The sequence below is a fragment of the Scomber scombrus genome, chromosome 10, assembly GCF_963691925.1.
Source record: "Scomber scombrus chromosome 10, fScoSco1.1, whole genome shotgun sequence".
Taxonomy (NCBI): domain Eukaryota; kingdom Metazoa; phylum Chordata; class Actinopteri; order Scombriformes; family Scombridae; genus Scomber; species Scomber scombrus.
In genome coordinates, this window is record NC_084979.1 from 28,517,649 (window position 1) to 28,589,737 (window position 72,089).

The following is a 72,089-nucleotide window of genomic DNA, read 5'->3' on the forward strand; positions in this document are numbered from 1 at the left end:
AGGGTTAAAATGTGAAAATAAACGTATGAATAACTTGCACACATTCTTTTTTTGTGGACCCAGCATCAAATTTCTGCTTTTAATCCATTTTGAGAGAATATATTAGAGGATTATGGCAAAAATGTCTAAGTGGTGTAACCATAAAAACTTTGTACCAAATAATTCAACTTGCTTACAAACAGTAAATTCTCAATAAAACACCATATCAACTAGTTTGGCACGATCTTACATTATAACTTTTTATATTAAATAAAGGTAATAGATACAATTGTTCTAAATATTACATTCCATCTGGGGAATCATGGAGATCAGGAACCATTTACATTATTAGTATAAGTCAACTTAAATACACTGTAGGTGGATAAAATATGTAATATTTATCATTCTTTTGTGGTTACACCATTTGACATTTTTCAGGAAAATTCAGTCTTACTTTTGGTTTTTTTTTTAAATGGTGCAAATGTCATTTCAAATGATATAAAACCAACAAAAATACTAAATGTACATTTTAACAAACCTGATGCTGCTTTTAAAACTTTTTAAAAGATATTCTTGAATTGTTTATCTTGCCAATCCTTTTTTGTCATTGACCCATATTAGTATAAGTAAGTATAAGCAGTAAGTAGTAAAAGTAATTAAAAGTAAACATACATGATTAAAGCAGAAGTAAGGCGACTTCCCACCTTTGGTTTATCAAAGACGCTAGCAAAGCAACACAGTACATAAAATAAGCAGAGAAATGTGCTGTGTTTAACTTTATATATTTTAAATGTTACATTTTAAAGCCAGAAACAACAACAGAAATAAACAAGATTTGCCAATTTCACATATCAGCTGATAAATAAATGTCTACCCGGAAGTGACTGTTATTGTTATTGTGGGACGCCACGGTGATAGCATGACGTGACACGACATGATGTGACAGGAAGTGGCGGTATATAGCGTGACCTGACATGCCGTGACAGTACATGACAGCAAGTGGCGGTATATAGCGTGACCTGACATGACGTGACAGTACATGACAGGAAGTGGCGGTATATAGTGTGACCTGACATGCCGTGACAGTACATGACAGCAAGTGGCGGTATATAGCGTGACCTGACATGACGTGACAGTACATGACAGGAAGTGGCGGTATATAGTGTGACCTGACATGACGTGACAGTACATGACAGGAAGTGGCGGTATATAGTGTGACCTGACATGACGTGACAGTACATGACAGGAAGTGGCGGTGTCTCTGCCTGCAGCCTCGGCGTCAGTTTACAGGACAAAGGCTGAAGTTAGATGAGGCACTTGTTATGATGCAGAGCTGCAGGTCGTCGGCCATGTTGGCCACAGAGTGTGTGTGTGTGTGTGTGTGTGTGTGTGTGTGTGAGTGTATGGCTCTGTTACATCATCAGGAATTCAAAACATCGGGCAATTTTCTTTTCATCTCTCTTTTTTTTTTTTTTTTTTTACAAGCAAGCAAGCAAATCAAATCATCTCTGCTTCTATTTAATGTCTAATAGTAATAATAATAATAATATTAATAACAATGACGTCATTGAGCCGTCACATGTTCAGTTTATAAAAATAAAAAATCATTCCGCTGATATTCACATGCTCAGATACACAGAAAGACTGTTTGATAAGATCACCAGCTACGAGCCACTGATGATGATCTTTGCATACGTTTATATAAAGTCAGAATAATGACGATGATGAAGATGAGCTGATGTGACGTTTTGTTTTTTTCAAGTGAAACGTCTCATCAGGACACACTGCGGGTTTATGGGGTAAAATTTAAAACATAAAAATAAACATGTTAGTTAAAGATGCGGCTCTGTGTGCAGCTGTTGTGTCATTAGCCAGTCAGAGGCCTCGAATTCCCGTCTACCAGCCAATCAGAAATGGGTCCTCAGGCTGCATGCTTCCTCATCCTCCAAACAAAACCAGAAGAGTCAACCAACACGATGCAGGAAGAGGCGGGTCTTCTCTCAAAAAGCCCTTGTAGTTGCCAAAAAAACAAACAAAACACAAAAAAACAGTCAGCGAATGAAGAAAGAGAACGTCCTCGCTGCTGGCCAATCAGAGAGAGAGCCCGCCCTCTAGTCCCCGCCCACTGAGTCGACTCCGACTCAGCTCCTGCGTCAGTCTCTGCTGGCTCGGTTTCAGCCAGGGACCTGGGGCCTCCCCTTGTTGCTGTGACAACTGGGCTCTTGTCCAACCACAATCCCCCCTCCACCTTGCGGTGGCAATGCTGGCTGCTGATTGGCTGACCTCTGAGAAGCTGGCTTCCGATTCGTTGTCAGATAGACGCTCGTCGTCGTCGTCATCCATCGGCATGAGGAAGGAGAACGCCGCTTTCTGGGCTGAACTCCCAGAATGCTTTGCGTGGGAGGTGGCGCTGTTGTATTCCTCTTCCCTCCTCTCTCTTCCCCTCTCCTCCTCTTCCTCCTCTCGCACCCTCTTGCTCTTTGCCTCGCTCTTCCTCCTCCTCTGTTTCGCTCCTCCGTACTCCTCCACCTCCCCATGCAGCGTCGGTGTGTCCAAGGATCGAGCACTGCTCCTGGGTAAGCTCCGGCTCCTCCTCCCCTGCTCCCTCTGGTGGTCTCGCGTATCCGTCTGCCTCACAGTCTGGCTCCTCTTCTTCCTCTCCACCTCCTCCTCCTTTCTTCTCCGTCTCTCCTCCTCCTCCTGTTGCCGCGTCCTCCTCCTCTCCTCCTCCTCCTCCCTCCATCTCTCTTCCTCCCTCCATCTCTCCTCCTCCCGTGCCTGGTCCTCCACCACATCCAGGTCCAGATCAGGAGGCACCAACCCTGCTCCCCCTCCTCCTCCTCCTCCGCCTCCTCCACCACCTGTTCTTCGTTTGGTTTCTCCCTCTCTCCTCCTCCTCCTCTTCTCTCCTCCTCCTCCTCCTTCTCCTCTGGTACTTCCTCCTCCCCTCTGCGAGCTGAGGGAGGCGGTCTTCATGGTTACCGAAAGCACATCCTGCTCCTCTGTGTGTGAAGAGGAGGAGGGGGAGAGGGCTCCTTCCTCAGGGCCTGAGAACAGACAGAAAATATTGAGCTGCAGTTCCTCTTGCGTCCAGCTGGTGGTGCTGTGATCAAACACACGTTCAGCTCTCAGCAGATTCAAAACTGACTCTCAACACAACTCTCAATTTATGATGGTTGAATATGATGTTTTATTTCACATCCAAGATAAATAACCTTAAAGGACGGGTTCACAATTTTTTCAAGTATGTCTCAAACCAACAATCAGGAGCCCAAATGAACAGTAAAGCAGTTTTTCTTGCTGTAATCATTCCTCCTGTTCATACTGACCATTTGAAGATTCCTTCATAATGTTTACAATGGAAGTGATGGAGGACTAAATCCACAGTCCTCCTTCTGTGCAAAAAAAATGTATTTAAAAGTTGATCTGAAGCTAATATGAAGCTTCAGTCGTCCAAATGAGTCAAATCTTCATCTTCTATGTTTCAACGTTACAGTGTTTTTAGTACCAAAGTCTTTTTGTTACTATACTTCCACCACAGCTCAACAGGGAAACACCAAGAGGGAATTTGATGCTAAAAAGACTGTAAATGTGTCAGATATCACTTGATATGACTAACTCAGACTTCTGAAGCTCAATAGAAGCTGATCATCTACTTTTAAATGACTGTGTGGACACACTGTGGATTTTGTCCTCCATCACTTTACACTGAAAGCACATTTGAACACCGGGACACAGGTATGTGGTAGAAAATGCTGATCGCAAGTCAGTTTCAGGAGTCAGAAACTACTGATGTAACTTTAATTTATATCCCAGCATCCTTTGTTCTGTAATTATTTAGTGATTACAGAGTTAAGTCAGTTTGTCTTTGTGTCTTTGTACTTTAACTGTTCTGCGAAAACCTCTGATGAAAATGTAAAGATAAAGGGATGATAGAGAAAGTTCAGGAAAAGGAATATGAAAGGAAATGAGATGAAATGGAAAAAGTGAGTCTGAGAGAAAAGAGAGAAGTTACCAACCGCGAGTTTTCAGTGCGTCCAATCACGTAGAAGCAGGGCTCCCCCTGTTTAGAGTTGGTCATACAGAGAGACAGGCTGGACAACTCCACTGAGGATGGCGAGGAGAAGGAAGAACAGAACAGGAAACAGAAGAAGGAAGAAGAAAAAGAAAGTAAAAAAGAAATAAAAAAGTCAAGACAGGAGGGAATCAGAGAGAATCCAGGCTGAATATTTTCTATATTTTTCTTATTGTCAGCAACAACAGAGCCAAACAATAAACTGATCTACTAATAAGATATATATCAGGCTTTGGATACACACATAATACTTGTTATTAGATCAGTTCATTGTTGGTTTTTGGATCCAAACATGAGATTTTTAAATCAGTGGTCTCCCACCCTGCTCCTTAGAGCTATTACCCTGCATGCATCCACACACCTGAATCTAATAATTAACTTGTTATCAAGCCCTTTGACGAGCTTCAGCTGCTTGATAACGAGTTAATTATTAGATTCAGGTGTGTGGATGCATGCAGGGTAGTAGCTCTCCAGAAGAAGGGTTGGAGACCCTTGACTGAATCGAGAGGAAAAGATTTAGTTATAGGTGAGAATTCAACAAGAATTAGTGTTAAAAAGGAAACAGAAGTCAGAGAGAAGCAGCAGCTGGAAGTCTGACAACTTTCTACAAATTCTTCTTCTCCTCCTGCTAAATGGTGTATTCAGGGGACATCATGTAAATCTCACCGTAGTCGGGCACGTATCCGTTTCCCTTCTTGAGGACGAGGTGGATTCGGTGTCCTCCTCTCCTGATCTGCTCCACGGCCTGACTGTGAGTCATCCCCGATGTGCTGTCTCCGTTGATCTCCACCAGCTGATCGGACACCTGAAGACACAACAAGTGAACCGTCGAGACCTTCAGTTACAGGCAGCGAGGAAGACGCTCAGTTAATTACAGTGAAGTCGCTCTGACTGAGTTTAGAAGGAGGCTGAATTTCTGTCAGATCGGTTGTCGTTTGACGTCTGATTATCCGATGGATCAACATTCTGTCCATTAGATGATTGGTTGGGATTCTAGCAGCTCCAGAAATAAGAGAACCTCATTAAGAGGCTTTCTCAAAGAGCATAGATTTGGTTTTGACTTTGGTAGAGTTATTAGCTTCTGTAGTATTTCTTTCAGTTTGTTGATTTATATCTTTTTAAATACCTCAAATACTTCATTTGTACTATTTTTCATTCAACTCCTGAACTCATGGCTCAATCTTTTACATTTTTATTTCCTATTGTTCACATTGCTTGTTTACTTATAATTTATTCTTTTCTGCTTTTTTTAATTGTTGCTCTTTCTATTTTCCCTATTCACGAATTTCACCATCATGGGACTACTAAAGGAATATCTTATTTATTATCTTCTACTATCTTTGTCTCCGTGCTGCTGCTGACAGGATTTTTATAATAAGAATGATGCCCGACATTCACAAACATCAGTTGGGTGAGCTGTGGCTAATTTAGCTTCTGACCCATATGCAATAATAACTCATCCACTCTTTGAACTCGGAGGGACGAGGGTTATATAAATATTTCTCCTAATAATGTCAAAGAAGATGAATCATTGATTTAAAGAACAAGTCTTTCAGCTGTTATTTACACTTCAGTTCTTCTTTAAAAAGGACCTTGAGTCTTAATTTGCTTCTGGGAGTCATTTTCGCGGACAGTAATCGTTCTTTAATTAAACAACATGTCTGAGCAAGAATTATAAATCGGGTAAGAACACTTAATGCCTTAAAAATTTAAATATGATGTTAGTTTTGTTATATTTAAAACACTTAAGCTATGAATAAACCACTTTAAATCCTCCCACTGTTCACCACAGACTGTTACCAGGACTACTGTTATCCTGCTGCCAGATAATCAAGTCAAGTGTCCCCTTTTTCATAATAACCCTTTTTTTTTTTTTTTTTTAATAAAGAAAACACACACACCTGCAACTCTACAGAGATATAACTAGTTACATTATGGGGAGTTAAAATGGTAAGATGGTTTTGTCAGTAAAGCAGTAGAGATAATCACCTTGACATTGGTTCCTAACAACTCTACCATGAAAAAGTTATGTAGTAGGGTTAGAATATAATTAATCCATATTTGTAGGTTTTTTTTCTCTTCCTCTTTTCTTTAATGAACATCATTTCCCAGAAGCCCTTGATGTTTGCGGGTTAAACGTGACGGCTCCACAAAGGAGTCAAATCCATGAGTGAGTGGAGGAGTAACAGCGAGATCAGACATGACTGCATTGGGGAGTTAAGATAAGATAAAATATTCCTTTATTAGTCCCACGATGGGGAAATTTACATTATTGCAGCAGCAAAGTGGACATTTAAAATAGAAGTGCATCAATAAAAAAAGAATAAAGAATGATAAATAATAAGTACAAAAGTAATGAAAAACAATAGGGGTAAAAAATATAATCCATCCATCCATCCATCCATCTTCTTTCCGCTTATCCGGGGTCGGGTCGCGGGGGCAGCAGCCTAAGCAGGGAAACCCAGACTTCCCTCTCCCCAGCCACTTCGTCCAGCTCTTCCCGGGGGATCCCGAGGCGTTCCCAGGCCAGCCGAGAGACATAGTCTCTCCAGCGTGTCCTGGGTCTTCCCCGGGGTCTCCTACCGGTGGGACGTGCCCTGAACACCTCACCCGGGAGGCGTCCGGGAGGCATCCTAACTAGATGCCCGAGCCACCTCATCTGGCTCTTCTCAACGCGGAGGAGCAGCGGGTCTACTCCGAGCTCCTCCCGGATGGCCGAGCTTCTCACCCTATCTCTAAGGGAGAGCCCAGCCACCCTACGGAGGAAGCTCATTTCGGCCGCTTGTACCCGCGATCTCGTTCTTTCGGTCACTACCCAAAGCTCATGACCATAGGTGAGGGTAGGAACGAAGATCGACTGGTAAATCGAGAGCTTCGCCTTTCGGCTCAGCTCTCTCTTCACCACGACGGATCTGTGCAGAGCCCGCATTACTGCAGACGCCGCACCGATCCGCCTGTCGATCTCCCGCTCCATCCTTCCCTCACTCGTGAACAAGATCCCGAGGTACTTGAACTCCTCCACTTGGGGCAGGATCTCATCCCCGACCCGAAGGGTGCACTCCACCCTTTTCCGGCTGAGGACCATGGACTCGGATTTGGAGGTGCTGATTCTCATCCCGGCCGCTTCACACTCGGCGGCGAACCGATCCAGTGAGAGTTGGAGGTCACGGTCTGATGAAGCCAACAGGACCACATCATCTGCAAAAAGCAGTGACCCAATCCTGAGGTCACCAAACCGGAACCCCTCAACGCCCTGGCTGCGCCTAGAAATCCTGTCCATAAAAATTATGAACAGGATCGGTGACAAAGGGCAGCCCTGGCGGAGTCCAACCCCCACCGGAAACGAGTCCGACTTACTACCAGCTATGCGGACCAAGCTCTGACACCGGTTGTACAGGGAACGGACGGCCTGTATCAGGGGGTCCGATACCCCGTACTCCCGGAGAACCCCCCACAGGACCCCCCGAGGGACACGGTCGAATGCCTTTTCCAAGTCCACAAAGCACATGTGGACTGGTTGGGCAAACTCCCATGCACCCTCAAGGATCCTGCAGAGGGTGTAGAGCTGGTCCACAGTTCCACGACCCGGACGAAAACCACATTGCTCCTCCTGAATCCGAGGTTCGACTATCCGACGGACCCTCCTCTCCAGTACCCCCGAATAGACCTTACCAGGGAGGCTGAGGAGTGTGATCCCCCTATAGTTGGAACACACCCTCCGGTCCCCCTTCTTAAAAAGAGGGACCACCACCCCAGTTTGCCAATCCAGAGGCACTGCCCCCGATGTCCACGCGATGTTGCAGAGTCGTGTCAACCATGACAGCCCCACAACATCCAGGGCCTTAAGGAACTCTGGGCGGATCTCATCCACCCCCGGGGCCTTGCCACCGAGGAGCTTCTTGACCACCTCGGCGACCTCAGCCCCAGAGATAGGAGAGCCCACACCCGGGTCCCCAGGCCCTGCTTCCTTACCGGAAGGCGTGTCGGTGGGATTGAGGAGGTCTTCGAAGTACTCCTTCCACCGATCCACGACGTCCCGAGTCGAGGTCAGCAGGGCACCGTCACCCCCATACACAGTATTGACGGTGCACTGCTTCCCCCTCCTGAGACGCCGGATGGTGGTCCAGAACCTCTTCGAAGCCGTCCGGAAGTCGTTCTCCATGGCCTCACCGAACTCCTCCCATGTCCGGGTTTTTGCCTCAGCGACCGCCGCAGCCGCCCCCCGCTTGGCCTGCCGGTACCTGCCTGCTGCCTCCGGAGTCCCACAGGCCAAAAAGGCCCTATAGGACTCCTTCTTCAGCATGACGGCATCCCTCACCGCCGGTGTCCACCAGCGGGTTCGGGTATTGCCGCCACGACAGGCACCGACCACCTTGCGGCCACAAGACCGGTCGGCCGCCTTGACAATGGAGGCGCGGAACATGGCCCACTCGGACTCAATGTCCCTCGCCTCCCCCGGTACATGGTCAAAGTTCTCCCGGAGGTGGGAATTGAAGCTCTCTCTGACAGGAGACTCTGCCAGACGTTCCCAGCAGACCCTCACAATGCGTTTAGGTCTGCCAGGTCTGACCGGCATCCTCCCCCACCATCGGAGCCAACTCACCACCAGGTGGTGATCAGTTGACAGCTCCGCCCCTCTCTTTGCCCGAGTGTCCAAGACATGCGGCCGCAAGTCCGACGACACGACTACAAAGTCAATCATCGAACTGCGGCCTAGGGTGTCCTGGTGCCAAGTGCACATATGGACACCCTTATGCTTGAACATGGTGTTTGTTATGGACAATCTGTGACGAGCACAGAAGTCCAATAACAAAACACCACTCGGGTTTAGATTGGGGGGGCCGTTCCTCCCAATCACACCCTTCCAGGTCTCACTGTCGCTGCCAACGTGAGCGTTGAAGTCCCCCAGCAGAATGTTGGAGTTTAAAAAATATAATAAAATATTTATAGATGTGGACAAAATCCAGTTACAATAATGTAAGTACCAGCAATGGGATTTGTAGTTTTTTCTGTGCAAATAACAAAAATGTAGTAGAAGAACAAAAGTCTCGGAGCCGAGCGGTCTGAGCATATGTAAAATAAACTCCCGGAGCATGTGAGTCTTAGCACTGTCAAAAACATGCTCCTCTTTTTATATGAAGCACAGAGACTCTGGCTGTGTTCGAAACCGCATACTTTCCTACTACTCGTACTAAATCTGACGTCATTTGAAGTATGTTGTGTGTTTCAGCTGCGTAGTATGCGATTTAGAGTATGCGAGAAGTTCCCGGATGGTTTACTAGATTCGCCAGAAATGCGGAGTATGCATCAAGAGCTGGCTACTCGTACTTAAATTACCCAAGATGCAACGTAACTTCTGAAAAAACCCCAAAATACAAACGTCGGAAGATCGTTACTCGCTACGGCTAACTCAGAATTCGCAGGAACAAAACTTTAAACAGGTTTTATTTGGACAAATTATCGTCACATTGTGGATTTAAAGGGCTACTTTACTTTCTCGCCTAAAAAGGTTAGAAATGTGGATAAAGTGGTATATTTACAGAGTTAGAGCTAAAATGAAAATCCGCTTCAGCCTGCTGATTGCAGCTCGGGTAGGGACGAAATGCATTGTGGGTTATCGTGTAGTTTACTACAGTGTAAACGGTCTGCTTACTATCTGGTCGTTTAGTGAGTAGTGTGTAGGATGGAAGTATGTAGTATAGAAGTATGTAGTATGTACTATGTAGTATAGAAGTATGTAGTATAGAAGTATGTAGTATGTAGTATGTAGTATGTAGTATGCGGTTTCGAACACAGCCTCTGTTAATATGATGTATTGTAGTACACAACATGCGCCACCAGGGGGCAGTCAGTCCAGATACAAACAGCTGTTACAGATGGAGAGGATCTTTCGGGATGCTGCGTCTTAATTCACTTTATAGGAATTGTCACTGGACAATCTGACTGTGGTTCTTATGTCTTATGTATGAGTTAACATAATGTATACAATAAATGAAAACACACAGTCTGTACAGCTCAAGATTCACCAGAAAATGTCCTGAACTCATTCCTGCTCCTCAGAGGATGATCCCCTTTAAATTTAAATGACCCCTTCTGCAGCCTCCAGGGGGCGCTAAAGGCACTTTAGATTGTCAGTCTGGACCGTTATGTGTCGCAGGAGCAGCTGTGATGTTGAATGTTTGATGCTCAGAGTCTCAGAGCTGCAGCAGACAGCAACTGAAAACCTAAAGCTCATGAAAACTTCACTTCATTTAATAACAACGTTTAATATCACGAAGGAAAAAACAGCAAACGACAGATCGACTCATTACAGAGACGCTGCGCTGCTGGAGAACTGAAGAGAGAGAGAGAGAGAGAGAGAGAGAGAAATGTTGCGGAGCAGACGGAGCGGGACTTCCTGCAGCTGCTTCACAATAAAGGACTTCAGTGAAAAGAGCTGCAGGAGGTTAGTTTGGTGTGTGTGTGTGTGTGTGTGCGCGTGTGCGTGTGTGTTTACCTGTATCTTGTTGCTGCGCTGGGCCGGCCCCCCCTCCATTAGCCCTAGCACGTACAGCCCCATGTTGTACTCACTGCCCCCCCTCAGAGAGAAACCGAAACCTGTGGGACCTCGCTCCAGATCCACGTTGTAAAACCTTGTCTCCTCCTGAGAGACACACACACACACAGACACACACACACACTGATTAGTAATGTTACTACCACTGATGCAGGAATTTTTAGGTAATTTCATTACAAAATAATCTGTTACAGTTACTGAGAGAATGGGAACACTTACACTAACAGCTGAAAACATTGGTTAGAAAATTAAAAAAGTAATCAAATGTAATAAGTTACATTACTTTGATGAAGTAATTGAAATGCTTACATTACTTATTACATTTTAAACAGAGTAACTAGTAATCTTGTAAACCATGACATTAAATGTTAACGTAAACGTCCAGAAGTCAGAATAAATGTGAGAATGACCTTTGACCTCCCTCTGGGTCCCTTCATCATCCGGGCGTCAATGTCCAGTTCGGCTCCTTCTGACATGGACGCCGAATCTGAGGAGGAGAGAAGTGTAACCATTAGCTGATTGATCTGTTTATTCTCTGATTCAAGCTTCTTGAAAAACTAAATAATTTGGTATCTACACGGTCGCCCATAAAGTTGGAATAATTTGGTTTTCAGACACATTCCTCATATTTTCTATTTATACACGTCAGTAATCACCTTTGACCAGGTATAATGAGATTGATCAATACAATTTTGAGAATATATACACTTTATCTATCAAGAATAAATCACATTTTCACAATCTTTATATTTTATTCCAACTTTATACTTCATAATAACATTAAAGTATATTTTAATACCAGTTTTTGGACTTTTTCTCTAATCATTTGAACTTTTATTGAAATGAAAGCATTTGAGAAGTTTAGAGGGAAAAATCACTATTTGGTAAAAGTACCATAAAACTGTAGTTAAGAACAGTAGCCTACTTGAGAGTAAATTTACTTAGTTACTTTTCACCACTGAAAGAAAAACTGAGCAAACAAACAAACAAACAATAGTTTCTCTGTTTTAAAGTGACAGACAACAGCAGATGTGTTCAGCTGTAGATAATAAAGGTTAATGAAATGAAAAGTGAGTGTGTTCTCCTGATAATACGTCTCTGCAGCTGCTGTCTGTATTCACACAAAGATAGTTTGTGAGTAAAGAGGCGTCACTCTGTAACTCTGCTGTCTGACTGCCAGTGGATTGTACGCGTGTACTGTGACAGAGACTCTTCTCAGTTACATTTCACCTTTGTTTCATACATGATGCTGCTCAGCTCATTTTCAGCTCGAGTTGTGTTTCAGCTTCTCAGACAACGAAAGATTATCAGACATCTTTGAGTTGGGAGTTATTTTAACTTTAGTTGCTCCAGATGTTTAAAGTTAACTGAATCTGAGTACTATTGAAACTCATCTCTGTGTGAGATAAGCCTGTAAAGTCAAACGTCGTACGGTGTCTGGGCGTGATGCTCAGTCTCAGGGTGTTCCCGGCTCTCCTCAGGATCTGGGCGAGGTCTCGGTGCTGCAGGCCTCCGACCGGTCGACCCTCCACCGCATCCAGCTGGTCTCCAGGCTGGATCTGCCCGCTGCGCGCCGCCGGGCTGCCGCGCCGCACCGTCACGAAGCGGTGCGACATCATGGAGGGGGCTGCAGAAAGGGAGAGAGAGAGAGAGAGAGAGTTGTATGTTCAGACATCATACGGTCAACCTGGATAACACCTGTAACCATGGCAATGCCGACACAGAGCACAGATGGATGCTCGTGTCTGTTGACCCGTCTGACTTGTTTTTTAAATGATGGAAACAAGTTTAAAAATAAGTTGTAATAAATGTGGAGTTGTAATAAATGTAGAGTGTCGCTCTCTCCGACTCTCTGACAGCTGTGTAATAATAAATGTGTTTCAGGTTTAATAATTGAGGTCTTTTCAGTCTGCCTGGCTGAGCGAGCAGCTGCTGCTGTAGCACAACAACCAGCTCTCACATCCGCAGACTCCTGCTAGAGAAGAACAGACAGTCATCTGTTCAAACAGCTAAAAAATATGTGTCACTGAGAAAGTGGTCACATGACTGAGTTTGTTAAATTTCCAACTCTGGATTTATATTCTGAGCCTCTACTAGAATATTTTTACGTGATTTCCAGTTAAAAACTTCTAATTGATCTTATACTAGCTCTTTATGCAGCCCCCTCAGTTCAGCCTCTGTCTGAAACAGGCTGTTTTAGCTCCTGTCTCTTTAAGGCCCCCCCCCTCCTCCTGATGAGCCCGCTCTGCTCTGATTGGTCAGCTTCAGGAAGCTCCACTACATTTCAGAGGGAACTATTGTACTTTCTACTCCACTACATTTATTTGACAGCTTAAGTTACTTTTCACATGAAGATTTGATATGTATAACACGATCAATTTCTTAAAATAAGAAATATAATATATATAATAGACTATTCAATATAGTTTAAGGCAGGTGTTAAAATGAGCTCTACCATAACATTAAAATGCTGCTTACATACACACGCATGATAAATACAACCAGTACTTTTACTCGTTGTATTTTTACTCTTGATACTTTAAGAACATTTTGCTGAAGATTAAGATTATGAATGTGCTTATAATCGAGAATTTTTGCTCATTTTCGGGAATGAAAGGAGAGAAAAGCAATGTTTGTAGGAGTTTGGTCTTGCAACAGAGACCGCCATGTACACACACACACACACACACACACACACACACCTGATCCCATGTCAGTCCAATCCGGTGTGGAAACCTCAGTGAGGGAGGAGGGATTGAAATTCTCAGAAAGATTTTCTGGCTAAGCGAGACATTAATCACCAAGAACAAAGTAAGAAATAAGACAAACTGTTTCTGTGTCTACGGACCTGAGACGTCACATGACACACACACACACGACACACTCACACACACACACAAACACAGAGAACCACCGACTGACTGAGCTGTAGTCAAACGGCAGCAGATAAAACATGAAACATCACTCCAGCCTGAACATGATGGATTACCTCTGATTAGAGGTTTTATAGAAACACAGTAAAGTGAAAGATCAGTTTAGCTGCAGGATTTCACAGTTTAAGAGTCTAAAAACCCTGAAATGGTCCTTTTAGTCCGCAGAACAACACTAAACCTTTGTAAAAAGAGCAACTTTCTGTGTGTAAGAGGCTTTACGGTTACATCACAGACCAGCAGTCAGCTGTGTGTCCAAACACTGAGAACAATCAGCTGTTCATGGGAGTTTATAAGAGTCACGCACAGATTTGGCATTTTACTGCGGGAGCTTTCCATTTGGCTAACGCGGCTCCTCGCTTCCCTTCGCTTCTGTTTTAGCTCCTCCCAGCGAGGGATAAGAGATAGCGATGCACACATTGTGGTATCCTGAGCCGATACTGATACCTATTGTTAAAATAATCATTGGCTGATAACCGATATACCGATACGTTTTTAAAATTATTTTTATTTTTATGTTTTAATGTTTTATTGTTTTTTTAAAAAAGAAATGTGAATTGTAAGTAAAATAACTGTATTGTTTTAAAGTATCTCAGCCCATCATTACTCTTCGTAATATATCATTATCTTTGAATGAGCATCAACTCATGAAACTCTTTTTTTTTTTAAACAACTGCTTTAAAATCCCTTTTGCCTTCTATACAATTACCTTTAATTGTATAGAAGACTAAATATATATAATAATATAATTACCTGTACTTCAATAGTTACTGCTACTGTCTCTATCTTATTTACTGATAGGCCAATGTTAGTCAACAAGGGGAATATCGATACTGATATTTGGCCGATATATATCGGTGCATTCCTAATAAGGGACGTCATTTTAAGTAAAGACTGTCTATTGATGACACACAGTCAAACATGAAGAAGTCAACTATCCATATGTGGATATTATTAATTAACAGATTAAAAGAAATAAACATTAAGTGTGTTTTTCTTGTTGTAATCATTCCTCCTGTTCATACTGACCATTAGAAGATCCCTTCATAATGTTTACAATGTAACCCTAATCCTCCTTCTGTGCAAAAAAAAATGTATTTAAAATTTGATCTGAAGCTAATATGAAGCATCAGCCGTCCATATGACTCAAATCTTCTCCTAACCCTATGATTCAACGTTACAGTGTTTTTAGTACCAAAGTCTTTTTGTTACTATACTTCCACCACAGCTCAACAGGGAAACACTAAGAGGGAATTTGATGCTAAAAAGACTGTAAATGTGTCAGATATCACTTGATATGACTAACTCAGACTGATGAAGCTCAATAGAAGCTGATCATCTACTTTTAAATGATTGTGTGGAAACACTGTGGATTTTGTCCTCCATCACTTTACATTGAAAGCACATTTGAAGGTTTTAACAGTCAGTATGAACAGGAGGAATGATTACAGAGAGGAAAACCTCTTTCACTGTTCATAAAGACACCTGACTGCTAGTTTAATACACACAACCCATATTTTAAGTAAGTTATATTAGTTTAAAGTATTTTTGGTGCATCTTATCTCTTCTATTAAACATCTGACAGTGAAGAGATTAAATAAAATGAGCAGTGAGATGAGAGATGATATGCAGCAAAGATCTGACCCCCGACATAAACTCTACTCTACACAGACTAGACATGAAAAACACTTTTATAGCCAGGTGCAGTTGTGCAGCTTTACTTGAACACTGCACGAGACAGTCTCTGCTTCTTCCACTCAGCTGCATCAGGAAATGATGCTATGTGACTAAATAAATATAGTGGATCAAACTGCCTGGAATTCAATGATCTAGAAAAACTGTAGTTTTTTTAACATTGTGTTGGTGGTCTCAAAGTCTCCGAGAGTTTGTGCTGTCAGGAAACCTCGTTGTTGTTGTTCTGGTGGGTGTGTAAATGTCAGAGACAGTGCGTGGCGATAAGCTGCACAAATAAACTGTAGCGAGCTCAGCGGGAGCGTACAGTCAACAGGATTTAAAGAGAAAGGACTGAGAGAGGAAAAAACAGCAGGATGGGTCCTTTAAAGTCAGTTTAAAGGACTTTAAACAAAGAGACAAAAGTCTGTGTGTTTAACGCTGAACTCACACACACACACACACACTGTGCGTTGGGTGGATGTTTGCCTGTGAGCTGATAAGTAAAGTGCTGAGTTCTGCATGTATGAAGCTGCAGTGTGATGTTATCCAGACCGACAGCTGGAGGTACAGAGCAGAAATTAAAATACTGACACAGAAAAACGTTCTGTAGCACTAAAAATAGCAAAACGTCGACATTTTAAATATTTAACCATGTGGTGTGACTGTTAGAAAGCTCCTTTATAATCCCAGTACTCTATTGCACTCGCTGTGATGTATGAAAGTATACATATCTTTATCAGTTTAGTTCCTGAACGCCTCTTTGCACTCCGTATAATTCCCAAATGCACCATGCTCATTTTAATTCCTGAATTCCCCGGCCCTCATTTTAGTTCCTGAATACCCCACGCTCAGTATACAGTGTTTCCCCTTGGCTGACTGCTTTGGGGCAGAGGCAGCAGCTGGGGGAGGAGGGAGGGGAGGAGAGGGGAGCAACTGAGATTATGAGATTGACACTAAAATGCGAATAATTGGTCCACATTAAAGGTTAGTCCCTACGTCTTGGAACAGCGCTGCATAGATGCTCCCAAATGCTATTGATTTCTGAATGGATACATATTTGTACAGTTCATAAATGTACCTCATGCACAGTATAGTTCCTGAATGCACTTGCGCTCAATTAAGCTCCCTAATGCACCGTGGTGATTTTAGTTCCCAAATGCACCATGCTCATTTTAGTTCCCAAACGCACCATGCTCATTTTGGTTCCCAAACGCACCGTGGTAATTTAAGTTAATAAAGATTCCAGGATCAGTTTAGTTCCTGGATCTCTGTTGCGCTCAATTTAGTTCCCAAACGCACCATGCTCATTTTAGTTCCAAAATATCCCGTATTCAGTTTAGTTCCCAGATCTCTGTGCTCAGTATAGTTCCTGAATGCACCATGCTTATTTTAGTTACTGAGCACTTTGCACTGAGTAGAGTTCCTGAACGCGTCATCATCATTTCAGTTCTTTAACATCCTGCGCTGAGTTTAGCTCCATACACAACACAATATGTAGGATGTCGCTCCACACACACACACACACACACACACACACACACACACACACACACACACACACACACACACACACACACACATACAGAGTGTTGGGTAGATGTTTACATGTGAGTTAATAAGCAAAGTGCTGAGCTCAGCATGTTCAGAGTCGGTGGAGGAGGAAACATGAAGCTGCAGTGTGATGTTATCCAGACCGACAGCTGAAGGTACAGAGCAGAAATTAAAACACTGACACAGATAAACGTTCTGTAGCACTAAAAATAGAAAAACGTTGACATTTTAAACATTTAATCATGTGGTGTGACTGTTAGAAAGCTCCTTTATAATCCTTTGTTACAACAGCTGTGACGTATGAAGGCATAAATATCTTTGTCTCAGTTAAGTTCCCAAAAGCACTGCACTCAGAACGCACCATGCCCATTGTAGTTCCTGAATGTCTCATGCACAGTAAGATATAGTTCCTGAACCAAGATATAGTTCCTGAATGCCTCACACTCAGTAAGCTACAGTTCCTGAACACCTTGCACTTGGAATGCTATAGTTCCTGAACGCCTCACACTCAGTAAGGTATAGCTGCTGCACGCCTCTTGCACAATAAGCTATAGTTCCTGAACGCCTCACACTCAGTAAGGTATAGCTGCTGCACGCCTCTTGCACGATAAGCTATAGTTCCTGAACGCCTTGCACTTGGAATGCTATAGTTCCTGAACGCCTCACACTCAGTAAGGTATAGTTGCTGCACGCCTCTTGCACGATAAGCTATAGTTCCTGAACGCCTCACACTTGGTAAAATATAGTTCCTGAACGCCTCACACTCAGTAAGCTACAGTTCCTGAACGCCTTGCACTTGGAATGCTGTAGTTCCTGAACGCCTCAAACTCAGTAAAGTTCCTGAATGCAACATGCTCATTTTAGTTCCTGAACGCCTCACACTGGGCACGCTGTAGTTCCTGAACACCTCATGCTCAGTAAGCTACAGCTCCTTAACGCCTCACGTTCAGTAAAGTTCCTCAATGCACTGTGCTCTCTGCGCCAATATCAGTTACCGAAAACTTGATATCCTGAACGTCCTGTGCTCAGTATAGTTCTTGAATGCCCCACAGTATGTTTCTTGTATGACAGTAAACTGACTATCTTCGTGTGTTGGACTGTTGGTTGGACAAAACGAGTCATAAATGTCGCCTTCATCTCTGACAAAACATTTAACCGATGATGAAAACCATCTTTAGTTGTAGCGTCTGTCTGAACCGTCTTAATATGGATGTGAGTGCTGCTGCTCATCCAGCTGCAGTGTGTCTCTGATGTTTAAATCTTTATGAGAAGCTCAGCAGTGAGAAGCAGCTGCTTAAAATCACATTCTGACACTTTGGATTAAATGGCAGATACATGTGAAATGAAAGTTTATCGAAAAACATCCTTGAAAGGCCAGTTTTCATTTTAAAAAGAAACTCTTTTAGCTACATTAGCTTGTAGCATGCTAACAGCAGCCCAGACATACCGCCTGTTTCAAAATGGAGACCTAAATTGTCAGTTTATCTGTAAAATATTGACATTAAGATCACACTGACCAACTTTTTAAAGATATAACTGTATCTTAGGTCAGGTTAAAATTATTAAAGTGTGTTTCTGAACATTTCCTCTCCCAGACATTATGTTTCCTCGCTGTCTGAGTTCAGTTCGCTGCAGCTGACTCGATTAAACATGCATAAGAACATTTGGTAAAACTGTTCTTTCAACCACAGGGTCTCTGACTCCAGATCTGCAGATGGAAAACCAATAAAATATTAACCTGTTGAGGTAAAAGTCAGCTCCACTTCTCCTCAAACTGCCTTTCTTCCTCCCTCCTACCATCATCATCATCACTAACCAAACTCTGGAAAGTATTAGTATTTCTATGTGATGCTACCGTCTACATTTCAGAGGGAAATGTTGTACTTTCTACTTCACTACATTTATTTGACAGCTTTAGTTTCTTTTCAGATGAAGATTTGACACAATGGATAATATAACAAGCTTTTAAAATACAACACATTGTTAAAGATGAAACCAAAAAGCAGTGTGTAGTCAGGCTCACATTTCAGATGTCTATGAGTTGTTAACAGCTCCACCAAATAGTGATTTTTCCCTCTAAACTTCTCACATGGTTTCATTTCAATAAATGTTCAAATGATCCAATATTTCAGAAAAAATCAAAGATTAGAGAAAAAGTCCAAAAACTGAAAACACATTTGTGTATCAGAACTTAGTTTTTTCTTCTTTCCTCTCCCATTAATCATCTCACCACCCCTCACATTTATCTGCTGACCCTTTGGAGGGGCCCCACCCCTAGGTTGGGAACCACTGGACTAAACTAGCTAACTGTATATAAAGTAGTGTAAACTAGCTCCACCTCCAGCAGCTCCAACAGTAACATGCTGCTCTAACACTGATGCTTCACTATTAATAATCTAATGATGTCATAATAATAATATATCAGTCAGAGGACCAAACCACTACTTTACTGTAATACTGCATACTACATCACTCATAATACTGCAGTACTTTTACTGTAATACTGCATACTACATCACTCATAATACTGCAGTACTTTTACTTTAATACTACATACTACATCACTCATAATACTGCAGTACTTTACTGTAATACTGCATACTACATCACTCATAATACTGCAGTACTTTTACTGCAATACTACATACTACATCACTCATAATACTGCAGTACTTTTACTGTAATACTGCATACTACATCACTCATAATACTGCAGTACTTTTACTGTAATACTACATACTACATCACTCATTATACTGCAGTACTTTTACTGCAATACTGCATACTACATCACTCATAATACTGGAGTACTTTTACTGTAATACTGCATACTACATCACTCATTATACTGCAGTACTTTTACCATAGTAGGATTTTTCTTGCAGGACTTTTACTTATAATGTAGTATTTGTACATTGCTGTATTAGTACTTTTAACTGAACTAAAGGATCTTAGTTTTTCTACCACCTCTGCATGTTTGTTCAAAGCATGTTTGTACAGTTTAGTCAATAGGTCAATTAAATTTAAGTTGAATTACTTTGATGTGAGCTGTAATTATGAACTGGATGATATTGTACATGTTTGAAGCAAAGGTAGTTAATTACAGGAAGTGTGATTCCACACATGTGCTGGCAGAGCCTCGTGCGTAATGTACTTATTGAACTTTCACACACGATATACCAGACCAATACAACTGCAGCAGCTCTGTTCAACCTGACTGTGTGTAATTCGTAAATAGATTTTTCTCGCTCTACATTACGTACCAACCTTCACCCATTCACACACATTCATTCATACACTGAAGGAGAGGTGCCGACCTGCTCATCAGGAGTGATAAAGCACTTCCTGTCACACAAACACACACACACACACGAGCCATTGGAAACAGTTTTGGGGTTCGCTATCTTGCCCAAGGACACTTCGGCATGCAGGATTGAACCACCGTCCTTCTGATTGGTGGACGACCCGCTCTACCTCCTGAGCCACAGCTGGCTTGTGATTTCAGTCCAATTTTACAGAACAATAAACTCACCTGCGCTCCTGTATGACACACACACACACACACACATGCACGCACACGCACACATACACACACACACACACACACAGCACCACTCAGTCTGCTGAATTATGGATTAAAGTGACTATTAATAGAAAGTTTAACATTTCCTATTCAGGGTGCTAAAACCCAACACGAACACAAGACTGACACCTGACTACTTTAAAATACAGTCTGATAAAATACTTTATTCAGTGTTTGAAGAAGTATTCAGATCCTTTCCTTTAATTAAATAAAAGTATCAGTACCACAATGTAAGAAACTCCATTACTAGTAAAGGTCCTGCATTTAAAAAAACAGCTACCAGCTAAATTTACTTACAGTATTAAAGTAAAAGTACTTGTTCTGCAGCTGCTTGATTTGGAGCCAGTTTAAACTACTTTCAGTGGATCACAAGTCTTGAGATGATTGACTGTGTAGGAAAGAAGAAAAAAGTTCTGCTACATAAATTTGAAAAATACAGTTATTTATTTAAAACCACGTGAAGGGAAATGTTTGTTTGGTGGAGCTACAGTACAAACAACTTAAAGAAATCTGAAACATGACAAAGAGACACAAACAAACACTGATGTGTTTTTTGTTATGTGCTACAAGCCACAGTTTGGGAACAATCAGGCGGGGAGTTCCGGTCCTCTGAAATGATGCGAACGCGAAGTAACTTAAAACTGCATTCTATCAAAAGGCCACCAGGGGGGCGACCGTTTTGGTGTCAAAAGGACTTCCGTCTATATACAAGTCAATGGAGAATTCACCAACTTCTCACTTGATTTATAACCTCAGTAAACGTTTTCAAAATGTGTTTATGGTCTCAATCGCTAGTTTAAATCCTTTTTCAATGCAGTATGATGTTCATTTGGGACATTTTGGCCTCCCTGATTTTATATTTGACGATAAAGCAGGGTATGCATTAGGGCGTGGCTACGTCGTGATTGACAGGTTGATTGGTTCACAGGTTCAGGAGGGCGCCTCATGCTCCTCCTGATGCCCATATAAGTAGAATCCGTGTTTTTATTTTCCCGGCATGCACCAGAAATTTTCAAGATGGCGCTGCTCAGATCTGATACTATTGGCCTCCGAGCAGCAGTCCACAAACCAATGGGTGACGTCACGGATGTTACGTCCATTTTATATACAGTCTATGGGAACAATACAGTGTCATTTATAAGCTGATCATTATGTTATATTATATAAAATCTTCATCTGAAAAGTAACTAAAGCTGTGAAATAAATGTAGTGGAGTATAAAGTACAATATTTCCCTCTGAGACCTAGTGGAGTGGAAAATAGTTAATTACTTTATTCGTTACTTTATAATGTTTTAGACGTCACTTCACTTCAAGACTAAACAGATTTTAGTATGAAAACAACTTTAAAAATTACTCAAATATTTCCTGAAGTCGCCTTGTTCTCTGTCTCTCACTTTCTTCTCTTTGTGTCCAGAGCATAGACGCGTCCCGTGTGTGTTTAGCCTATTTTAGATTAGCTTAGCACACATTGACAGAGCCAAGCTTGCAGTTTCTCCCTGCTTCCAGACTTTGTGCTATAATCTAGCTGAGACTCTTTCTGTGTGTCAAAGCGTTGACACAAACGTTGGACTGTTCCTTTAAATCGGACAGCTCCTGCAGGATTCAGGCGTGAAGATGAACGTATGAATGTGTTATTATTACGAGGTCAGACAGAGTTTGTTTTGGGGTTTGTTTTGTTTTTTTTAACGGAGAGCCACAGCTGGAAACAGACGGCACATCTGGACAGAGACAGACAGTCAACTGGGTCGAGTCACTGAGGCTTATTGTTACATAACACAAACTCTCACACACACACATATATACACACACTCACACTCACACACACACACACATACAGGCCTATTTGGGAAACGATATGTCAACACAAAAAAATAAAACCATCAGGAGAGCAAGACCCTGTAAAGCTCATCAAATGTGCCGTTATCAGCTGCGCAGGTCTGATATTCTGTTTTACACTGTGTTTACATCATATTTGTTTACATTTTGTTAATTAAACGTCTGCTGAATCAACCGTAACTCGATGTAAAGACAGTTATCACTGATTATTGTGATATTGAAGAAAATTGTGAACATGTGATTATTCTCAGGCAAATTCTGCAGCTTGTTTTTTAAGCGGATTTATGGAGGTTTATTAGCGATACACATCAGGGATAAATAAACATTAGGGAGGTGTGTATCACACTGAATGACAACAATATGAGTTTCATATCTGCATGTCTAGATTTGACTGAATTATGACTCTAAAGTGGAGGATTTCTTCCCCTCCTCCTTTTTTTCCTCCTCCTCCTTTCTCCTCCTCAACTCTCAGGAATTTCTGAAATATTTTCATCTCATCGAAACTGTGTGTATGTGTGTGTGTGTGTGTGTGTGTGTGTGTGTGTGTGTGTGTGTGTGTGTGTGTGTACGTGCGTGCGTATGGATGTGTGCACGCATGCAAGTGTGTGTAATTTACGGGTCAGTCACTTCACACAGTGTCAGTGGAATACCAGCTGGGTTTCTGGATCTACACGTATGACCTGCAGAGCTGCTCAGTGTTTAAGATTAAAGGAATATTCCACAAAAAAAAAGAAAAGAAAAAAGATCCTTCCTCTAGTCGAGTAGCGTCTGTCAGAGTCTGAAGGACAAACTGTTACTGCAGATTAAATACCAGCTGATAAAAGTAATCACAGTGTAAATATGTAGTGTGATGTTATTTATTGCTGAATGAGGTTTTTGTTAGAAATCTGTCCTTCGTTCGCCCTGTCTAGAGGGTGGAAGTTGACAAGCCTCCATTATTATAATTATTATTATTATTATTATTACTAAGACTCTAATGTTTAATCTGTTCAGTAGATCCTGTAGCAGCAGTCAAATGTTAAACATACAGAATAAATGTTCTTATCTACAAACTAAACGTGTTCCAGTCCAATCCTTAAGTTTCATTCTGAGCAGCGTGCTCACAAAGGACTGCTAACGGAGGAGTGGGAAAAGAAGAAAAAAAAATTTATGAGATGATTCAGGGCTGCAACTAATGAGAAACAGTTGAAAAATTCCAGCTCAGTACAAGCTGGAATATCTTCTCTTATCCCGACTAACAGTCCACAACCCAAAGATATTCAGTTTACTGTCATAAAGGACTTAAAGAAACTAGAAAATAATCACATTTGAGAAGCTGGAAGCACAATGGAAATGTGACACACTGTTAGCAGAAAGAAGTGTACGTGTTATGGATTCTACTTTTTTTCATTCTCAAGTAAAATAACAAACTAGTTTACTATAAAGAGTGAAATAGTGATGTTTTCAGGTGGTTGACAAACAGTCCAAAACCTAAAATATTCTGTTTAACATCATTTAAGACACAGACAGAAACTCACACCGGAGAGTGGATGCATCAATTGCTGATAAATGACTTGAATGATTAATCGATTATCAAAATTGTTGTTTATTGGTGGTGTTTTACTCCAGCTTAACAGTTCTATGACTACACAACGCTCTGCTGCCGCTCTTCAAGGATGCTGTAAAGACTTTAGAGGAAACTGAGGAGATCACAACTCTTCACATGTCTTCTTCAGACTGGATTAAATCTGGAATATGGATGTTTTTATCTTTAACAGAGTATCCATGCTTTCCCTGTTCTGTGAGAACACACACACACATACACACACACACACACACACACACACACACACACACACACACACACACACACACACACACACAGGGTGACTTACGTTTGGAGTCCTTGACAGTTTTCAGAGCTGACTGCAGTCGCTCCAACATGCTGAACAGTTTAGATCACAAACACCAAAAACAAAAACTACTGCAGCACGTCGACTGTCTCTCTGTTAAACTGACTGTCTCTCTGTTCACCTGACTGTCTCTCTGTTCACCTGACTGTCTCTCTGACTGTTTCTGTCTCTGTGTGTGAGGTTGTGCCTCTGAGAGCCGACGAGTGAGACTGAGTCAGAGAGAGAGACAGAGAGAGAGAGAGAGAGAGAGAGAGAGAGAGAGAGAGAGAGAGAGGGAGAGAGAGAGAGAGAGAGAGAGAGAGAGAGAGAGAGAGAGAGAGAGAGAGAGAGAGAGAGAGAGAGAGACAGCTGGTAGGGGGGGTGTGGCCAAATGAGAGCAGATAGCGGTGGGAGGGAACAGATATGGACGAGAAGTTGAAGGGGAGGAATTTTAACACAAGAGATTATTGTTCTGTTTTCAGGAGAGGAAACAAGAGAGGAGAGGAAACAAGACATGAAACAAGAGAGGAAACAAGATAGGAGAGGAAACAAGAGAGGGAAGGAAACAAGACAGGAAACAAGAGAGGAAACAAAAGAGGAAGCAAGAAAGGAGAGGAAACAAGACAGGAAACAAGACAGGTGAGGAAACCAGAAAGGAAAAAAGTGGGGAAGAAACAAGAGAGAAGATGAAAAAAGAGAGGAGAGGAAAAAGTGTATTTGAGTGCTCTGTGACTGTGTTGTTCGTCTCATCGCTTCCTTCCAGCTGAATTGAGCTGAATCAGTGGAACAAACAGAAGCTCGAGTGCTGCTTTAATCAACCGGAGACTCGCTGAAGCTGCACCTTGACACATTTACTGCAGAGCTCCGTGAACCAGCACTGAGTCCTGCCGGCGCCCTCTAGAGGCTGCAGCCATCACTGCAGACACGATGTGAACAAACAGTCTGAAGATTGATCTGTTTTCAGACTCTGATTGATCTACACGTTGACATATTGCGATGTTTTTTAAAAAGGCAAATCTTCGTCCTCCTCATGTAATGAATGTTAATGAGGACAAAACACTTTTCAATACAAACACTCCAGTACGCTCCATACTTTAAATGCAGGACTTGTAGTAGGAATGGAGTATTTTTATATTGCTGCTTTACTCCTTTTACTGAAAGCAGCTATTATCAGGGCCTGAATTACAGTGAGGGATTGCAGGTATTGTGCATAGTTTAATAGATTCCTGCAAATCCAGCACTTATAACGTTGGAAATTGACTTGATTTACTTGAAGGCAGACAAACATGGACCACTGGCTAAATTTGTAAATCTACATCCTCTGAAGCTGAACCTGCTCAGAAAAAAACAGCAGAGCCCGAAATGATTCAAACAGCAGCACCAGTGATGTCGACATTAACAATGTTAATCCTCAGGATCCTCAGACAGCTAACAGTAACGTTACTGAGGTGAAGCAGCCGTTCACAGACACATTTTAGGCAAACTGGCAAATGGATACCAAATATATCCATGGCTTCAACTTGTAAAATGCACAGTGCGTTTTAGCAGCAGATGTTACAAAACGTCAACTTTACGGCACCAGTTTATTTTACAGCAGCATTAAAGAGAAAAAACACGAGGCTGGTTCAGCAAAGAAAGTGATGCTAATGCTACTAAAGTTGCAGTTGCTCTCTTCCAACTTATAATATATATTACTTAACTATATAATACAGTTCAGAGAGAATATTTTAAATTGGAGGAGTGCGACAAAATGCAATCTGACGTAAGAACAGGACAAGTTGAGACCTGTAGTCCCCTCCCACGAAGTAAAATCCCCCCTATGTGAATCATTTAAGGTGGAATTACCCCCATTGTTGAAAAATGAATTTCAGGCCCTGATTATTGATGTTTTTAACGATGTCTGATCTGTCAGTGTATAATGTGTTTGTGTCTCGTAGTGATGAACCTACAGAGAATTATCAGAGACTCTGCAGCTTTACGGAGCTTTATAGTGAGTTTCAGATCATTCTTTATCTGTCTGGTTGTAACTTTTTTTGTTAACCTTTGGATTTATCAGGACTCACCTCCGTTCACTTCCTGGGAGGCGATGACGAATCCGAAGCCTTCTCCCGGTCGCCTCCTCAGCTCCACCTCCACGGTCTTCGCTCCTCTTCCTTCTTTGGCGATTGCACCCAGAGCTCCTCCCCCACCTCTGATTGGAGGAGGTCCGCCGGCGCTCTCCTCCACCCCGATCAGGTCTCGTGGCTCTAAGGTCAGCGTTACGGGAACGGAGTCCAGGAAGCTGGTGCTCTGGATGAGGGCTGGGGGCCCGTTGGGAGTCTGGGCAGGAGGGGCCCCTGTAAGACAAGGAGGAGTCAGAATGATGGGAGCTGAAGGAGAAGTCACATGGTACCAAGCTGAGTGGGTGTGTGTGTGTGTGTGTGGGGGGGGGGGGTTGTTTTGTTTACCTTGGTTGATCCCTACAGCAGGTAGGTGCCCCTCCTGGGGGCTCTCGGGGGCCAAGCCGGCCTGGCTGAGGAGGGGAACAACCCCCACCAAGGCACCCGTGGACGGGGAAGGCAAGTCGGCTGAAGTGGGGGGATGTGAGGAGGAAGGGAGGATCTTGTAGAGGTTAGGAGTGACAACTGGGGTGATGACTGGGGAGGAGACGGGAGCTGAGAAAGGAAGAAGAAAAAGTTATTTATTATTTAGTTTGTTCCAAACTACGGCCGCAAACAACAATTACTGACATGATTGATTATTTTCTTGATTATTCGATTAGTAGTTTGGTTCATAAAATGTCAGAAAATTGTGAAAAATGTTTCTTTAAGTCCAAGATGACGTCCACAAATGTCTTATTTTATACACAACCCAAACACATTCAGTTTAATGTCAAAGATGACGAATGAAACCAGAAAATATAACATTTCATTGATCATCAAATAAGCTGCAGATTTATTTAATAGTTGGCAACTAATCAATGAATCCACTTATCATTGCAGCTCTCTTCCAAACCTGCAGCCAGAAGTCTTTTACCTTTATTGTTGCTTTATAACCTCATTAAGTTGCTAATAATGTCAATAATCAATGGACAGGTTTGGAGGTTTTCAGACAGCTGTACCTCCTCTGTAGACCAGCAGCACCACCTCACCCTGTTTGGTGTGTTCTTGCAGAACTCTCTGGACCTGAGGAAGGAAACACACCTGTATTACCGTATCAGGCCAAGTATCAAATGACCCCAACACACCTTTCCAACACCTGTCATCTGTCCAAATGCTGTTTGAAGATAAACACTTCTCATACACTTTCCTACAATGTGGCTTTAGTTCTTCAAATGAAACAAGCAGGTAAGTGGGTTGATCATGTGACTCCACAATGACACTGCTATGAGTCGTTTTCTAATTTGGCGTCTCTGTCAGCAGCAATCAGCTCGATGACATCATTTATCTGTGCTTTATTAGCCGTCACACATCACTGTTAAACTATAATGATGTTTTCTGATGTGACATTGCTGTAGTGAAGATCTGGTTAGATTCAGGCACAAAAACACTTGGTTAGGTTTAAAGAAAATTCATGGTTTTAAATGATGACTTTGTTAAGGTTGCAACCATCTTACTGCTACTTTCATCATGATTTTAACTACTTATTAAATCCCTCAGGGTCATGCTGCTTTAATGCCTCGTGGTCTGTGAGAATAATTTTTTTTCCTGACATACACTGCACTGCTTACTTTACCTCTTATCTCATACTTTATTTTATTTATTTATTTTCTGACTCATTATGCCTATTGTGTATGTTCTTTATTCCATCATATATTTATTCTATTTTTTTTTTTTACTACAATCACTGGGACCTGAGTACAGTATTTTTTTCTCTTTCATGCATCTATATGGCTGGAATGACAATAGCAATCCTTGGATCCTTGATGAACCATGTGATATGGGCTAAAGTCACTACTTTCTTAAAGTTAGACGACCCTCATCATTGTTGTCAGGGTTAAGGTTAGGGGATGATTGTAACTATGCTTTTTAAACAACTGTATGAAAACAGGGGCCTCTGTCTGAAAACAGGAAATGAACAGGGGCCCCCTCTGTGGCAAAGTCCATTGTTGGGTTAATGCCTCCATCCACCCCTCCTCCCCCTGTGTTGTTTTCTTTGGGAGAACAGTCTCCACTACCTTTACCTGCACTGTGCACTAAAGTGTGTGAAATTCAGATGATAGTTATAACGTATTGAATGGGAGGAGGCTGGTGTTCTGGGTCTGAAAGGTAAAGTCAATGTGGAAGAGCCTTAAACCTGCATTCCCTGTAATGGCCAGCAGGGGGCAACTCCCCTGGCTCCAAAAAGAAGTCAGATTGTATGGAAATCTATGAAAAAATGATCAAACCTAGTCTCAATCACTAGTTTTGAGTACAGCATGATGTAAGATTTTGTAAATAATTGCCCTATTTATAGTAAAATAGACAATAAAGCAGGGTATGCTTTAGGGTGTGGCTACGTTGTAATTGACAAGTCGCTACCAAAGCAGTGCATGAGGTGCTGTAGTTCCTCCCCACCTCCACCAGCTCCACTCACTCATCAATATATATGGTCACTTCTCATCACCTCTGGCTCCAAAAAACCAGGATGGCAACAGTCAAAACGTTAAACTTGAGGTATCAAAATTGGAGTCCACAAACCAGTGGGTGACATCGCAGTGGCTACGTCCATTATTTTTATAGTCCATGTGTTAGCTTTGGGCTACAACTTATACATTTGTTCAAATTTTGTCAAATTGTCTCCATTAAAAGTCGACTGAATTATCTGTTAGCAGCTCCTGTTTGCAGTGTAACATGACTTACAGACAACTATCACTGCATTACTGTGATGCTAACGAAAACTTAAACTAAATGTTGGTGTTTTGTAATCTATCTGAATTCATGTAGATGTTCATTTAGGTTGTGATTAGCAAATCAGAGTGAAGCACTGAGATGCGACCCTCACAGTTTGGACGTTGGATAAATAATCATTTCTAACCTGTGAGAAGCTGAGATTCTGCACATCCGCTCCGTTGATCTTCACTATAGCGTCGCCCAGCTGCAGTGAGGGGCACTGCCTTCGATCCCAGATCCGTCTCACCACTGCCAGCTGACCGCCTTGGCCCCCTGCTGTCACGCTAAACCCGAGCCCCCCACCCTCATTTCGCCCGAGGGCCACCGGCACAAGTTCACCACCGGGGGCCGACCCAGGCGACCCCGACCCAGGTGACGCCGCCCCGAATGGCAGCGCCAACCCCGGGTTTCCTCTGGAGGCCGTGGAGGTGGCTGAGTGATTGGCCGGGCAACCGTTAAAACCGCAGGATGGGATGTCTCTGGGCGGGGTCAGAGCCAACGAGGTCTGAGGCATCGGCGGGCGCTGAATAGGAGCACCAGGAGGTGTGGAGGAGGGGGTGGGGGTGCTAACGGCAGTGGAGCTGGTGGAGGGTTGGTGGAGGCCCAACTCGGGCTGAGAGAGGGGCAGTTTGAACAGAGTGTGGGAGGACGAGGAGGAGACCGGGAGGGTGGAGGAGGAGATGGGGAGGGTGGACGTAGACAGGTCGCTCTCTGAGGACTTGGAGCTCTGATGGTGGAGGAGGGAGGTGGAGGAGAGGGCGGGGAGAGTGCTGCTGTTGTAGCGAACCAGAGAAGACCTACGAGGAGGAAGAGGGAGAGAAGATTCAAGCTGTAGTAGCTAACGATGCTAATGCAAAATAATGCTAGAGCTCTCCTCACCTTCGTGTTCCAGGGTTGGAAAGGCCGGAGTCAGAGTTGCTGTGATTGGCTGTCATCTTCTCTGGAAGGGGGGGCGGACCCAGTGGAGGATCAGAGGATGTGGGAGTGGGTGGGCTTATGAGTCCATTCGTCATTGGCTGAGCAGCAAAAGCGGGCGGAGGTTGGCCCATTCCTGGATTAGAGACCGAAGTAGATAATCAGCAGGGTGAAATTAGAAAACAACAGATTATAAAGTGTGTGTGTTTAATTCTCTGCAGGTGTTTCTTCATCTTGTCAAACACACAGAAGAAATTAAACCAGAATAATGAGATGTTTGTAAATCCTGTGCTGTGTCTCAAACTCCATGGTCAAACATCTACAATAGTAATTTGCGTTTTGGTTTGTTATTATAATACAAACAAGGCAACACAGTTACCCATCTGTAGGTTTAGGGAGTCAGGCAGAGATATCCTCTGACCTTAGGTACCACAGCAATGCTACACTGCTATCAGAGTGACTCCTGCTTTCCCCAAAACACCACAAACATTTTCAAATCTCTTCTTCTGTACTGTACTGTAAGTGCATTCACACTGAGAAGTATGGAAAAATGTAGTGCCTTCAAAATGGTCAAAAAGTTGAGTGTGGAAATAAGGACACTTCTTGCTCTCAACGGTCACAATCTTGGCGACATAGTGTTAGGGGAGGGACAACATTTCAAACAGGAAATGGTGGCTGAGGACGTTGTAACTACGGTGAATTATACAAATGTAAAGTATACATGTATTTTTTGCACTAAGCACCACTATACTGTTGTCACAAGTAAGCCATCAGTATGTTTATTGGGTTAATTAAGCAGTCTGTAATGATTTGTTGCCGTGAACGATGACACAAATGCTAACGCTGGCTTGTATGTCCACAGCGGCCATGTCTGATTTGAGACACTAACCTGTTGAAATCTGCGCACCTCACAATTAAGTACGTAGTGTGCACAGTGTACTGAGTGAAGTATGTGATTTGAGACACAGCACAGGCGTAGTTGAACCTTGAACCTTGAAAAGTTTCATTAATTCTTCTCAAACACAATATTAGTGACTCTCAGTTCTTCTTCTACAGTTTGGATCAACATGAAACTCTTCTCCTTGAATCATCAGTACAACAGATGAACAACTGTGTTAGAAAAGATCAGGTTGTTTAGTAAAAAGTCGAAGCTACGAGACTGTGATGTAAAAACTGAAGGACAGAAGTCGACTCCCATGATGAATTTCAGTAAGAAATAAAGTTGAGTCTTGTTCCTGACCTGCTATGCTGCCGTTGGTGTCCAGCGTGCGGCTGTAGGTGAGGTGTGTCAGGCCGCGGTTCACGTTGGGGGGGTTGGGGGGCTCGCTGGGGGTCTGTGGCTGTTGGAGGAGTTATAAGGGTAATGATTAATATTGATTATAATGATTAATACAGAGTCATAGTGATCATGAAAACTAAGTGAACTCTGCACCGTCTCCAGACTCTGTTTGGGACATCCGTCGGGGTTGTAGAGCATCGGGTATCCTCGCCTCAGCACCACGTCCACGCTCTGACCCATCGGCACCGACTTCAGCATTTCCACCACCTCTTTATGAGAGCGACCCAGCACGCAGCTGTCGTTGATGTAGACCAGGATGTCGGCTGCAGGAGAGCAGAGACACACACAGAGTCAGTTTATAATCAGCTGACCAGCGTTGGGTGTCGTTACTCAATACCTTTAAGGTATCGACGGAAATAAATTGATACCAAGTAGTATTGAAACATCTTCTGTCAAACAATACCTGCAATCAATTCTTTTTGCATCCAGATGTTTAAAATTACATTACCAAATAGTAGTTCATTTCACAGTTATTGTAATGTTTGTGGACTTTGGAGCATTTTGAACATTTTGCCTCCTAAGTAGTATGCAAGCACACATTCATTCATTGCACTTTCATGACTTTTATTTGAGTATATGTCTACGTACATTACACACATACATGGATTTATAAGTGTGTGTGAAGTATGCTGTGACCCATATACTGATTATTTAATAATTTGAAGACTTTCAAAATGCATTTGGGTAAAAATCAAAATCATCTAGATGTGGAGGAGTTTATGCAATTTAATGGGTATCGAATAAAATACTCAGTTGGTATCGGTATCAGTTTTAGGGTACTTGGATTGCTATTAGTATTGTAATTTTTTTAACGATACCCAGTCCTACACCTGGCGCAATGATTAACAATTTTTTTCTATAATGGACACATGTTGTACCACCCAGCAGGGTTTCATAGTTTAATTTCACCAACTTCTCACCACAAATGAAACTCAATTGTGATTTTGTCCATTACCATTGCAAAGTAAAGAATTAATGAAAATGTTTGGTTGCACAAGAATAACACAATGTTTGTCATGAATCCAGTCGAGGTGTTTCGGATGAAAATACATCAGTAAGGATGCTTAAAACAGAAAAATATCAACAGACAAGAAAAAGCAGGAATCACCATCGCATAATGAAATGATCTTGTGGATCCGTTGTATGTTTTGTCGGTATAATTTAAAACGTCTGTCAGATTGTTGGTTAGTTTTTCAGGATTTTACCATTTTAACTGGTTTATTACAGTTTCTGTTTCTGCTGTTTTCAGCTTGTTTCTCTGACATTTTTCTGGGTCTTTTCTCTGCTATTAAACAGGAGTTTTCCGCTGCCTATTGAAAAAAACTCTCTGCTCTCTTTTCTTTCCCAGGAGATTTTATGAAGTGTGTGTATGTGTGTGTATGTGTATGTGTGTGTTACATTCCTGACTATTTATCCTATGTGCACGTGAGCAGGTCTGACAGTGTGGGAGAGAAAGGAGGCTGTGTGTCGGACAGATTAGAGAGAGTAGAGAGAGAGAGAGAGAGAGAGTGTGTGTGTGTGTGTGTGTGTGTGTGTGTGTGTGTGTGTGTGTGTGTGTGTGTGTGTGTGTGTGTGTGTGTGTGTGTGTGTGTGTGGATTAGCTGTAGATCATGTGTTTTGTGTCCCTGTGAAAAAAAATAAAGACCTTAGAAGCAAACAGCAACATAATCCTTCAGAGAGAAAGAAAGATGCTTGTTTCAAATTCTGTGTCTGTTTTATAAGATCTGAATAATATGTCAGATCATTTTCAAGTTTAGGGGTTTAAAATAAAACACACTGTTTGCTACAGCCGCTAGATGACTCATATCTGCAAAGGTGGTCAGATTTAGCAGATTATGTGATGTAAAGTTGTCTGAAATGGTGTGTGGAAATCAGGAAATCGTGTGTGTTTACAGGAGAAGGGTCAATGGATCATTATAGTCCTGACTTTGTGCACCGCCCCTGAACAGAGCCCAAGACCCAAGAAAAATAAAATGAGGTGGAAAATCGATCGATCAAAAGAATTAACTGAGAAAATAATAGTCAGAATATTTAGTTCTACTTCACCCATTTTGTTAATAATGTCCTAAGCAATAAAACCAGAAGATAAAACTGCAAATAGCTTCATATTAACATAAAAAAGAGGTGGAGACAGATTCTCACTTCCTATTGTACTGTATGAAGGATTTCAGAGAGGTTTTCGTTAAAATAAATCATATATCCTGAGTTTATCTATCTCCCTGCCCTATCTGATGCTATCAACCATTAAAACTAAATATACACAATAAAACAATGATGTGATAATTGTGTCTAAAAAGAGCAGCTGTGTTTGTTGGTCAATGGTTAACCTGAACAGTGGAGAAAGAGTCCAGGATGTCTTGCCCTGAAAATGTTTATTGAAGCTTGGTCAAAGAGAATCAGAGTATTATCAATATACCCGTCTGATGCATGACGCCACCACGATTCTGAGGAAACTGTCCTCCGTGGATCATCTTTAAGCCTTCAGAGATAGTACCATGAATACTCAAATACTGCATCTACAGTAATGGAATTTGCCTATTGGTTCATTATTCTACAAACAAGGCAACACAGTTACCCATCTGTAGGTTTAGGGAGTCAGACAGTTATATCCTCTGACCTTGGGTGTCACAGCAATGCTTCAACTTTATCAAAGTGACTCCTGCTTTCCCCAAAACACCACAGCCTTCACTGTCTCAAGGAGAGAAACAGCATGCCAAGATGATAGTGCGGCCTGTACTGTGAATTCAAGGCCCATGTTTCACCCTAAATATGGAAGATTCCCTAACAGTAACATTAGTAGCAGTGAAGCAGTAATATTAATAGTAGTGAAGCAGTAATAGTAGCAGCAGTGTAAACAGTATCAGTACCTGTATTGAGGGCAGGTGGGCCTCCAGGTGTGACGCTGTACACCTGCAGGAACTCTCGCGGTCGACTTCCTCCGACGATGTTGAAGCCGAAACCTCGAGGACCTTTAGAAAGCCGGGTGTGGATGGAGTAACCCTTCAAATCACTGGGCTCCTCGGTGAACTCTGGGACTGAGACATGACAGAGACAGACGATAGAGAATAAAACACAGGTCCAAATTTAAAGATTCACTCTTAACCAGACAAACATCTTGCAGTCATAATTTTACTAAAGATTAAGTGAACAAGTTGTACAAAGTCTGATTCCTGTGTATTTTATATGATAAGTACACTAGTAAAGTTCTGATTGAAGGAAGTAGACTTTTGTGTAATTATTTTATATTTCTATTTTGCATTTATATCACATGAAATAAAATGGTAGCAGGTGTTTGAGGTTGTAAATATAAAATATTAACAGAAAAAGGGTGAAAATAATAGTTTTATAAACTGTAAAATGTTAGTTAAACAACAGGATGTGAAACAGTTTGTCTCTGCTGCCCCCTGCTGGTAACATAAGTCTAATGCAGCAGTTCTCAGGGGTCTTAACCTTTAAATATCATTCATATTTTGACCACAGTATTTTCAGAGTTAGTCTCTATACCAAACTTCTGAATCACAAATTTCATTCATTCATAAACACTTTGTCAGTCACAGATAAATAGGTGGTTAATCCTTAACGAGGCGTTCAGGGAGCAGAGAAGTTCTTATGCTTTTTGTTTATGGAGAAAAAACATTTCACATTCACACTATATAATATATTTGTCTTTTGTTACATGAAACAGGAGAAAAAAATTATTTCAATGAATTATATTACACGAAGAATCCAACAATATGTATGAATGTTGATTTTTGAGGGTGTTTTTTTGCTCAGATCAGATGTTGACTCTGAACAGAATGTAAGGGTTAAAGGTGTTTCGGGGGTCCCCAGGAATAGAGGGAATAATTTAATTTCACTATAACTCCATCAGGAAGTAACATAGTGACAGAGTGTGTTGGTCATTGTGTTACTGTTTCTGTAATAAAACATGTAGAAGTAAAAATCTCATTAGATGGGGATCTGAGGTCAGTTTAACGATCCACTAGGACTGGGTGTCATTTCAAAAGTTATGATACCAGTATTAATCAAAAATTCCCATTAAAGTGATACAAATACCAACTGAGTACTTCATTCGATATCTATCATGTGAATAGAAGCATTAAAGGTAGGGTTGGTAATCCTGTTCAGAAGCACTTTTTGTTATACTGGGTGAAATGGTCCTTCTATTATCAGAGGTATCAATACATTATGTCTTTAGAAAAAGGAACGGAAAAAAATCAGACCCCTGTGGCAGCCACAGGACTGATAAAACTCTGACCAATCCATGCTCTTCGCACCGAAAAGCAAAAACCAATCAGGTGCCTTCATGTCTAGTTCTGCATCAGTCTTCACCTGTCGCTGTTGCCGGTTTGTGGGGGCGTGGCTTGGACGGACTCACTGACGGGAGGGGGAGCAGCGGGGTGGAACTTAGAGGAGGCAGGAGGAGGTGCTATTTTCAAATCTTGCTAGCTCTCTTGCTAGCTTTCCAACATTACCAACCCTACCTTTAAATTGCATTAAATGCCACCAACTCCTCCACATCTAAATGATTAGATTTTTCGATAAATGCATTTTTAAAGTCTTCAAATTATTAATATTTATCAAACAAAGAATGCTTGCATTGATTGGCTGTCAGCAAGTCCATACAAATAGTCATATTTTCTAACTCTGGGTGCAAAAAGGATCGACTGCAGGTATCGTTTGACAGGAGATTTTTCGATACTACTTGGTATCGATTTATTTTGATACTTTTAAGGTTTTGAGTACCGATACCCAGCCCTAAAAACTTCAAGAACTACTGATCTAATGCAACAGGAAGTGAGTTTCTGTGACAAACTCAAAGACATAAAAAGTGAAAGTTTGGATGCTGACAACAGACTTACGTTCTGTAGAGGAAGTCGTTTCTTTGTTCAGAGTCCGAGGATCCAGCCAGCTGGTCGTCTTCGAGTTATGACTGAAAGAGAGAGACATCATCATCATCATCATCGTCATCATCATCATCATCATCATCATCATCATCATCATCATCATCATCATCATCAGTATATCCACGGTGAGAAATGAACATTCACAATGACTCCTGGGTAATGTAGGAGCCAGTCAGAACAATGTGGTTAAATTTGGTTATATGTGGAAAATATTTACTTTTGTAAATACAGTAAACCTTCAGTCAATTCTGATGTCTGAGTTTGCAATTTAACAAAAACTGGCTTGTTAAATTCATCCATTAAAATTAAAGAGTACTGGTGCAGATAATGAGGCCTTTTTTTAAGGATTAAACCATCAGTAGGTAGGAGACTCCATTGAAAATCTTAATACAGGGGTGCCAAACTCTTTTTAGTTTAAGGGCCACATACAGCCCACTTTGATCTCAAGTGGGCCGAACCAGTAAAACCATTGCATAATAACTTATTATAACATATAGTATATATTATAACTTTGCTATAATAAACCTAATGTTTACAAAACAAAGTCAACAAATCATCAACATATGCTGTTGAATCCCGAGCAGCTGTCAGTTTCATTGTCATTAAAGTGTTTGTGTGTGAACCTGGAACACAGTTTTTTTTTATTGATCACAGAAAAAAATGCTATAAAAATGAGTCCCAAACATGCAGGCCTGTCAATTTGGGGCTACCCTGGTAGGAGATACTGATAAAATGTGTCCAAGTCCACCAAGGTGAATTTGTCTTTAAAATCTGGATCACATTATAGGTCAATTATCTCAAGTTGGACATTCTTGACTCTGAATGGTGAGCAAAAATAAGTGAGAACAGCGGTGCATTTAATTAAAAAATTAGGCTCACTTTTCTGTAATATTCATACTTTGCAAAGTTCCAGTGGGCCAGATTGGACCCTTTGATGGGCCAGTTCTAGCCCACGGGCCATATGTTTGACACCACTGTCTTAATATATTACAAACAATCAGAATCAGACGGTTAAGTTAAACCTACGCCATAATCAGATTATTGATGTTTTTAATTGATCTCATCACTCACTCGATGTAATACGGCTCTCCTGAATCACTGAACGCTAACTCCCAGTTTTCAGGCAGCGGGTCCCCTCCTCCTCCTCCTCCTCCTCCTCCCCCTACTCCTCTTCCTCTTCCTCTTCCCACTCCTCTTACTCCTCCGTTCTCTATTCCCTCCCGGCTCCCGATCGTCGACTCCCATGATTGGCTGAGAGGCAGCGTGGTGGGCGGGGCTCCGGCTGAACCTGCTGGAAGAGAGAAAGAAAGAAAGAGGAGTGTCATCATCAAACACCTGCTGAAAGGGTGAAAACGAGGTGTAGTGAATTCTCTTTAAAGCCTTCAGGACAGTGCTATCATGCACCTCTTAGGAAACCAAACTGCTATCCTAATTTCTTCATTCCTTCTGCTATAAGGCAGTCATTGACATGTCGGCCACCTCTTTTAAACTTGTGGTTTAACCAGGCTCCTCACCTAAGCCTACATATAAGTGGCAACCTGAGTCTGACTGACGGTTTCTGCTGCTTGTGTTTTTCCTTTTGTACCAATATGTCGATCTGTTGTCACTGGCCTGCCCTTCTGGGATAAATTAACTTGTCAATCACACACACACACGGACGCACACACACACACACACACACACACACACACACACACACACACACACACACACACACACACACACACACACCCTCTAAAATTGTCTAAGCTTCGTAAAAGTAGATTTTATAGCAGAGCTGTTGTATTGGGTTGTGTTAGACCAGTGGGGCAAACACACGGACATGGATAACTTTGCAAAGTATGAAAATTGCAGAAAAGTAATTCCAATTTTTCTGCTCCTTAAGAGTTTTTTTTCCACCCTGACCATGAATACAATTCTCTGAAAAAACAATGAATACATATTGTGCTCATATTTAAACCATTAATATATTGATCATTCTGCAAAATGTTGTCAATCAGCAGCTTCTGTGCAAAATAATGTGAAAAAAGACACAATACTGTTGAAATTGCATCCGTTTTTCTTAAGTAAACAGATGGTTTATTATAATAAAGCTATAATATATGTATATATATATATATAATATAGTATTTATATGTTATTATGCAATGGTTTTACTGGTCTGGCCCTTGAGATCAAACTGGGCCCTCTATGTGGCCCTTGACCTAAAATGAGTTTGACACCCCTGTGTTAGAGTGTGCAGGTGTTCCTAACAAAGTGCTCCGTAACTGTAAATATATACATGTTTATCATCATGGCTGTCATGCTTTCTATAAGAATGGTAGTGTACATCCATGTGATTTTCTTTTCCTTTCTTACAATATGAACTATGGCTCACTTCTTTTATCATAAGTTATGTGCAATATCATCTTCTAGCTATCTTTAACTTGGCATCCTCTGTGCTCCGCTGAATTGTCTGAGCAGTCTTTAATCAAATTGATTATAATAACTAATAATAACTTTATTCATATATCATCTTTCAAAACTGTTGTGACAAAGTGCTTCACAGAACATAAGACGACAAGAAAATTAAATGCAAAACAACAACAAATAAAATCACTCAGTGTGTGTGCATGTGTGCATGTGTGCGTGTGTGTGTGTGTGTGTGCGTGTGTGCGTGCGTGTGTGTGTGTGTGTGTGTGTGTGTGTACCTGACAGTCCACTGTCCTCCTCGCTGTTGTCTCCTTCCTCCACAGCTTTCTCCAGGTTGCTCAGAGATTTGCTCCTCGTCCTGAAGTTCCTCAGCAGGTTTCGGTGCTCCTGGTACGTGATCGGTGGACTCTCTGGACCGATGTGGACGGGGCGGGGCGTCCCGTAGTAGTTCCCTGTGATTGGACGGAAGAAGAAAAAAGGGGGGGAAACAATTATGGAGGAGCTGAAGGGAGCTGACAGCAATGAAAGAAACAGGTGAAAACCAAACAGACCACATGACAGGAAATAATGTTGTTATAAATAAATAATTATGTTATTAAAGTTTAAAAACTGAAAAAAGTGTTGTTGTTGAATAATTTATCATAATGAAAATATATATACACATAAATGTGAAGGAATATGGTACAAGAGGTCAAAATAAGTAAAGTAAAAAGAGTAAAAAAGTGAAAAAGTGAACAAAGACAAATAATACATCAAATAAAATATAACAATATGATAATGGTAACAATTATACCACTATAAGGACTTCATACAGGTGATGTCACAAATATTGTATCATTAATTTAGTTGTACAGTATACTTATTCTACATCTTTCTCCTCGTTCTATTGCACCCTTAAAACTTACTGCACTTTGCTCATTTGACTGTATTTTCATTTATCAGTTGTTTAAGCACTCTTTTTATGATGTTACTTTTCTAGGAGTTCTAGGTGTTATTTGCATATATGAAAAGAAGCCAGCTATCTTTGTAATGGATACTTCACAAATAAAGATATGGTACACAGTTAAATCACATTAAAGTCTGGAAAAAGAAACATAAAGAAATGAAGAAGTGCAGATAATATGAATAAAAACGACAACATGAGAGAAATGAATCATTAAAAAAAGAAAAAAGAAAACTTTCATTATGCAAGAACAACATGAAATGAAAAGATGGAAACTTTTCAGACAGTTTGAGGATCCTTTTTTCTCGCTTTAAAGATTTTTTTTCAGGTTCGTCACTTTGTTCAGCGAACACAGAAATGTTTGTGTGAGAATTCAGTTTCTATTTTGGTCTCATTAATCCGTCAGATTACAGCTGACAGAGACACAGAGAGACGAGCCGCAGCGAGCTGCTGACGGGCAGGTTTGAGGTTTGAAGGATTAGAGGCAGAAAATCCTCTTTTCCTCCCAAATACTGTTAAAAACAAACTCCACGCAGATCAGCTTTCAAACACACTGCACACTGTAAAAAACATCAGTGCGTTGGCTCCTCACGGCTCAGATTTAAACGCTGTGAAGAATTCTGATCTCTTAATAAAGTAAAGCATCAAACACAATATAAAACATCAAAAGAAAACAATATAAAAACCATATTTAAATAAAACTAACAGAAAAATGTAGATAAAGGATCAAAAGAAAAAGCGGATCAAGATGACCTCATTCAACGTGTTACATCATATTATTTCTGATTATTACTGATGCATTCATGTGAAAGCAGCATTTTAATGTATCTGATGATTGTGAAGCTGATTATAATATATTTTTTAATTTAATTTGTTTAAGAAAGTCTCACAGTTGGACTTTGGGAAACAGTGATCGACATGTTTCACCATTTTCTGACATTTTATAGACCAAAAGCTTCATTAATTAATTGAGAAAATAATAAATAGATTAATTGATAATGAAAATAACTGTTAGTTGCAGCCTTTCACAATACTGTTGGTAAACGTTAATAGGAGGTGTAGTTTACTACAGTGTTCACTACATAATCATTGTTTAATGTTCTTTATTTAGGATTTAAACTTCAGCTGAATGAGAGACGGCTGAGAAAAGAAACTGGTGGATCACAGGCTGAACAGGAAGACTTCAGCTTTATGAAATGAGTAATAAAAAGTAGAGAAGTATATTTACTAAAGTAGAAGTTTGATGCTACTTTGTACATTTCAGAGGGAAATATTGTATTTTCTACTCCACTACATTTATTTGACAGTTTTAGTTACTTTTCAAATGAAGATTTGACACAATGGATAATATAACAAGCTTTTAAAATACAACACATTATTAAAGATGATACCTAAAAGCAGTGTGTAGTCGGCTCACATTTCAGATGTCTATGAGTTGTTAACAGCTCCACCAAATGATTGAGTGATTTTTCCCTCTAAACTTCTCACATGGATTCATTTCAAGTACTTTTACTGTAATAATGCATACTACATCACTCATAATACTGCAGTACTTTTACTGTAATACTGCATACTACATCACTCATAATACTGCAGTACTTATACTGTAATACTGCATACTAAATCACTCATAATACTGCAGTACTTTTACTGTAATACTGCATACTACATCACTCATAATACTGCAGTACTTTTACTGCAATAGGAATTTTACTTGCCATGTATTATCTTACGTTGTTGTATTGGTACTTTAACTGCAGTAAAGGATCTGAGTTTCTCCACTGCTGCCAGAAATAATCTGGATGTAAAAAATAAAAAGTCTAAAAATAAATGACGAGCTGATTCCACTAAATTCCAGCAAGATGTTTCACAGTGAAGCCAAATAAAATAAATCTGTAAATAATGATGAGTTGAACGTGTTGTAATAAAGGGACAGTCTTCTGTTTTTCACAGCTCAGTACAGTGCTGTAGTGTTCTATGTGCATTTGTTTTCTGTACCTTTGAACTTGCCACTCTCCAGCAGAGCTCCAGACTCCTCCAGAGAGAAAAACTCCTCAATGGACACAAAGTTGTAGTCCACACCTGTGATCTCTCCGTCCCGAGGCTGCCTGGTCGTACCTGCAGGGAGGAGAGCGAGATGTCAACACAGAGGGACAAGGGCTGTATGTATTCTGTCTTAAAACCACAGTCAAGAGCCCAAATTAATATTGAAACCTGTTTTTCTTGCTGTAATCATTCCTCCTGTTCATACTGACCATTAGAAGATCCCTTCATAATGTTTACAATATAAGTGATGGAGGACAAAGTACTCAAACTGTATTTAAAAGTTGATCTCAACATAATATGAAGCTTCAGTCGTCCAAATGAGTCAAATCTTCATCTTCTATGTTTCAACGTTACAGTGTTTTTAGTACCAAAGTCTTTTTGTTACTATACTTCCACCACAGCTCAACAGGGAAACACTAAGAGGGAATCTGATGCTAAAAAGACTGTACATGTGTCAGATATCACTTGATATGACTAACTCAGACTGATGAAGCTCAATAGAAGCTGATCATCTACTTTTAAATGACTGTGTGGACACACTGTGGATTTTGTCCTCCATCACTTTACATTGAAAGCACATTTGAAGATGTTTTAATAGTCAATATGAACAGGAGGAATGATTACAGAGAGGAAAACCTCTTTCACTGTTCATATGGACACATGACTTCTGGTTTAAGACACTCTTTAAAAACTGTGAACATGTCCTTTAAGCTCTGCTCAAAAATCCACTAATTTGTCACTAGCTGCTTTTTTGAAAAGAAAAGAAAAAAAGACACTAAGAGGTCTTAAAAGTCATCGAAATTGAGCAAAAACTCACTAAGTTGGCGACTGAGTGTGTGTCATGTTCTTTCATATTAACATATCAGCTTTCATTAAATGGTTGTCTTTTTTTTTAAGTCATCACAGTAACTTAAGTCACTAATTCTAACATGAATTATTGCTTAACAAGCGTGCTGTGTGTAATTAACCTGACTAGCGTGGTATATAAAGGTAAAAATCTGCTTTTCACTGAGTTCAAACAACATAAAACACTGACTGTAACTCAGCTGGTGTTTGTTTTAGTGACATTTAAGAAGCAGAATGTCTCTATATTTACCTTGATCAATCATTTATGTGTTTTTGTGTTTTATCAATAGGTGAATTACTTCTATGTGAGCTATCGTCAATGTTGAAGCAGCACTTCAGAAAGTCCTCTAAGATCTCAGCAGTCTATGTGTGTGTGTATGTGTGTGAGTAACCAAACACACACCCACACGTCCACAGTAATCATTAACAGAGCTCATCAATTCTCTGACACTACTTAAATCCACACAAACAGAAACCTGCAGCTCTGATCCTTTTTTCAGTTGTGACATCACAGCGTTGACTTCTGTCACAGGAAAATGTAAACAATGAATCTCACTTTAAATCTGTGTAAGAGTTGCAGAGTTGCTGATGAGTCTCTGTAGGTTCATCACATGACACACTGACACATACAGCAGTGTTATAGATGCTTTACAGTTAAATAAAGATGAATAGAATGGAATGGAATGGAATGAAATAGAATGGAATGGAATGGAAGGGAATGGAATGGAATGAAATAGAATAGAATGGAATGGAATAGAATAGAATGGAATGGAATGGAATGGAATGGAATAGAATAGAATAGAATAGAATAGAATAGAATAGAATGGAATGGAATGGAATGGAATGGAATAGAATAGAATAGAATAGCCAGATGTATTGTCATTTTATTTAACATATATTGAAATTACAGGTTACACTCAATTTGTACTTTTGAGAAACTAAAAACAAGACAACCAGATAAAAACGAGACACACACGCAGCTGGTGGTCGTGGTTAAAAGAAACCAGCGTTCTGTTAAAAAATGACACATGATGCTGATGATGCTTTTGTTTTTCTGATGAGGACAGTTTTAAAATTAAATGAATGATCTCTGATGCAACAGAGCTGCAACCACTACACAACCTCTGATCAGAAGTTAAAGAGTAAAGATAAAAACCTGTTCTAATACAAAGAGTGAAAAACGATGCAAAATAAACTTTCATTTTCTCTGGTTGCTTTTATTAAACTCTAATTCTCATAATTATGATTAATGAGAAAACATCTCTAGTTTGTTTCCTTTTGTAAATTCAACAGATTTCCACACATGTTCTGTCCTCTAGTAAATTATTTTGTTCTGTATATGGTCTGATTATGTTCCTAAAGAACCATAAGAACATGGAAATCACAGAGTTTCCATCCTGATCAACCAGCACTGATTAGCAAAATAAATAAATACTCACAGTGAACCATAAGCTGAAATGTCAGAGGTCGGACTGTCCCTGAACGCAACAACAACACTCACATATAGTAGGTTCAACAAAACCTGAAGTTAATGAAACACTGACAGTCGGAATATCTCGCAGCAACGAGTTTCCAAAGAATGAGCCGGAAAATGTTTAAAGTCATGTGACAGAAGTCAACGCTGTGATGTCACAAATGAGGTCAAAGTTTCACCTGAGGTCATAAATTCAAAAAGATCAGAGCCGCGGGTTTCTGTTTGCATGGATTTAAATAAAGTGTCGGAGAAGTGATGAGCTCTGTTAATGATTATTGTGTACACGTGTGTGTGTGTGTGTGTGTGTGTGTGTGTGTGTGTGTGTGTGTAGGCGCATGTCTTTTCAAGCTTTGAGAGAACCAATTTCAGCTGAAAACCAGCATTTTTAGGACATTTTGGTCCTCACAACTTCAAAGAGTAATTTGAGGGTTAAGACTTGGTTTTAAGGTGAAGGTTAGAATTGGGTTTAGGCATCTAGTTGTGATAATTAAGGTTAGAGTAATGGGCTTAGGAATTAATTATGTCAATGAGGGTCCTCCCAAGAGAGAGACAAACGTAAGTGTGTGTGTGTGTATGTGCGTGCGTGCGTGCGTGCGTGCGTGCGTGCGTGCGTGCGTGTGTGCGTGCGTGTGTGTGCGTGTGTGTGTCTTACAGGGTACGGCTCGCAGGTACAGGTTCTCTCTGATGAGCTGCTGCAGCTGGCTGTCCATCGAGCCCGGAGTGAAACACTTGCTGAGGTACAACCTGAGGTCCTTACAGAGAGACGAACCTGACAGACACACAGAGAGATTATGATGCTTCAAAAAATAAAACGCCATGAAATACAAATTAACTTTGACAAACATCAAACACTCACCTGGTGAGACGGTCTTGATCCTGATTGGATGAGGACAGGAGTTGAGGACTCCTCTGACATCACCGAGTGTCATCCCTAACACTGGCGTCCCCCCAATCTCTAAGATGATGTCGGCGACTGTGGCCGCGCCCCCTGGGGCAGCTGTGACGAACGGGAACTCGCCGTAGTCTGCCCCGCCCCCGATGGCGAGCCCCAACTCTCCAGAGCCGCCGCCCAGCGGCACAAAGCTCTCCTGGACCTGAACAAACATGGAGGACAGGAAGTGATCTTTAAATGATTCACTGATGTCAGAATGTTATTAAATTCAATTTTAAAGAGATTTATTCTCCTTCCAGGTATTAAAAAATGTGTCGTTACCTTGGAGCGCCAGTGTAGCTTCTTCACTGTCGCTCTAGACATGGCGGCCGAGCTGCAGATAGGAAGAAAACAGCAAGAGGTTACTGAGCATGCTCACTAACACACTTCACCTACTGCTCACACAATACAACTTTAGTATCTGACTGGCTCGTATTCACAGGTAAGCTGAATTTAATCCTTCAATGTCCTTCATTTCTATCAGATAAACAAGATTTCTGTAACTGTAATGATCACAATGTTAATGCCTGTAGATACATGTAGACAACTATAAACACCTTAAGACATCTGTAAACACCTATGAGCAACTGTAGACACAAGTAAACAACTGTGCACACATGTAAACTTCTATAAAAACACTTCAGTTCATGGTCATAGACACCTGTGAACAGTCCTGGTCACCTGTAGACACTTCTGACTACATCTGCAAGTATCATTTCACACCTTTAAACAACCGGCAACACCTGTTTACACCTTTAAACAAAAGAGATATTCATACTTTTTAACTCCTGCAGACACCTCTTGACACCTGTAAACACACATTCACGTATTCATGCTCATAGACACCTGTGACACGTAAAGTACCTTTTCACGCCTGCAATCATCCGCAAACATAGACTTAAAGACATGTAGACACCTGATCATATTTGTAAAAACATCTGTAAGTCCTCCCTCACATTTACAAATTTACTTGTGAACACTTGTATAGACCTGCAGACGCCTCAGGACACCAGTAAGCACTCGTTCACACCTTCTTTTCCCTTTAAACACACATTAAAAGACCTTTTTATACTTTACACTTTCAGACACCTGTTGATACCTGCTCACATCTGTAAGTACCTCTTCACACCTGCAAACACCCATTCACACTCTTTGAATACTTGTTCACACCTGGATTTATTTATTCATGCTCATAGACACCTGTGACAGGTAAAGTACCTTTTCACACCTGGAATCCCCGGCAAACTCTGTAGACACCAGCTCACACCTCATACTTGTAAAACATTTATAAGTATTCCTTCACATTTACAAACACCTTTTGAACACATGTATGTACCTGTAGACACCTCAGAAAACCAGTAAGCACTCGTTCACACCTTAAAAAACATCTGTAAGTACCTCTTCACACCTGCAAACACCTGTAAACATATATAGGCCTGTAGACACCTGACAACACCATCCGTTAACACCTATATATGACACCTACAGTACTCAATATATGTGAACACCTGTTAATGACCTCCATACTCAGAAGCTTCTTCACTTCTTTGCTTCATAAGCTTCTTTAACTTCCCGCTAAATGACTAGAACGCTTTTTTTAACCTCCTTGTTTCTTACTCTTAAGGATTAGTTTTTTCTTAGCGTCCTTACTAAGAAGCTTCTTTACAAAACTCCCGACTTGAAAGCGTCGCACAGCGCCTACAGACATGTTTCTACGCTGCCTGTGGGATTAATCCGTCTCCTAGCAACAATAAAACATTGTGTTGGAACGTTTAATCAGCGGAGAACTGTTTCCTGTGTTCTCCGTGTGTTTGGGATCAGTTCCTTCATCGACTCATCCACTCTCTGCTTCAGTCGGAGAACAGCAGATGGTGGCAGACAGCAGGGAGCCAAACACAAATATAAATACATGCAGACCAGCACTGACACCATTTCATTTACACAATCATACCCAGGGGGAAACACACACACACAAACACACGCACACACACAAACAGGCTGCTAGACGTCGTACATTAAATATGGATGAGCATATGCGAAGGTGGGAGTCAGTGAACAGAGCAGCGACTGAAACAACAAATTTAACTGACAAACACAAGTTAGGAGGCTTTCTAGTGTGGAAGCAAAGACGTGCGGAAGCTTCTTAAATTAGAAAAAAACGAGCAGTTAAAGAATATTCCTCGTAAGGCAGTGATGTAAAAAGAAGCAAGAGGAGAGAGGAGAAGACATACTAAAGTCTAACCATCTAGTGAGGAGTTTAAGAAGCATCCTTGGAAGGTAATGAGGAAGTAAAAAAGCGTTCTGGTGAGGTAGGAAGGATTTTAAGGAGAATTTAAGGTAGCAAAAAGGATAAAATGTTTCCTAATTCGGTAATGAGGGGTTAAAAAGATTTCTAATTAGGTAGTTAGGATGTTGAAAATTATTTAAAGCAGTGAAGAGGTTAAGAAGCCTAACACCAACCTTAGGTTGTGTAGATGAAAAGAATTAAAGGTAGCTAAGTAAGAAGAGACGACGTGAGAAGAATTTAAGGTAGCTAATTAGGAAGTGAGAAGCAACACAGAAAGAAAGCTTCCTTATTTGGCAGTAAAGGAGACTCCTTGTTCAGATGTGAGGTTGACAGTAATTAAAAGGTAGATAATTAGGAAGTGAGGAAGTTAAAAAAAAACCTAGTATGATAGTGAAGGCGATAAGAAGCTGCTAGTAAGGTAGTAAGAAGCTTAAGAAGAATTTAACGTTAGTTAGGAATTAAGGATGTTGAGAAGACTTTAAGGCAAAATCTAAAGCTTCCTCATTAAGTAGTGAGGTTGAGAAGAATTAAAGGTAGCTAATTAAATCATCTATGGAGGTAGTGAAGAGGATATGAAGAATTTAAGGAAACAAGGTCAGAAAGGAGATTCCTTGTTAGATTGTGAGGTTGAGAAGAATTAAAGGTAGCTAATTAAAAAGTGAGGAGGTAAATAAAACCTCCTGGTATGGTAGTGAAGAAAATAAGAAGCTACTAGTAAGGTAGTAAGATGCTTAAGAAGAATTTAAGGTAGCAAGAAGGTAAAAAAAAGTCCTTTTTATGAATTAAGGATGTTGAGAAGGCTTTAAGGCAGACTTTAAAGTTTCCTCATTAAGTAGTGAGGTGGAGAAGAATTAAAGGTAGCTAATTAGGAAGTGAGGAAGTACAAAACATCTAGTAAGGCAGTGAAGAGGATAGGAAGAATTTAAGGAAACAACAAGGTAAGAAAGCTTCCTAGTTTGGTAGTAAATGAGACTCCTTTTAGATTGTGAGGTCGCCAATAATTGAAGGTAGCTAATTAGGAAACTCAAGAAGAATATAAGGTAGCAAGGAGGTAAAAAGCTTGCTTAGGAATTAAGGATGCTGAGAAGACTTTAAAGACTTCCTCATGAAGTTGTGAGGCTGAGAAGAATTAAAGGAAGCTAATTAGGAAGTAAGATCTAGTGAGGTAATGATGGGGATAAGAAGCTTCCTAATTTGATAGTGAGGAGATAAGATGAGTTAGTTTGTAGGTAAGAAGGCAGCAAGTTGGTAAAAAGGCATCTTTTAAGGTACAGTAGTGAGGATATGAAGAAGCTTCCTAGTTAAGTAGTGAAGTAGCCTCCAAGTTGAGAAGAATTAAGTATGCTACATTATACATTTCTCAAACATTTTCAGTACAAAGAAAACCATAAAGAACTACTCTACAGAGACTGAAAACATGATCTATGTTGTTAGTCTTTGGAGCCGTTTCTAAACAAACTAACGTGAACTATAATGAAGGAACATGTCACCCAGCGCAGCGGTGTGACTCACTGACAGAGGAATAAGAGATATCACACTTTGGATACACACATAACACTTGTTGGTTTTGCTCTGAAGTCTGAACATGAGGGTTTCTTTGTGACAGTATAAGACAAAAAAGAGAAAATGGAGAGCCAAATCCTTTAAGAAGAAGTAGTGAGAAGATAAAGGAGGCAGCGAGGTGGTGAAGATGAGAGTGAGGAGGCTGTATTATGAGGATGTGAGCATGTATTTGTGAATGGATTTGGTGAGCTGGAGGTTTTTTTGTCAGTCACGCAGGAAGTGCAGTAATATTGTCGCAGCGTGAAGTCGACATGCTGCTATTAACACATCATTAACACATGCTCGCTCGTCCCGTCACTCTCTCTCTCTCTGTCACTTCCTGTCTGTCAACTCGTTCACATGCAAATGCTTTTACAACCTTTGCCTATCTGAATACATGAACCCTGCCTGTAGGTGTGTGTGTGTGTGTGTGTGTGTGTGTGTGTGTGTGTGTGTGTGTGTGTGTGTGTGTGTGTGTGTGTGTGTGTCGTACCTCTCTACAGATGAATGCTTTGGCTCGTTGTGTGTTCAGCTGCCATGAATCCAGACTCAGTATGTCAGTTAGTTCAGTTCGTTTCTCTCTCATTACTCGTATTTCTCTGTCGTTCCTCACTCTTTCTCTCTCTCTCTCTCTCTCTCTCTCTAATTGTCCCTCGCCCTCTCTCTCTCTCTCTCTCTCTATCTCTCTCTCTCTCTCTCTAATTGTCCCTCGCCCTCTCTCTCTCTCTGATAAGACTGGTCAGAGTACAGGGTGTGATGTAACTCAAAGTGTGTTTAGGGAGTGGACTACTTTACTCTTTATGTATGCTGTTTGGAGGAATGTGTGAGTATGAGTGTGTGGTTTGATTTATATAAATCCCAAAAAAAATAAAAAGAGCTATGTGACCTCCAAACAGTATTTACTCATGTGAAACTAGGGTGGAGCTCAAGTTGCGGAACAACCATAAAAGCTGACTCAAACACCTGCCATTAAACTTGCCCTTAAACACACTGATTACTTAAGTTTTGCAGCCGTCTGGTGGATGTTCTCCAGGCAGCAGCCACCACAGACGGCCGCTAGCTGCTGCAACTGACTCCCATTCAAAAAGCCTCAACTTCTCTCTAGAAAATACTCAGTCAGTCATTTTTTTTAACGAGTCATTCTGGTCTCAATCTCTAAATTCAGGCCCTCTAATAAATGTGCTGATGGTCATTTTGGAAATTACTGCTCCATTAATAAGATTTGAAGACTTATAGCAGCTTTCATGTCTGCTGTGTGGGTGTTGATTGACAGCTGTGATTGACAGTTGGCTCCAGGACGGACTCACACTGAGTGAGAAAACTGCTGCAATATTTCACTAAGTTTAATGTTACTCGATGATAAATACCTGCCCTGTTAGCACAATATGTCTAAAGCTACAACTCCAATGAAATCACGAGGTGACATCACACATAAACAAGCACATCAATGGTGACAAGTCAACGCAGCAAAAACTAAAGAGACCACAAAGATCCATGCAGCGTCTTCAGATTGTATCGTCTTGTCGCAGCTAAGTGAGGAATCTCATTACAGGGACACAAGGAGACTGCAATTTTGCACAAAACAGACAACATTAGAAGATGCTGACTAAATGTATCTAACTCGATGCATATTCACATTATTGCTGCATCTGCATGTTGATATCTTAGTTTATGAAGTCAGTTTGTTATCGTACAGTTTTGGAAATTCAACACCATAAGTATTTTTTGTTCATCTTTCAGTTTAATGCAGTGGTCGATAGCGATTGGTGCCCATAAAGTTTAGCACAGCTCAGTTTCAAAGCTTAACTAATTTGAACTTTTGGTGCACCCCCGCATTGTGAAGATCTTCGGGTGCTGTGGATTTTGTGCTCAGTTTCTAAGGCACATTCAGAGTGTCAACAGGCCTGTGTATAACAGTGAAAAATTGAACAGAACATGCAGGAATGGATCAATCAGTAATGGAGAGAAGGAAACCTGGTAGACGTACAGGTTAACAGCATACAAACAGTAAATTGTCAATCAAAGTTAATAAAGGCTTTATGTGACATATTTTTTTATTTTTAAAACTAGCTCAGGACCAGAAATAATGGTCAATTAAATCGATTAGTTATAAAAGATTAGTCAATTCACTGAAATGGTAATTTGAGAAGGGGGTTGGATATATATCATGGAAAGTACAGAGACACACAGACAAGGGTCAGGAAATAACTGTGTAAAATCCCCGAATATGTGAAAGAAAGGAGGGACAAGAGAAAACTGAGTTCCACCTTTTAGGTGATGCTCAGACAGGTGTGTAAAGAGAGGATGCATTTGCTTTGTATCACACTTTTTGATGCACAGTAAATCTAACAGGGGTGGAAATCACCAGAAGCTCCACGATCCTTTATTATTGTGATTTTAAACACAATTGTGATATGCAGCAATATATTGCAATTCATTACCTTTTTTCAACTGCAAATTATGTCCCAAAGGAAAACTTCCTCCTGCACACTGACTGTCACCTCTGCTGACCTCACCAGAAAACAAACTAGCGCCATCTAGTGGACTGAGAAAGCAATTGATTTTATTATTCTAGTACGAAACACTTACATTTTCATTTGCAATTTATATAATAAAAGATTTATAATTGGCGTCTGTGTAGATTGCCACACAAAATATAACGATACTATGCTGTATCGATTTTGTCCCATCACTTTGAACTCTGCATGACTCAGTGTCTTTTTGTTTTTAATTGAAAATACATGTTGAGAAGAACCCAAAGTTTCTACTGTCCAAGCTGAAGGTTTTTTTCTGTAACAGTACCGATGAGACAATGACCAAACCCAAACTAAACTTGCAGATTTATTTAGTGTTCAGAGGCGATCCAGAATAAAAGTCCCCAGAAAGTTTCTTTTTTTGCTTCTAATGTGATCGACAATATTCATTTAAGATTGTTTTTAAAAGATTTAAAGTTTTCAATGAATTAGAGTTCAGCCACATTACTCTAGAAATGAAAACAGTTCAAACCCACTGATATCAAAACACACATCTTTTCCTATCTCTCTCCATATTGTTCTGTTAGCTATGACTCACAAATAGTGACGTGTGGTTTTATAACTCCAGTGTGTCCGGCTACTTGCACAAAGTCTCATTTGATTGGGTGAAATTCTGTAAATGCCTCTGAGTACGTTATGAGTAAACTACTTTACAGGAAGAGAAAAGACGTAATGATGTAAAAAATACCTATTTTGTGACATATATTTGGCATAATAAGCAATAAACACAGAGACACAGGATTAAAAATGGGGGAAAGTAAGTTGGGTCGCAGCATCTTTATGGAAAATAGAAGGTTACGTGTGTGCCTGCTTATCAGACTCCAAAACACTGCGTATAATGGTTTGAAATATTGTTAGTATGTTTCTGGTGTCTGTCTTCCACATTAGGTACACAGTATGGTCAGTGGATCATGTTCTAGTGTGAGACTTTCTAAGATTACTGGAAAATACCTACACAATACTTTGCAGGGACCAATATGCATAGATCATATTACTTCTTGGGGAAATACCTGACATGCCAGCTCTACTATAAACACTGTTCACTCTCGGTCGCTGAGTATCATCACAGTTGTATCTATCTTGCATGCTGCATTGATGTCATCTTTGCATCTTCAAGATCATCACAGAAACATAGGCTCTCAAACTAATATAAAATAATAAAAGTAAATGTGAGCTTGCCAGAGGACTCTTCTGCAGGACGACCCTGCGTTGGCGCTCTCGCTGCGCTTTAAGAAGAAACAGATTCTTTGTGTTTGTTTTTTTTTTCTTCAGCTCAGCTTATAACTGAACTCAGGACCCACCAGAGACTCAGCTTTCTTCTTTTATTTCCCTCCAGTATCTCCTCTTCTCCCCCCCCCCCTCTCATCTCTGTACAATGTAGAAAGCTGGAGGACACGGGGAGATTTTCACTCGAGTCGAAACATATTCAACTGAAGCTCCGACTCATCTTCGCTTCAATTCGTGCTGCCTCGGGTGAATTTGAGTCTAATCGCATCTTTCCATTGACTTTATACACAATTACACCATGATTCACTTCATGTACTGTCTGAACGCACACACAGATACAGTGGCGTCTAATTCAGGGGAAATATAATTGAGAACATTACGGAGAGCAGGCAATTGTTAGAGACCCATTTCTATGTAGATAAGAGCCTGGAGGTATTGTGTTAAAACAGGCTTTTAAAAAAACAAACAGAAGCCGTCTTTTTTTAAACAGATTTCACAGAATTCGTGTTTTTTACTGTACGAACTGTGATGATACTGCAGAAACATCCAATCATGAAAATGTCACCATCTCCCAGCGAGCAGAGAAGCAGCAGCAGCTCTCCGCGAGCAGAGAGGATGGCAGCAAATTAAGAGATTTAATGGATCAAATCATTAATTTAAGTGTTTTTTATTCGTCCTCTGAGACTCTGCAGCGGAGCAGATTCAGACCCGATATTCGGTGTGTGTGTGTGTGTGAGAGAGCGGCTGGATTTATATTCAGCAGGTCATATGTAGGTCACATACAGACGCTGTACGAATGTGTGGATGTTCGCTTCAGTGTGGCCTCGTTTTCTCTCCCTTTGTTTTTCTGTCTAACTGTATGTAACCTATTTTTCATCCCGTGTGTGTGTGTGTGTGTGTGAGTGTGTGTGTGGTCATCTAGATGCTGACTGACATTTCCAGCGTCTCTAATGAGGCTGCAGATCTTCAGACTGTGCAATTTAAACCAGCTCTGACACTCAGACGTACCAACAAAACACATTCATCCCAAAGAATATCTTCAGTCACTTCATTCAAAGCCCTCAACTCAACTCCAACACAGCAGAAAAAAAGCACTTTTAAAAGTAAAAATCATCAGTTTGTGGAGTCGACTAAGATGTAAAGTCTGCTCTGCTAGAAGGTAAAAAAAAAACAGCTGGGTAATATAACGGCTAATTATCTGTTTCACTTGTATAACTCTGCTGTATATGTGGCAGTGTGGATCTCAGGCTGAGGCTTTAATGTATATTTGAGCTGTCAGTGTGTAATGTGTTGGATACAAGCATGACCGGATCTACCATACAGGCAATCTGGGCAACTGCTGAGGAGCCCTTGAGCAGGAAAGGAAGAGAAAGATTATATTCTTCCCACATTCAGCACTTTTATGTGTTAAAAATGTGCAAGCTGATCTACTAACGCGGCGCACTGAGGCTTGCATCTTTCAAATGTGCAAAAAGATAATACACACTGTCCATTTAGTACGTTTACCTTAATGAATATGTAATATGGGGCGTTTCAACCCCAGTGTGCAAAATACAGGGAGGAGAAAATGCTAATATGTTATTTAGCACACACATTGTGATTTACCAAACCTGAAGGTATTATTTCTGACGCTAACTGTGTCTATAAATAATACGTTTGGAGGGAAGTTATTAACCGGCTGTTACTATGGAGACGGAGACATAATGACAGAATACACACAGGATGTATTTTTTCCACCTGTGTTAATATTTGTTGGTTTTATAAACAGCATCGACTTTGCCACTAATAGTCTCCCATATGTGGGTTTTTATGGTAATATTTGTTTTTGTTATAACTCAATATATTAGTTAACCTCTTCCACTAGAACCTGATCACATTTCATTTTGAGCTTGCAGCTTTCTGCTCGTCCAAACTCTCCATTAAGACACAAAACCCTCATTTAAATACTGCTGTCTGCACCTGTTGCACCCGTTTTCATTTACGCAATTATTCTTAGTAGATCACCAGCAAAACGCACGCTAACGAAACGCGCAATCTATTGCACTGTGCACGCAATTTAGTACCCACTATTTGGGATCTTAGTAAATCAGGCCCTAAGAGCGATAATTATAATAACTGTAAAGATAACGATGTGAGCATCAACACTTATGAACGACAACTTCCTGTAAACAGCGATGTTGAAGCAGCATCAACTAATTATGGGTGAGGGGATCGATGGGTGGATGTCATGATATTATTGGTTGAAATTCATTGGTTCAAGCCTCCATGTATCATATTTTGTTTTACAGGAGGAAACATGACTGAATTTTGATATAAGAATAAAAATAAATTGTTAAAAAGATGGACAATATGACCGGGTACGTGATCTAAAAGGGTTAAAAAAAAAGGCATTTCTCATTTCATTGCGACTGAAACTAAAAAAGCGACGGGAAACTACAGCCAATCAAATCGCTTCAAACAAAGTGACAACAACAATCATTTTGTGTCAACGTGTCAGGATCTCACAAAGTCACCTCGGGCTCATCGCTGTCTTCCCCAACACGTTTCATTCATAACTCGTAAACACAACAAACAACAAACACAAACACAGCTCGTAGCCTCCGCAGCTTTCCACGGCTCCCCTGGGAGTTGTAGTCTTTTACATCAAAGGTCTGTAGTCTGAGCTGCGTAACAGTTCAGCCCCGACTGAACCTAACGAGCAATGAGTTCGAGCAATCTTCTTCACAGCGAGAAGCATCTGCTGTTTTTCAGTGATTCATACAGAACCTGCAGAAGTCATCAAGAAAAATATGAAAATGCCTTTAACCCTTTACATACTGTTCATATTGTGACTCATAGTTAGTCTCTACACCAATTCACATTCATAAACTCCCCATCAGCCATTAATAAATGTTTGATTTATCTCATGGAGAGAATTCATAATAATTCATAATCACTATTTCATGGTGCAGGAGAACATTTTATAGAATATCCTGCATACCACAGTGTGTTTGAATGCTGATTTTTAATGTTTTTTTTAATAAACACAGGTCAAACTTGTACATTTGCATATATAAACATGTGTATCAGCTGCACAAACATTAAGAAATGATGCATTTTATTTAAATTTTTGTATATTGTGTTTTACATTAAGAAAAGTCCTGCTTTAAGAAATGTGTATATGGTGTTTTTAATCTTAAAAATGGGTCAAATTGGACCATGCAAGGGCTAAATGTGACATCCTGCCAAGTCCATCCTGCTAGATGCCACTAACTTCTCCACACTGCACCTTTAAATCTAACCAGATCTTAATCGCAGCGTCATCACATCATAAAACACATTTATCCTCCGACGGTGATGCGTAACTGTGTTTTTGATGGAGTCGGATCACAAAACACCTCCTGCATCATAAACCAAACATCTTTCAAGAGTTTGCTGTTTAACATCGAGCACGACGACACCGAGTGTGAACAACAGAAAGATTTCCTCAAACCGACTCCAGTAAAACCTTCATCCTGCTGTTTGCGAGTCATTTAAAAAGGGAGATTTAATGCTCTGTATATACAGTATAAACACATTTATATCATCTCATGTTATTTATCACCATATTTATCAGACACTAAAGGATGCTCAGCTGATTCTGAAATGTGTCTGAGGTGCTGAACTCATTGGTACAAATAATCAGCTGATATATTTGATAATTGATTAATTATTTAAGTTGTTCATTAATCATAAAACTTCCTCTTTTTTCTAATATCTTCTATTTTGGGGTTTTGGACCATTAATCAAGACATCTGAGGAGGTCATGTTGGACATTTTGGATTAATAAAACACTAATCAATATATTGAATTTAACAAGTATAAGCATCTTTAACCCGTACATAAACTTCAAGTCAAATTTGACCCATTTTTATGTTTAAGAACAGTAAAAAAAAAAAACTAAAAAAAAAAAAAAAACCTTTTAAATGCATTAATTTAGTCTAAAACGCTACAACCTTTCTTAAAGTAACACAGAATATACAAAAATGGAAATGTCTCAACTTTTTAAAATTCTTCATGCAGCTGATTTTTTGTACATATGTGGTGTTTTCAGGGCTAAATTTGACCCATATTTGTTCATAAGTGTAAAACTCACCATTCAATAACCCTGTTTTATATAACATAGGATCACATCAGTCTCAATGTGTGTGAATTGTTTTTTTCTCCATTAATAAATATATTTAAAACTAAAGAATAAAGATTACTCTTTATTGGTGACTGGTGATGTTTATGAATGAAAATATAGATTTGGTGTTATAATGTGAGACTAATTACTGATTCACACTGATGCACTACTTTTAAATTGTTGTATTTTACTTGATTTTATATTATTTTTACTATGTACATTACTATTGCTATGTTTATATTTTCCATCTTTCTATTTCTTTCCTCCTTTTTATGTGAAGCACTTGGTGTATGTAATGTATTTTGTTATAAAGCACTTTGAGCTGCATTTATTGTATGAAAGGTGCAATACGAATAAAGTAATTATGAATTATTATTATTATTATTATTATTATTATTATTATTATTATCAGACTATGAACAGTATTTAAGGGTTAACTTGTTTGCAACAAACTAAAAACATTGACACATCCATCCACACAGCAGGCCCGGAGGTCAGAGGTCACCGCAGCTTGACAGGAGAGGAACAAATCTTCCTCAGAGTCTGCAGCGATGAAGATGAGGATGAGGATGAGGATGATGGAGACGAGGCTGAGTTTGTATTTCCTCCTCCGCTAACGCTGAGCGGCTCTGACAGCGACTGTCAGCCCGAATCTCGGAGAGAGCGGCGGACGCACAGCGAGCAGCCTCCAGTGACATCATCACTAGACACAGCAGCTTATGATGATGTCACAGGTTTTTGCTTTGTCAGGGTCAAAGGTCAACGGTGTGTTTGATCTCATGAGGAAGCTTTCAGGACCTCACAAGGTTTTTAGTTAAAAAAGAAAAAAGATTAAAGAAATCACATCCGAGTGTCGAGCTTCTTTCTGCTTTTGGCTCTTCAATCAATCAATCAATCAATCAATCAAACTTTATTTATATAGCACCTTTCATACAGGCTAGTGTCGTTTAAGTGCTTCACAGTTGATTGACAAGCTGACAACATAAATAAAGATCAAATTAAAAGACAAAAATTGAGACCAATGCACGTAAGAGAAATTAAAAAAGTAAAATAGAATAAAATAAATAGATAAAAATAAGAGAATAAGACAAGACAAAAAGTTTCTTAAACAAGGTTATAATAGATTAAAAATGACAAAAGAAAGAAAAACTAAATAAAAGAGATGGAAGTTTAAAAAAATGACATTAAAAACTAGGTTAAGATTCAGGTTTGGAAATAAAAAGTCAAAAATCAGGGTCCTGATCATGTGACCTGACAGCAACACATCCGGCACAGATATCAGCAGCTTCCTGTTTCCATGGTTACGCATTTTATCTGATCAGTCTGACGATGCAGCTTTTACTGTGAATGAGTGGCTGTTTAAGAAAAGCCAATAAAAATATGTTAAAAATAAAAAAAGTCCATGAATTTCAAACTAATTTGCAGATATGTGGTTAATTTATTCTTTCAGATATTTTAATAGAATTTGGTGTTAATGATACGTTGGTTTAGTTAGTAAGTGTCTATTTATTACATTTAGGTTCATACGTGAATGATAAACCGACTGCAGGTGAGCAGACGGTCACATGACAGACAGGCTGGCTTTGTTTTAATATTTCATCATCATGTGACAAAATATGAAAAGTAATATTTTCACTTAACTTTATGAGACTTTAAGGTCACATTAAAGAATCACATGTTTATCCTGCAGATTAAAGCTCAAACATACAACGGTGGGAACGATATTATAAGTTAATAGTTAGTTAGTGATGGTGAGAGATATGTTTCTATGTGAGGTTTCATGTGTGGCCATCTATCTATCTATCTATCTATCTATCTATCTATCTATCTATCCATCTATCTATCTATCTATCTATCTATCTATCTATCTATCTATCTATCTATCTATCTATCTATCTATTTATCTATCTATCTACCTATCTATCCATCTATCTATCCATCCATCCATCTATCTATCTATCTATCCATCTATCTATCCATCTATCTATCTATCCATCTATCTATCTATCTATCTATCTATAATCTGATATCTGTGCTGCTCAAATATATAATCTCTCTCTTTCTCTCTCTCTCTTTCATTCTGTCTCTCTCTCCTTTCTTTCTGTCTTTCATTTTCGCTGTTCCTCTTTATCTATCTATGTACGTATCTCTCTTTCTTTCTCTCTCTCCCTCTCTATCTATCTATCTATCCATCTTTAATCTGATATCTGTGCTGCTCAAATATATAATCTCTCTCTCTCTCTCTCTTTCATTCTGTCTCTCTCTCCTTTCTCTCTTTCTGTCTCTCATTTTCACTCTGTTTCTCTGTATCTATCTATGTACGTATCTCTCTTTCTTTCTCTCTCTCTCCCTCTCTATCTATCTATCTATCCATCCATCTATCCATCTTTAATCTGATATCTGTGCTGCTCAAATATATAATCTCTCTCTCTCTCTCTCTCTTTCATTCTCTCTCTCTCTCCTTTCTCTCTTTCTGTCTCTCATTTTCGCTCAGTTTCTCTTTATCTATCTATGTACGTATCTCTCTTTCTTTCTCTCTCTCTCCCTCTCTATCTATCTATCTATCTATCTATCTATCCATCCATCCATCTATCCATCTTTAATCTGATATCTGTGCTGCTCAAATGTGTGTTTTAAACTTTGAGAAATGTAAAGCAGCCAGTGTGGACCAATCAGGACTCAGGGTGCAAACTACAACATGTCTCTCAGGTGAGCTCGTTTTAATTTGCTTTTAGTAATCTTCCCTATTTTCCTTTTTGACACATCTGACAAATCTGTATGCTGATTATAAAGCAGAGGAATTAGTAACTGAAGGTTTGGAGTAATGCACAGACTGCGAGTGAATTAGTGATGAAAACCACTCATACATGAATCATGCATCAACAATAGCCATATTTTATGCGTAATTCATGATGATGAAGATACAGAAAAAATAAAAATGCATATTATGAATATTTTAGACCCCTTCCCCCCAAAAACATTCACAAATCATGTTTTCAGGGGGGCTCATGTATTTGTTTTTATCCATTTTTATCCATGTTATAACCTTCTTACCTATTGACAAATGTTATTGATTTTTTTATAAATATAATGATTTGCATATTAATTTTTTAACGATTTTTTTCCCAGGAAACTTCTTAAAATTGTATAAAATGATGCAGAATAACAAAAAAAAGCATTTGTATTTTCTGCTGTGGAGGTGAAGATGGTCTCGTGTTGTTTCTGATGATAATTGTGTGAATCTGAAAGACTTTCGGTTTGTTTTTAGTCTCTGTGTTGACTTTTCTCTCTCCTCACATTCCTGTGTGAGTTTCTACTCGGCTCCGCTGTGTGTTCGTGTGCTCAGTAATCTGTCACCTGCTCCAACGCTAGGTAATTATTAACCTGAACGACACCTGAACACACTCTGCTCTCCGCCTCTGAGCCAACGGACGCCAACTCTCACCTTAAATTTACCTTCAACTGTTTTTTTTTGTGTGGCTGCATTAGTTCATCGGATGGAGAGACTCGAACATGTTTTATGCTGTTTGAAATCTCCTCTAACAGTTTTATTATGAGACTTCTGTCTGTCTGTAGTGTGTTTTACAGACTTCACTGTAACATCTTAACTTTTTAACTTCAAACTTTAAAGTAATAATTCAAGAGTCACTCCACAAATGTTTAAGAGACGTATAAATATTCTGTTTTGACTAATATGTCTCATGTGTTTTACCACTCAAAAAGTTAAATGAACAAGTTAATATTTCATAAAACACTTAATTATTTAAACAGAAATAAAATCCAAAACGAAGTTTTAAGCTAAATTATTGTTCCGGTTTTCTAAATTAATACATTAAAAATCTCATGTTTTAAGACACTAACATATGGTGATAATCTGGTGTGTTTTTCCACAAAAAAAAGTTGAATTGTCTCATTAAACAATCAACTAGCAATTATTTTCATTATTTAATATCATGCTTATTATTCTCTCTTGGTCTGTAAAATATAAGGAAACTCCAAGATCACGTCTTCAAATGTCTCGTTTTGTCCGCAACACAACACATTCAGTTTACTGTCACAGAGGACTAAAGAGGCCAGGAAATATTCATATTTAAGAACCCGGAATGAGAGAAATGTGATGTTTTTTTGGTCTTTAATTAATCGATTAACCGACTAATTGTTGCAGCTCTACAATCATCTCCGAGTATTTTTAGTTTTAAAGCTGCACAGCGATGAGAAAAACACCAAGAAGCTTCACATCTGTGTGTTCAGTGCAGAGCTGCAGTCAAAGTTCAAAAATACACCTGGACATCAGCTAGAAGGCAACATGGAAAAACTGTCACAAACAAAAAGCAGAGAAAGGTTCCTTTAGTTTTAAATAAGCAAATACACCAACAATAGCATCATCTAACCTGACTGATAGCATCTAAACATCTTTGACATGTAGACCCATAAATCAGTTTATGTGGCTTTAAAATCATAAAACTAACTCATCTTTTCTTCTTCTGTGGTTGTGTGACATACCTGAGAAGACTCAGACCTTCTTTCTTTTACATGAAGAAGTAAACCAGTAACACACCATCATGTCCTAGTGTTTAGAAACCAGTAACACACTATCACGTCACAATCTGTAGAAACCAGTAACACACCATCATGTCCCAGTATGTCAGTCTGTGGAAACCAGTAACACACTATCCTGTTCTAGTGTGTAGAAACCAGTAAAACACTTTCATATCCTAGTGTGTGGAAACCAGTAACACATCATCACGTCCTTGTGTGTAGAAACCAGTAACACACCATCATGTCCCAGTATGTCAGTCTGTGGAAACCAGTAACACAATATCATGTCCTAGTGTGTAGAAACCAGTAATACATTATCATGTCCTAGTGTGTAGAAACCAGTAACACACTATCACGTCTTAGTGTGTAGAAACCAGTTACACACTATCACATCCCAGTGTGTAGAAACCAGTAACACATCATCATGTCTTAGTGTTTAGAAACCAGTAACACACTATCACGTCACAATCTGTGGAAACCAGTAACACACTATCACGCCTTAGTGTGTAGAAACCAGTAACACACTATCCTGTTCTAGTGTGTAGAAACCAGTAACACACTATCATGTCCTAGTCTGTAGAAACCAGTAACACACCATCATGTCCCAGTATGTCAGTCTGTGGAAACCAGTAACACAATATCATGTCCTAGTGTGTAGAAACCAGTAACACACTATCATGTCCTAGTGTGTAGAAACCAGTAACACACTATCACGTCCTAGTGTGTAGAAACCAGTTACACAACATCATGTCCCAGTCTGTCAGTATGTGGAAACCAGTAACACACCATTATGTCCTAGTGTGTAGAAACCAGTAACACACTATCATGTCCCAGTGTGTAGAAACCAGTAACATACTATCACGTCCTAGTGTGTAGAAACCAGTAACACAATATCATGTCCCAGTGTGTAGAAACCAGTAACACACCATCATGTCTTAGTGTGTAGAAACCAGTAACACACTATCATGTCTTAGTGTGTAGAAACCAGTAACATACCATCATGTCCTAGTGTGTAGAAACCAGTAACACACTATCATGTCTTAGTGTGTAGAAACCAGTAACACACCATCACGTCCTAGTGTGTAGAAACCAGTAACACAATATCATGTCCCAGTGTGTAGAAACCAGTAACACACTATCATGTCTTAGTGTGTAGAAACCAGTAACACACTATCATGTCTTAGTGTGTAGAAACCAGTAACATACCATCACGTCCTAGTGTGTAGAAACCAGTAACACAATATCATGTCCCAGTGTGTAGAAACCAGTAACACACTATCATGTCTTAGTGTGTAGAAACCAGTAACATACCATCATGTCCTAGTGTGTAGAAACCAGTAACACAATATCATATCCTAGTGTGTAGAAACCAGTAACACAATATCATGCCCTAGTGTGTAGAAACCAGTAACACAATATCATGTCCTAGTGTGTAGAAACCAGTAACATACTATCACGTCCTAGTGTGTAGAAACCAGTAACACACTATCATGCCCTAGTGTGTAGAAACCAGTAACACAATATCATGTCCTAGTGTGTAGAAACCAGTAACATACTATCACGTCCTAGTGTGTAGAAACCAGTAACACACCATCATGTCCCAGTCTGAAAGTATGTAGAAACCAGTAACACAATATCATGTCCAAGTGTATAGAAACCAGTAACACACTATCACGTCCCAGTCTGTGGAAACCAGTAACATACCATCACCAGTAGCTCCACACACACACACACACACACACACACACACACACACACACACACACACACACACACACACACATACACACACACACACACAGAACTACATGATGTCACTGTGTTCTATCCTCACATTAACAACCATTACTGATATTTTATCATCCTCTCTCATTATAATACACCTCTCTCTCCTCCTTCACCTCCTCAGCAGTAGATGAAGATCTCCTCCTCTTCCTCCTCTCCAAAAACATCACCACATCCTCCTCTAAACTCTAAACTAGTTAATTATTATCGAGCCATTCATGCACATAAACATCCGGCCTGCATTGATTTTATAAGAGAAACAGTTGCAGATGTTTTAAAATGTGCAAAAAAGAAACAAGTTTTTTTTTTTTTTTTACTATCATGCAACCAGAAGGAGTCACCAGAATTAAAAGGAGGCACCAGAATTAAAAGGAGAAATAAAACCACTTGTATGTAAATCACATAAATGAAGCTTTTCCTCCTCTCGCTGTGGTTGTGTGTTGTACCTGTGAGAACACACATCTGTGACTTTTGGTTAAATCCTTCTTCACGCTGCTGCAGCTTTGGGTTTCTACCATCATCACACCTCCTTTCCTTTCACACGAAGAAGTAGTGAACCTCCTCCACACCATCATCATCTCCCAGCAGCTCCCACAACACAGCTCCCAGTTAAAACCAGTGAATGTCTCCTTCCAGTGTGTCCAGCTGAAGCAAGATTCTCCTCCACCTCCTCCTCCTTCATGTAGCATCAGTGTAACCTGCTCCTCTTCCTCCTCCTGCTGCTGCTGCTGCTGCCATTCAGAGCAGCAGACAAAGAGCAGCTTCTACAGCGCAGATCCAGCTGCTGTCCACAATGTAAACACACACACACATACACACACACACACAAACACACACGGTGTCACCTCCGTTCACTCATGCTGAATGATCCCACAACAGCTGCTGGTTTACAGTTCTGGTTTTACATGGTGACAAGAGACCTCCAGGTGTACACACATACATGCACACGCACACACGCACGCACACGCACATGCACACACCGCGGATGGTTGATGGAGGATGTGACCGTCAGTCCGCTGCTTTCAGCCCGGGCAGAAGGAGGCATGGCTCGGCTGTGAATCTGCTGACAGCGCCGTTTGTACCTGCAGAAAAAAAAGACACACACACACACACACAGGGGCGCGCGCACACACACACACACACACACACACACACACTCCGACAAACCGGGTTTCTCGGTCAAAACCACCGAGAACGCGCCCCCGGTGCCTCGTGCCACAGTAACGTTAAAAACAAAGCGGAGCGTGTGTTTGGTTACCTTCATATTTCCTGCCCTCTTCCTCCGGTTCTCTCTTTTCTTTTCTCCGCTCCGGTTTCCCCCCCCCAAAAAAAAAAAAAAAAAAATCCTCTCCAGGCTTTTAGTGTATTGATCGCTCCCTCGGTGCTGCTGCTGCTCCGTGCATGCGCGAGCGTGCGCGGCGAGGGGGCGCGTGCATGCGTGACAGTGCGTGATGTCCACTGCAGGTAAAAATGCAAAACGTTGAGAGGTGGAGGATCCCACACACACACGCAAACACACACGCGCATGCACACACGTGTTTCTGTATAATTGTGTGTGTGTGTGTGTGTGTGTGTGTGTGTGCGTGTGTGTGTGTGTGTGTGTGTGTGTGTGTGTGTGTGTGTGTGTGTGTGTGTGTGTGTGTGTGTGTGTGATGCCCGCAGGTAGCAGCTTAATGGAGCCTTACTACACAGTGAAAGCAGTGACAAGTTAATGTCTCTCTCTCTTTCTCTTTCTCTCTCTCTCATAAGGAAAGAGAGTGATGATAAAGGAAGCGCGTGCGTGCGTGCGTGCGTGCGTGTGTGTGTGTGTGTGTGTGTGTGTGTGTGTGTGTGTGTGTGTGTGTGTGTGTGTGTGTGTAAAAGGGGGGGCGGAGCAGCAGGAAGGAAAAAGGAAGGAGAGGAGGAAGTCAGAGCTCCACCTTCAGTGGGAGGAGTGTGTGTGATGAGGGGGGTATTCAGGGTGATAGGCTGACATCAGCGTGTGTGTGCGAGCGTGCGCGTGCATGTGTGGCAGGATTTCAGAAACACTGAAGTCAGAAATCTGAATCTGAATCCACATCCATTTTTAACCAACAGAGTCAAGTATTTATTAATAAAGGACACATGAATGTTTCAGTGTTAATTAGCTGGATCATTTTTTAACTGCAGTTCTTCAAAGATACAAGAATAAAGAACCAAAAAGATGCCATGAAGTCAACAAAAAAAGCTATATAAAACAGATCCGTCAGCAGGACATTAATGCAATGATTGACACAATGGATAATATAACAAGCTTTTAAAATACAACACATTGTTAAAGATGAAACCAAAAAGCAGTGTGTAGTCGGCTCACATTTCAGATGTCTATGAGGTGTTAACAGCTCCACCAAATAGTGATTTTTCCCTCTAAACTTCTCACATGGTTTCATTTCAATAAATGTTCAAATGATCCAATATTTCACCAAAAATCAAAGATTAGAGAAAAAGTCCAAAAACTGAAAACAGATTTGTGTATCAGAACTTTGTTGTTTCTTCTTTCCTCTCCCATTAATCATCTCACCACCCTTCAGATTCATCTTCTTCTTCCTCCGCTGGTGATCAGGACTGAGTGAAGTGAAGTAAAGTGAAGTAAAAGTGGGCCTGAAGACATGTGATGTAACATTAATACACCCAAAATATCCTCTTGTTCGCTACGTGTAGCCCCAAGCCGAGCGAAACTAATTATGATCATTTATTTGATGCGTGCAGACACACAGAGAGAGCAGCAACAAGCAATAAGACACAAATAAAACATGATAATTAGTATGTTGATGTAAATGAAATGTTAAAAGATGCTGTTGCAAGTTAGTAATCCAGAATAAACAGCTTCTCAAATGGGTCAGGGGAATTTAACGGAGGGGGTGGAAGTAGGGGAGGGCCGTGAAATGTAAAAAAAGAAAGTGAGATAATTGAATATGCTCAGTATGTGCACAATGCATTAAACAGCGTGAAGAGCACAGGAAAAAAAAAAAAAAGCTTTGATCAGCAGCTTTAAGCTCGACTCGTCTCCCTCCAGGCTGCATCAAGAGTTTCTGCTGACGCGTCCCTGGAAATAAAGAAAAGACATGACACAGTGAACATGCTGTAACACACACAGACACCAGGCCACTTAGTCAGGCATAACACACTAGTACACATTATACACACTGTTACATAACTATAAATACAAAGTTATTAGAGAGGTAAAAATCATCTGACACATCTGAGTCATGACACAACTACAGGAAATGTAACCACACTGTTAATTAAGTATAAATACACCAGAGGACACCTTAGTATAGTGACATCACTACCACTAATTACTAATAACAGCAACAATATCTTATTATTAATAGATAATTAATAAGAAGTCAGAATAACTATGTAACTATATGTTGTTTTAGACGACTGTCATTACAACCTGTTGTTTAGACTTTCCTTCCATCTTCTCTTCCTTCCTTCCATCTTTCCTTCTTTCCTTCCTTCCTTCCATCTTTCCTTCCTTCCTTCCTTGCTTCATTCCTTCCTTCCTTCCTTCCTTCCTTCCATCTTTCCTTCCTTCCATCCTGCCATCTTTCTTTCCTTCCTTCCTTCCTTCCTTCCATCTTTCCTTCCTTCCATCCTTCCATCTTTCCTTCTTTCCTTCCATCTTTCATTCCTTCCTTCCTTCCTTCCTTCCTTCCTTCCTTCCTTCCTTCTTTCCTTCCTTCCATCTTTCCTTCCTTCCATCTTTCTTCTTTCTTTCCTTCCTTCCTCCCTTCCGTCTTTCCTTCCTTCCATCTTTCCTTCCATCTTTCCATCTTTCATTCTTTCCTTCCATCTTTCATTCCTTCCTTCCTTCCATCTTTCCTTCCTGCCTTCCTTCCTTCCATCTTTCTTTCCTTCCTTCCTCCCTTCCATCTTTCCTTCCTTCCATCTTTCTTCTTTCTTTCCTTCCTTCCTCCCTTCCGTCTTTCCTTCCTTCCATCATTCCTTCCATCCTTCCATCTTTCCTTCTTTCCTTCCATCTTTCATTCCTTCCTTCCTTCCATCTTTCCTTCCTTCCTTCTTTCCTTCCATCTTTCATTCCTTCCTTCCTTCCATCTTTCCTTCCTTCTTTCCATCCTTCCATCTTTCTTTCCTTCCTTCCTCCCTTCCATCTTTCCTTCCTTCCATCCTTCCATCCTTCCATCATTCCTTCCATCCTTCCTTCCTTCCTTCCATCTTTCCTTCCTTCCTTCCTTCCTCCCTTCCATCTTTCTTTCCTTCCTTCATTCCTTCCACCTGTCTTCTCTTCCTTCCTTCCTTCCTTCCTTCCTCCCTTCAATCCTTCCATCTTTCCATCTTTCCTTGACTCGAGGACAACAGGAGGGTTAAATGTGTGTTAGGGTTAAACTTTCCATTCATAAACATTAACAGATAGTTTTTGCTGTACAGAACAAAATCACCTTGAGTTTTGGCTTCATTCAACACACATGTAGTCTACATACATATAAAATAACGCTGCATAGAGTCAAAGTAGACACCATATAGGGCCATGCATTACATAAAGGATGAAAGTCTTAACTAAGGTAGAGAATAACAGGTTTCCATCATCTCCTTATAAATATATATTAGGTATTTTTAGCTATAGGAGGCCAGTCATATGTTCCATCACATAATGGGGTAATAAGGGTTAATAGGGCTTCATCCAATTAATAGTGATCATTTTTCTTGCAATTATCTATATATAGCACTGATTAATGGTAAACCAGGTTTCAGGTGATTTGTCCAATAAGAAAAGCAGTGGGGAAGGAAGGAAGGAATATTGGAAGGGAGGAAGAAGGAAGGAAAGAAGGAAGGAAGGATAGTCTTTATAATAAGATGAATTTGGAACCTCAAATAATTCATGACCTCATCAGTCAATAAATCAGTGATTAATCCTTCATTAAGATTTCAGAGAGAGTGTTTTGTTTATTCTTTGTTTTGATATTAACCTTTGTGTCGTCCTCCCGGGTCAAATTGACCCCGTCTGTTTTGACTGTTCCTTCCTTCCTCCCTCCTTTCCTTCCCTCTTCCTCCCTTCCATCTTTTTTTCCTTCCTTCATTCCTTCCATCTGTCTTGTCTTCCTTCCTTCCTCCCTTCCTTCCTTCCATCTTTCCTTCCTTCCTTCTTTCCTTCCATCTGTCATTCCTTCCTTCCTTCTTTCCTTCCTTTCTTCCATCTTTCCTTCCTTCTTTCCTTCCTTCCTTCCCTCCTTCCATCTTTCCTTCCAATGTCAGCTCCTAAAGATTTTCTCCATTTCTTCCTTGATGCCTTTCTAGAATATCTCTATCCTAGATAATATGAGTATGATCCCCGAACCTTACCATAGTTTTTAAAATCACAGGCCACACAGCGGAGTCCTAAAGAAACCTTCTTCCAGGCGGACTCTTTCCATATCTCCCCTCCCCCCTCCCTCCTCTTCGTGGCATCCAGAACATAAATCTTCCCACATGTCATCATCTATGGTCGTGCTGAGCTCCATTTCTCACTTTCCTTTAATATGTAGAAGCGTCATCTGATGTGTGATTTCCCAACTACTGTTTCAACATGGCTGCATTCATCTGTTAGGAGGCCTCAGGGCAAATATTTACTGTTGGACCCCCTCCATCCATCCATCCATCTATCTATCTATCTATCTATCTATCTATCTATCTATCTATCAATCAATCATCAATCAATCAATCTTTATTTGTATAGCGCCAAATCACAACAAAGTTATCTCAAGGCACTTTACACATCGTGCAGACATCTATCTATCTATCTATCTATCTATCTATCTATCTATCTATCTATCTATCTATCTATCTATCTATCTATCCATCCATCCATCCATCCACCTATCTATCTATCTATCTATCTATCTATCTATCTATCTATCTATCTATCTATCTATCTATCTATCTATCTATCTATCTATCTATCTATCTATCTATCTATCTATCTATCTATCTATCTATCTATCTATCTATCTATCTATCTATCTATCTATCTATCTAATTTTTCAATTTGAAAACCATCTGTGGTCTGAATTCCACTTTCTGAGATTTTCAATCAGCATATACATTTTTTTTTTTTTAAGTATTCTAGTTTATTTTTTCAGGTTCACAAAGTCAGATAGAAAATTTAAGAATTCAGACAAAATGTTAAACTATGTTCAGATTGTTCAAATTCAACAGGAAGCTCAATTTACATCTAAAAAATTGTCCAAATTGTCAAATTCAGACACTAAAATTCAGAATGTAAACTCTGACCTGAACCTCTGAGATAACAAGTATAAAAACCAGTCAAGCCTCCAAGTTCCCATCAAACCCAGTGAAACCAGTAATCATTCATTTTCTGTTGGTTTGTGATCATTTGATAATTAAGTTGGAAAACAAACAAATATAATAAAACTAGATGTTGACACGAGGTTCCTCATTTTCTGTTTGTTCATCACATTTCTGTGTCAGTTAATCTGCTCACGTCTCTCTCTCTCTCTATCTCTCTCTCTCTCTCTCTCTCTCTCTCCCCCGCTCTCTCTCTCTATCTCTCTCTCCCCCCCCTCTCTCTCTCTCCCTCTTCCTCCCTCTCTCCCCCCCTCTCTCGCTCTCTCTCTCTCTCTCCCCCCGCTCTCTCTCTATCTCTCTCTCTCTCTCTATCCATCTCTCTCTCTCTCTATCTCTCTCTTTCTCTCTCTCTCCACCTCTCTCTCTTTCTCCCCCCCTTCCTCCCTCTCCCCCCTCTCTCTCTCTCTCTCTCTCTCCCCCTCTCTCTCTCCCTCTCTCGCTCTATCCCTTTCCCTCTCTCTATCTCCCCCTCTCTCTCTCTCCCTCTCTCCCTCTCTCTCTATCTCTCTCTCTCCCTCTCTCCCTCTCTCTCTCTCTCTCTATCCCTCTATCTATCTATCTATCTATCTATATATACAGTATATGTGTCTATGTACACAGAGACAGATATATGTAGGCTATATATCCATGTGTAGATATATTATCCAAACAGTGGGAGGAATGTATATATATGTGCTGTAGATGATTTGTGTGTTTGTCGTGTTTGTTCTCAGCGTCTCTCCCTCAGGATGTCTCTCTCCCTCCATCTGTTTCTGTCTCTCTGTGTTTCGCTGACATCAGCTTCTTCTTCTTCTTCTCTCTCTCTCTTGTTTACATGGTGGAGAGACTGTGACAAAGATCTTCTATTGCTGCCCGATCTCTCACTGCAGCAGATGCTTTTTTTCCTCTCTCTGCTGCCACTGACGTCACATTTTACACCAAAACGTGTCAATTACGTATCGAGTAAACTGTTTCTATCTTAAAGTCTCTCATCACAAATATCATACAGATATTTATTGGATTAAATTAATGTTTGGTCAACTTAATTTTATAATCTCTTTTTTTTCGTCTTTGTGATTTGATGAGTTGCATAAATTAAATACTGAGAGTTAACTCGAGTCATGAAATTAAGTTTTTAACCTTTGTGTCGTTCTCCCGGGTCAAATTGACCCTGTCTGATTTGACTGTTCCTTCTTTCCTCCCTCCCTCCTTCTCTCTTTCTTTCCTTCCTTCCTTCTTTCCTTCCTACATCCCCCTTTATTCCTTTCCTTCCGTCTTCCTTCCTCCTTTCCTTATTCATCCATTCCTTCCTTTCTTTCCTTCCTTCCTTCTTAACTCCCTCCTTCTCTCCTCCCCCCTACCCTCCTCCCTTCCTTATTTCCTTCCTTCCTCTTTTCCTTCCTTCATTCTTCCGCCCTCCTTTCCTTCCGTCTTCCTTCCTCCTTTCCTTCTTCATCATTCCTTCCTTCCTTCTTAACTCCCTCCTTCTCTCCTCCCCCCCTACCCTCCTCCCTTCCTTATTTCCCCTCTCCTTTCCTTCCTTCTCTTTCCTCCCTCCCTCCTTTCCTTCCGTCTTCCCTCCTCCCTCCATTCCTTCCTCCCTTGACTCGAGGACAACAGGAGGGTTAAAGAATCAGTTAAAAGCAAAACTATGTAATTGAAGAGCATTTGAAGAAAACATGCTGCTTGTTTTTAAGTCATGATCTAAATCCACCAAATGAAGAGTTTAACCCTCACATACTGTTCATATTCTTCACCCTCGCAGTATGTGCCCCTCATAAAAAAATGTCTATACCAAATTTTGAACCACAGATGGCACCCTCAAATATTAAAGCTGGTTGTCCTACATTATATTCTTCCATTACTATATTTTTACTGTGTATATGTACATATGAGTCATTGAAATGCCTTCGCGTGCAATATGTGCTGCCTGTTCCTCCTGCCATGTTTCAGTGTTGTGATGTTGATGTTTTCATGTCTGATTTTAAAAAGGATTAAACATTTTCTAAATCTTAGTTTTTGGACTCTTTGCTACTGAGTATTATCTCATGTGAGAAGGAGCAGATGTAATGTTAAAATGAATTAAACCTTTCATGGAAACAAAGACACATTTTTATTCAAAGCAGAGTATTTAAGGGCATTTTACAACATATTCAGGATCTTCATCCACCGAAGCCAGTCCTGATGGATCAAAATCCAGGGCTCTCCAGTTGAGCACATTCCCTGGTGTGAAGTTTTCACCCTTCTCGTAGGCTCGGAGCTCAGTGGTTGAGAGGACATAATCCCACATGTGGACTTTAGAAATCATCCCAGTGAAAGCCTGTTTTGCATCAAAACCCCCACCATATTCATCCTGCTCTTGGCCCAGGATGATGCTGGGTACTCCAGTGATGGGCTTCTTAAACGATACGAATCTCTTGATGGTCAGCTTGCCGTTCACAAACAACTGAGAAAGTCCGTTGTTAGAGCTCCAGGTAGTACACATGCTGTGCCAGGTGTTTGGGGGAGACGGCAAGGACAGGAAGTCTGTGGTCAAGTCGTTAACATGCACCTTGATGACATCATCTTTGGGTTTATACAGAAGAAAGGCGTTTTTGTGCATGGGAGTAGACAAAGAGAAGAGGCTGTAGCCCTGGGTGATATCTGTGATGAATCTGAACAAATGGACCAGCTGTGAGAAGATGCATTGTTTTAAACATAATGAGAAGCTTTCTGACCCCCTCGCCCAGTTACCTGAAACAGACAGTTGCAGAGTTGAGTGTGGTTTTAGTTGTGTGTAGTTTCATATAATCACTTCTGCCACTTACACCGCTTCTAGGGAAGACAAACACCTTGCCTGAAAGATCTGCAAAAGGAGGAAAAGCAAAACTCTTTTAAAAAGTCAGGAGACATCTAAAAACAGAGTACTCTAGCTCTATTCAAATATATCTAAAATGCCACCATTTGTTCTCCGTAAACTTTTCTTCTGGAAGATTTTTGACTGAACCAGAGTTGACCCGTGCTTAC

The 72,089-nt window shown here is 40.4% G+C and overlaps 2 protein-coding genes across 4 annotated transcripts in view; both read right to left on the reverse strand.

Annotated features, from left to right (window-relative positions):
- Positions 1-329: 329 nt before the first annotated feature.
- On the reverse strand, positions 330-49,182 carry LOC133987126 (membrane-associated guanylate kinase, WW and PDZ domain-containing protein 3-like). 3 transcript variants are annotated; one of them, XM_062426374.1, is made up of 21 exons: positions 49,042-49,182; positions 45,002-45,053; positions 44,645-44,882; positions 44,441-44,557; positions 41,421-41,540; positions 38,758-38,931; positions 37,139-37,355; positions 36,023-36,093; positions 34,028-34,195; positions 31,254-31,423; positions 31,062-31,161; positions 29,786-29,957; positions 29,052-29,703; positions 27,157-27,220; positions 26,504-26,710; positions 26,120-26,392; positions 12,043-12,237; positions 11,021-11,097; positions 10,551-10,697; positions 4,721-4,859; positions 330-3,026 (listed from the first exon to the last, which is right to left on the reverse strand). In XM_062426374.1, the coding sequence occupies exons 2-21, from the start codon at positions 45,041-45,043 to the stop codon at positions 2,071-2,073; spliced, it is 4,299 nt and encodes a 1,432-aa protein (XP_062282358.1). In that variant the 5' UTR covers positions 45,044-45,053; positions 49,042-49,182; the 3' UTR covers positions 330-2,070. The 3 variants fall into 3 exon arrangements, with proteins under 3 accessions (XP_062282358.1, XP_062282359.1, XP_062282357.1); XM_062426375.1 differs by having other exon boundaries at positions 27,187-27,220; positions 37,139-37,358; XM_062426373.1 differs by having other exon boundaries at positions 37,139-37,358.
- A 22,029-nt stretch (positions 49,183-71,211) lies between these two features.
- Positions 71,212-72,089, reverse strand: part of LOC133987729 (C-reactive protein-like) — a 7,827-nt gene continuing 6,949 nt past the window's right edge. Inside the window, exons 2-3 of the mRNA XM_062427172.1 lie at positions 71,817-71,928; positions 71,212-71,737 (exon numbers count right to left, since the gene is read on the reverse strand). Coding sequence (XP_062283156.1) covers positions 71,215-71,737; positions 71,817-71,928 — 635 coding nt within the window. The 3' untranslated portion in view covers positions 71,212-71,214. The remainder of the gene's footprint in view (positions 71,738-71,816; positions 71,929-72,089) is intronic.

Excerpts from the sequence above, each read along its gene's own strand:
- LOC133987126 (XM_062426373.1), bottom strand. The coding sequence starts at position 45,043 with ATGTCTAGAGCGACAGTGAAGAAGCTACACTGGCGCTCCAAG. Across the intron at positions 37,359-38,757 it reads GGAGGACAGTGGACTGTCAG|CAGGTTCAGCCGGAGCCCCG; the intron begins GTACACACACAC and ends TCTCTCTTCCAG. Across the intron at positions 31,162-31,253 it reads CCAAACAGAGTCTGGAGACG|CCACAGACCCCCAGCGAGCC; the intron begins GTGCAGAGTTCA and ends CTCCTCCAACAG.